This window comes from Sander vitreus, chromosome 6 (assembly GCF_031162955.1).
Source record: "Sander vitreus isolate 19-12246 chromosome 6, sanVit1, whole genome shotgun sequence".
Classification (NCBI taxonomy): domain Eukaryota; kingdom Metazoa; phylum Chordata; class Actinopteri; order Perciformes; family Percidae; genus Sander; species Sander vitreus.
In genome coordinates, this window is record NC_135860.1 from 6,846,769 (window position 1) to 6,907,716 (window position 60,948).

The 60,948-nt window shown below is 40.3% G+C and overlaps 3 protein-coding genes across 7 annotated transcripts; 2 read left to right on the plus strand and 1 right to left on the minus strand.

The window, feature by feature from the left end:
- Positions 1-8,911: 8,911 nt before the first annotated feature.
- Positions 8,912-10,667, minus strand: LOC144518918 (uncharacterized). The gene is made up of 3 exons (XM_078251798.1): positions 10,599-10,667; positions 10,003-10,153; positions 8,912-9,204 (listed from the first exon to the last, which is right to left on the minus strand). Exons 1-3 carry the CDS (start codon positions 10,648-10,650, stop codon positions 8,943-8,945), a joined length of 465 nt encoding a protein of 154 aa, XP_078107924.1. The 5' UTR covers positions 10,651-10,667; the 3' UTR covers positions 8,912-8,942.
- Positions 10,668-16,606: 5,939 nt separating this feature from the next.
- Positions 16,607-20,919, plus strand: rbm8a (RNA binding motif protein 8A). Of its 2 annotated transcripts, none has more exons than XM_078252241.1 (6): positions 16,607-16,717; positions 17,943-18,002; positions 18,119-18,196; positions 18,720-18,856; positions 20,396-20,532; positions 20,773-20,919. In XM_078252241.1, exons 1-6 carry the CDS (start codon positions 16,651-16,653, stop codon positions 20,819-20,821), a joined length of 528 nt encoding a protein of 175 aa, XP_078108367.1. In that variant the 5' UTR covers positions 16,607-16,650; the 3' UTR covers positions 20,822-20,919. The 2 variants fall into 2 exon arrangements, with proteins under 2 accessions (XP_078108367.1, XP_078108368.1); XM_078252242.1 differs by having other exon boundaries at positions 16,608-16,711.
- A 668-nt stretch (positions 20,920-21,587) lies between these two features.
- On the plus strand, positions 21,588-60,734 carry otud7b (OTU deubiquitinase 7B). Of its 4 annotated transcripts, none has more exons than XM_078252243.1 (12): positions 21,588-21,773; positions 47,256-47,465; positions 49,269-49,439; positions 49,643-49,873; positions 50,352-50,453; positions 50,839-50,966; positions 52,610-52,716; positions 53,110-53,237; positions 53,910-54,059; positions 55,259-55,376; positions 57,329-57,407; positions 58,419-60,734. In XM_078252243.1, exons 2-12 carry the CDS (start codon positions 47,381-47,383, stop codon positions 59,901-59,903), a joined length of 2,784 nt encoding a protein of 927 aa, XP_078108369.1. In that variant the 5' UTR covers positions 21,588-21,773; positions 47,256-47,380; the 3' UTR covers positions 59,904-60,734. The 4 variants fall into 4 exon arrangements, with proteins under 4 accessions (XP_078108369.1, XP_078108370.1, XP_078108371.1 ...); XM_078252244.1 differs by having other exon boundaries at positions 55,262-55,376; XM_078252245.1 differs by having other exon boundaries at positions 49,646-49,873.
- The last annotated feature ends 214 nt before the right edge of the window (positions 60,735-60,948 follow it).

Here is a 60,948-nt window from a genome sequence, read left to right on the forward strand (position 1 = left end):
TGGGTATTGATACTTTTATTTAAGCAAAACATCTGAATACTTCTTCCACTACTCATGATGTAGCTTTAATGGCTTAAAGATGACCGCCTCACTGAACATTTCTTCCCATGATGTTGGATATTAATTTAAATAAACCAAGCTTTTCTTTTATCTTCTTGCTGTAAGATAATTCATGGCCAAGCTTCTTCAGCTTGTATCTTGTACTGAGAGTGATTTCTCAAAGGGAGAACAAATGGAAAGAGGCAGCAGCAGTTGATCTGGACAGCCAGCAGATATCCACACGCAGACGGCTCTCAGTCTTAAGTGGAAGAGCAGCAGCCTCTCTCCCATTTAGGATAGTGGGCTATTTAGCCTGACAGCCATTAAATATGAATTAAAAACCACACAGGCCTCTTTGCCTTCGAAAATGTCATTACATATCTTTATGGCGGCCGGTTGTTGAATAAGCAGTTTGCAGGGCTCCCCTGGGGGCAAGGCTGGGGATGGGAGTGGAGTGGAGAGGAGTGAATGGAGGGAGGGATGAAGGGGGAAGGGAAGGGAGGAAGAAACCGGGGTGGTCAGATGAGTGCTGGAGTGGAGAGATGGGCAGGATGGAATAGAGGGACAGATGGGTGGAGGAGCGAGGAGGAATGAGAGGATGAGTGGAGGGATGGCAGAACGAAAACAGAAGGGGGAGGAGAGGTGGATGGCAATGTGTGGAGGTGAAGCATGGAGGATGGAGAGAGCAGTGGAAGGAATAACGAACAGGTCGGTCTGCTGTAACGGATGAGGCCTAATAGCAGCTGAAATGGAATCTACATTACAGGTCCTAACTGAGTGCAGTACTTCAGGGGCCGGGCCCCTGAAAGAAGCAAATAATAGCGCTGCCTTGAAGTGGTGCTTCATTTTCTCTCCAGCAGATGAGGGAGATGTGTAGGGGGGGATGAGATTGAAGGGGAAGGGGAGTACTTCAGAGAGATACTGGCCTTCTTAGTATTTTCAGGGTTGTTAAAAATGTCTCAAAAGGTCAGCATGTGCCTAGCGATTCATTTTATTGTACAGTGTTTGTGGCGTGGCCAGGAAGCCCAAACCACCAGGCTGTAATTATCCAAGCTGCACCTCCAAATTGTGATGGCTATTGCTAAAGAAATAAATATATTACCACTGGTCTTGAATACACCCTTTGATGCCTTAATACAGCTAATTTCACTGAAAGATATTTGATATAGCCCCATTAACAATAGACATTTAATGAGGTTATTTTCACTGATGCAGTTTACCCGACAGAATGATGCTTCAGATTGTCAAGAGGACCTGTGAATGAGAGAGAGTAAAACATACCATAATGTATTTTGTGTGACGTTATTATATTCAGTCAGTCAAACACCTCATGGTAAACTGCACTTGTCTGATTGGGATGCTACAAAGGAACAGTAGGCCAACAAAAGTACAGTACTGCAGCAGTTGTCATACCCAGAGGACAAGGCTGTTTTTTTTCTTCTCCTGTATTTTGGCTTCATTTTGCTGCTTGGACTTGTGATTGTTCTTCATATAAATGTTTCTGAATAAAAGTAAACATATCTGCTCTTTGAATGCAGTGTGTTAGATCAGAGACCGAAGGAGAGACATGTATATTTTATATTGTTTGGTTTAATGAGGGCGCCAACTATCTTTGTCGGAGTAACGTTCTAGAACATGTTTCCATACAGCCAATCGGATTGCTTCATTTATAAGTGAAAGCTGTGATGTCACCTGTTCTATCAGGCAGACGTTACACTGACTACACTAACACAAGAGACACAAACTTTGAACAACAACCCACAGTAGCAAATTCCTTTTTAAATAAATAAATAAAAATTCCAAAAATGGCTGCGATTATTTTGGACTGAAATATGGGGATTACTAAATGTCATTTCAACTTTATATTTCTGGGGATTTGACTGATTTCAGAGTCAAAAACTACAAACAATTCATATCCAAATCTTGTTATTATTATCATTATTATTATTATTATTATTATTATTATTATTATTATTATTATTATTATTATTATTATTATTATTATTATTATGTCCTCTTTTCACTGTCCAGCTTAAAATGTACGGCTGGACATGAAGCAGTGACACAAAGTTGTTTCAGTAACCGGTTGATTGGATGGATTGACAGCTGGATGGATGGATGTTGGGGGACACATGGCAGCAGATAGATGTAAGGATGGAGCGATGGACGAACAAATGAACAGACAGATGGAGAGGCAGACAGGCTGCCAGACGTGAGCAGCCACTGATTGTTGTTCTATTGACCATGTGATTGGTCAATACATTGCTCGGTCTGAAACATTATCTCCCACTATCAGGTTGTCCCAAGCCGTCTTTGAAAACAAAAAAAAGGCCCCACAACGTATTTATCCAACACAGGCATGTAGCAACAGCTCATATAGACAGCACATACACATAGCTTTTCACATGTCCAGGACTAGCATGTTTATTTTTTTTGCTAGTTTCTAGTGTGTGCTGCCCAAAGTAAACACCTGATTCACTACTATTTAGTCCAATCCTTCCTCATGTTCTAAACAGCAATTGCAATATTTCGGTCAAGCAATTAACACAGAGGTGCACAGCTTCACTTACACTCTCCTGTTCCCTGCATCGCTCTATTCTGAGAGCGTGTGTATGTGTGCTTTCACTCCTGTCAGTCCACTTAAGGGCCTTTGGTTTCAGAGGAGGCCATTGTATTTCCTCCATCGCCTAGCAACCATCACCAAGGCTGACACTCCATTGTTGCGGAGGCTGAGCACCTGAATTGCCTGCTGCCTGTTTCTACTTTTCAAAATTGTACTGTAATTTCACAAAGTGGTGTTTCAGCATTAGAGAGAGAGAGAGAGAGAGAGAGAGAGAGAAAGAGACGGCCGTGCTCCAAATTGGAGGGCTATATGAAAATTGGAATAAGCTTCATTTGCTGGTTTCACAGGAGCTGCACACATTTGTTAAAGCCACACAAATAGTTGAGAAGCGAAGACATTCAGAGAATGTTGTGCATTCAGCTAAATGAAAACAAACACTAAACTGTGTGTGTGTGTGTGTGTGTGTGTGTGTGTGTGTGTGTGTGTGTGTGTGTGTGTGTGTGTGTGCGTGCGTGCATGCATGAGTTGGAGAGAAGCAGAGATGTATCCCTCTTACTTTCTGTTTAAGTACATTTAAATACTTGAGTATTTCAATGTTATGCTCAGACATAATAGTGTGTTAAAGACAGGAGCTGAAAACAGATAAAGAGATGCCTGTAAGTGTTTTCTGTGAGTTTACAGCAGATGTGTGTTTATGGCTTATAGTTTGTTGAAATGTTACAGGCTGAGAAACTGATAGAGAGAGGTACAAATCCACAAAGACAGACAAAGAGTGACGAGAGAAGGAGAGAGTGAAAATACAGAGAGGGAGAAAAAAGGAGAAAATGGGAAAAAATATGAAGAGAGGATCATGTAGTGGGCGGGACTTGAGCGTTGAAAAGGTTTGTGGGCTAGATTTTTCTCAGTGACGACACTTTTACACAGTTTCCTTGAATAGCACCTGTGTGCATGGGGGCTGTCCGTCAGTTCTGAGTAAAAACATAACCCATGCCAGCAAAAACATATCTATCAGTTTTCTTCCTTGGCCATTGGAGACAGACTGTGTCCTTTTTTCTCCTCAGAGGCCAACATCGTCTCTGTTGTCTTTAACCGCTGGGTGTGAAAGATTGCCCCCTTCAAACCTTCTATTTTCTCAACCCCAAAGCATTTTAGCCTATTTTCCGTGAGCCTATGTATATGAAAAAAAAAAAAATCCTTTTTGTGAATTCAAGTGAATTCATTTTTTTGACAAAGACTCCGCTTTCTTTTTGTGCAGTACAAATTGCTCTTTTTTTGTGCGCCTGCAATTGACGCCCTTGTGGATGACCCCAGGTGCCTAATTCAGAAATGGTAAGTGCCATAAATTTCACATTTCAATAAATCAGTGTGTCTTTCCTTATATTGTATATCTTTCTATTGTTTTGACTGAGTCATTCCGAGAATATCTGTATCGCCTTTTGAATATTTACTGTTTTTGTAGTGTTCATTGCAACCATTGCAATCATTTTGCTCTGCCAATCCAAAGACACATTTTTCCTCTACAACTCGTGTCTTGTCATTGTCTGTCAGTGTCAACCGCATTCTCATTTGTGCAACCGGTCCATTCTGTCTCTGCACTCCTGTATTTCACATCAAACTGCACAAAGATCCTGAGAAATCTGGCTGTTCTTAACCATTCTCATGAAAATAATTTACAATACACACATTTTGATTTAAAAACACACTGAAACAGGCAGTTATCTACCAACATGCACACCTTAGACTGGTGCATATACCCCACTGACATACTGTAGATGTGTGCACACTTCTACAGCATGTCAGGCGACTGTGGTTCAGTTGGTGGAGAGGTCGTCTACCAATCGGATGGTTGGTGGTTCGATCCCTGGCCCAGCAGTCCCATGTCGAAGAGCAAGACGCTGAACCCTGAATTGCTCCCGATGCTGCACCTCATCAGCGTGTGAATGTGTGTGAATATTTAGCTGATGAGCAGGTGGCACCTTGTATGGCAGCCTCGGCCACAGTGTTTGAATGTGTGTGAATGGTGAAGGTTTCCTGTACTATGTAAAAGCGTAGTCGTTAACTCTAGAAGAGCGCAATATAAATACAGTCTGTTTACATACAAATACAAGCATCGGCAACAAACTGTTGGCCGACATGCTATCAAGTTTCAGTAAATACTCACATTATCCTCTGCATTCATGGTTGGGATTTAAATTCAGCAGGAATCAGTTTCACACAATGAAATTCTACATAAATCGTGAATGCAGAAAATAGTCACTTTTTCTTTAGGCAATGACAGCAAAGATTGAAAAATAGATTTATTTTTGTCTTTTATTCTGTTGCAAGAAAGAAAAGATGTTTTTATCTGCTAGAACTAAATAATAAGCAAGTAAAACACATGTATAAAAATGACAGGACAATCCTGCTGCCAACAGCCATTTCCTAGGCAGCTTTATTTGTACCCTACTCTTAATATGTTGCATATCATTTTATGTCATAATTCTAATGTTGGAATAACACCTACTGTACAATGAAAGTGCTTTTTCTGCGTCCATTACTGTAAGTATCTGTCCATCCCTGTTATATGTGTCCAGCCAAAGCATTAACAAAATGGCAAAGTGCCAGTGAGAAACAACTGACTGTAGGTTATTTTCTCAAAAGGTGACTTCCGATGTCAAAAACTCTATTATTCATGTTAAATTATTGATCATTATTGACAACATAAAGACCTTACCTGGGACCTGTAGACGTTATAGACAATGTGGAATTGAGTGCAGTACATGCGAGTGGGAGAAATGTTAAATGAATGCAATAGTTTTCATCTGAGGCTCAGCAGGAGCTGGTTTATGGAATTCAAGTTTTACTTTCACATGTAATATAATTAGTTTTCGCAGCCTCCTGTAGCTTCTTCCAATAAGTAATCAATTGTATCTGATGGGAAATGATTATCTGATTCAAAAATCCATTATTCTGTACACAGCAACTGACAATCATTTTCATTACTAATTGATCTGCCAATTATTTTCTCTTCGATTTAGACTACAAAAAAACAGTCTACTGTGCCTCTCACAGTATCCAAGAGCACACAGTGATGTCTTCAAATGTCCAAACACTCAAAATATTCAACTGGCGCTAATGTAAGACCAAGAAAAGCAGCATATTCTCAGATTTGAAAACTTGGAACCATCGCATTTTTGCTTTTTCTTTTTTGTTATGCTTGAAAAAGGACTATAACAATGAATCGATCAAAATAGTTGCAGATTCATTTTCTTTTGATCAACTAAACGTTGCAGCTCTACTTTTGAGCTGCAACGTTTGGACATTGTTCTGTTGTAAAACATGATAAAAAGCCTAGTAAGACTGCAGCCTTAAATCAGTGTGAACTTCATAATAGGGACAAACAATTGGCTGAGTAAATATTTTAATATTATTTCAGCAAAGCTTTAAAATTCTGAACTGGAAAGGATTTTAACATGCTCACAGCATCCTTTCTCTTCACCATTCACTCACTTTATTGCAGCGGCATTGCTGACTGACAGCTGAATCAAACAGAAACTGAACTAATTAACACTGACGTCAGTACATCAAATCACACCACAGTGACTGGACGACAGCTTGTCAGTGAGTGTTTTCTCTCTGTTCCAGCGTGCAGGATTGTCTCCGGCTATACCGAGCCTCGGATCACACAGTTTGTTCTGGCAGATAACCCCTGGCCCTGCTTCAAGCCTTTCTACCTTCATCCAGAACACAATGAACCCTCCACAGGTTCACACAAAACAGTTGGTTCCATGTTTCAAGGTAGGGGAACTGCATGTTGTGTGTCACTTTTTAGTGGTGGAGTACATATATATAAGTATAAATATATATTTATAGAAGCAAAAGGGAACAAATATTTACCACCAGTTAATACATTATGCAAAATGATGACTTTATGATTATGATTGTCAAATATACAAAAAAAACAGTAGATGAAAGATAATGGTCACACAGAAATAATTGCAGTAATTCAAATAATAACCCACTGCAGGAGAACTTTTTTTTCCATGTATAAAAGGTGTTTTTCTTTCTTTCAAGCATGATTTGAGCACTTTTACAGATTTGACAGGCTTCCCCTCGATTAATTTAATCTCTACAAGCACAAGGAGAAGGCCGCTCAGCACTGCCAGTTCTTCTGTGACAAACAGGCTCCGGCCTTCAACCGAGAGGTTTGAGAGTGCTGACGAAAGTTTGGTTTGAAGGAGAGCCATGAAATTTTTATCAAAAGCTCCTTCAGCCCTCCCTCGTCTCCACAGGATCACACATTAGCTCAAGGAGGCCACCTTGAGTAAGCTTGGAGCTTGGCAACAGAACTTGGAGAGAATAAGAGAATACTCGAGAGAATAATACTGTTTTTTAATTATGCCTTTTATTGAGAAAGCTAATGGTCCCAGTAATGATTTGATTGGTGCATTTGTAGTTGGCTTAAAAAGAAAAGCATTCTTTACAAGATTTTAACTTACAGAGACGAAGAATGAATTTTAGAAAAATGCTGTTAAAAGTTATAAATCTCATGGCCGTCACCGTTTGGATGAGGAAGTCCATAGCAGCATGGAAGACTAGTGATTTTGTTGTTATGTGGTTGAACTGACAACAAGTCATTGTCTCCCTCACTGCTTTGAGACACAAGCTTGAACTCAAGCCAAATCTGTGACAATGATCTCAATATGACACTGAGCTCCAATTTCCCTTTGAGTAGTTGCATAACAAAACACTGAGTGCTCCGGGTGCCTTCCAAGAAAGATGAGCAGCAATTACTGTACACCTTGATGGACTATTGTGCACAACACAGACTAAACTGGGTCAAATCACAACTTATCTCCATGGGGAAGCTGCACAATTTTGGGTGAAAATCCTGCATCACATGTTTAAAGGCACAGTTCTTTCAAAAGAAACAGTACCAGATAGGACTGGTAGAAATCTAATTTCTTTATAGTAAATAAATACTTTTGCCAATACATTTTAAGTTATTGATAGATTAGGAATTGGCAACTGTGTGTGTAAATCATTGCAGATCTTTAAGGAACTATTCCGTTTGGTTTGAGAGTGATTTACTTATTTCCAATGAATCATTCCAGTTTTAGTTAAATTGGCTCACGTCCACACAATTCACGGTAAGTTTTTCTCTGTTCCTTCTGTGTGAATGGGATGGCAGCGTACACGAGGATACGAGAGGTGGAATTAGAAAGACCGTTAAGAAACACAGACTGTGAAGTAAATTACCTTATTATAGTTTTGAACCCATTGTTCAAATAGAAAAAAATTCAAAAATGATTTTAGTATTTGGGGCTTTTTCTAAGACATCGATTGACTTGACTTAAGCTGTGTCCAAATTATACATTGATCGTTGTTAATCTGTTTATTTTACAACACGCTGGTGGAGGTGATTTTATTTTTTTTCTCTCCAAGCTTTAAGGTTGATGTGATAAAAAAAAAAAAAAGAAAAAGAAGACTTGTTGTGGTTAACATTCTGATTGTGTAGTAGGTTAATTATTGGCCTAAAGTCAATACATCCATCAATTTCAGTTAATCTCATTAATCAGATTTTATCCACGCTGTAAACTGGACTCTAACCTATTTGACAGCCTACTTCAGAATATTGAACCATGATGGAAAACACCAATGACCCAAAGGTCAGAGGTAATATTGACATTGACTTCTCGACTCTCAACTTATCGACAGATTCTGCTTCAATATATTTCATTTCAGCATGATTACTTGCCCTTTGGCTTTATTTTTTATAAATGAACCTCTGTACTCAGAATGCTTAAATGGCTTCAGTCATATAAGTCCAAATCAGTGGCGATTTTAGACCCTTTTTAGGGGGGGCTCAAGCTCAAATTAAACAGGTTTAATATCCTGTGTCGCTGTCGCTAATGCTATGCACCTGTAACCCACCCAAGGAAAGTTTTTTTTAGTTATTTATTGTTTACACCTCATTATTATTTCATTTGATTCTGGTAGTACATAAAGGGACTTTCTTAGTTTTTTCACATGTTCAATATTTGACATTTATCCTCAAATTATAATAAATAAATATATTCCTTGTTATCCAGTAAAATAACTGATTTAGCAGGGGGGGGGATTATCACTTTTACAAAGCACTGCATCCGTGTCAGATCCTCATTAGGTGCTGAGCCCCCTTAAAGGTCTGATGCTAGAATGGTCCAAATAAAGCTCAAAATGATGACTTTCAAACACCTTTATTGATAACATTCAGCCATCACATCTCAGATAACTTGGAGACGGACAAACACCAGCTATACATTTTGGACAGAACCAAAACAGGAGCGTTATTGCAGCTGGAATGAACCAACATCAAGCTTTACTGGGGGGGGAGCAGGGCCTTGGTCTGGTCCATCACCTGCTGGAAGAACTTCTCCATCATGTCGGTCAGAGGCTGGACCTGGGCTTGGAAGTTGTCGGTCAGAGGCTTGACCTGGGCCTGGAAGTTGTCGGTCAGAGGCTTGATCTGATCCTCAATGTTGGCGATGTAGGGCTTGACCTGCTCCTGCAGCTTGGCGGCCTCGGCCTGGACCTTATCAACCAGAGGCTGGATCTGAGCCCTGCTGTCCTCAATGTAAGTCCTGTGGAAGGTAGAGGAAGCGACTTCTGTTAATCCCTGCTGCTGACTCCGACTTGTATTTCAATAAAGGAAAGTGAACTTAGACTGCCTGAAAATGTATTAGTGTGACTCTTAAGGAAAGTCTTTTGAGAAAAATAGCTGTGATGGACTACTTATTGCTTCAATGTGTGTATTTATGCATGCATTCAATCCAGGTTATAGGTTAAGATAATGTGGGTCCCAAGAGGTGGTTAGACTTTAGCCTCGTGTAATTTACATCATAAATATGACTTTTTCATCTTGAAAACCGACTGAAAAGTGACATCTTTATTGTTTTCAGAGACAGGTTTTCTCAGTCGTGGAATTTCTCAATATGTTAAAATTCAAATAAATAAACTTGCATGTGTATAGCTAATAAAATATATCAAAACATGAATAAGTAAAGTCATTATTAAAGTCAGTCAAGTTGCACGTGGACATTTAACACTTCTGGGAACTTCTATATGACATTTTGACCACATTGTTCTAAGAAAAATGAAGCGGTCATACATTCATGTTAACACTTAACGCTGGCCATTTACATTTAGAGCTTATGCTTATAGCTTATGCATTTAACTGAATGCCTTATCCAATCTGTCACTTACACAGAGGGGAACAGTGATTTTAAATGCCTATATCACAATTCCAAGCACAGCAGAGCAAAATTTACTGCAGCCCAACAAAACATATTATTATTATTATTATTATTATTATATAATACTTTGTGCGGAAAACAATCATGAACATAAGAACAAAAAATTGTCTGTTGGTTGTTACTTACTGGGCAGTGTTGGTCACCTCCAGAGCCTTCACCTTCTCCACCATGTCCTGAGTGGCGTCGGTGATGCTGGCAGACATGTCATTGATGAGCTGGGTGAGCTTCTCCAAATCAGTCTGGGCATCACGCTTCACCACTGACCCGGCCTCAGTGCCTGTGAACACACATTTACTGTTCGTTATCTAAATCCACTTACTGTAATTCAAACTTACACACTGCACAGCCTGAAGACAGTTACAAATATGAACAGTAATGTCTTCAGTTCATCCGATTGAAGGGTAGGCATGCACACACAATACAAATATTTGATTTGCACCAGTTCTCTGCTGTTGTGTTAAAAACCCTTTGAATTTGGTTGGTTTGTAGATTTTTTTTTTTTTTTAATTGTCCACTGAAAGGTATTACAGTTTCTAAATTGCACAGTGGTCAAGTTAAAATCAAGGTTTTTAGTTGCTTAAATGTCAAGAGAAAAAGTTTTGGTGTGCAGAAAATGAAGCAGATATTCTGAAGTTAAGTTTATATATTTTATAGTCTATATCTGATCTTACAAATACATTACGTATATCAATTTTTTTTTTATCAGTGAAAACATGTCTTACCATAGGCAACAGCCAGCACAACGACAAGAGCGGCAACGAGGGAGAATTTCATGGCTGCAGATGAGCAAGACAAACCTGAAGAAAGTTAAAGGATTATTCAGATGACACTGAAAGTTTCAGAGATTACAATAAAATGGTGGCAAACTGTGATGAAGCAGCAACAGACATTTCAGATCATTTAGGAAATGTAAGTAATAATCAATGTGTTTTCCACAAATGTATGAACAATACATTTCTGTCTACAGCCATAGAAAGTATAAGAAACACCAAAGGAAAGCAGCAAGAGACATACCTTAACTCCTGGGGTTCTCTGACCTAATGGTGCCTTCTGTCAGAGAGCCGGAGGCTTTTATAGCTCCAGAGGATGAGTTAATCAGGACTAATCACAACTTAATCACCTCCTACGTAAAGAAGTGACCCGACAAGTTGGCTGAACCTTGATGCTTGAGAGCTGTCACAAGATAGAAACAAAGTCCACTTTGTGTGAGTGAGTGTGAGTGTGAGTGTGAGTGTGTGTGTGTGTGTGTGTGTGTGTGTGTGTGTGTGTGTGTGTGTGTGTGTGTGTGTGTGTTTATGTGTGAGAGTGAAAGAGAGAGCGAGAGAGAGAGAGAGAGAGAGAGAGAGAGAGAGAGACAGAGAGAGAGAAACAGAGATTGATTCACTTCACTTTGTGTTTAAGTACATTTAAATACTTGTACTTTACTTGAGTATTTCAATTTTATGCTCAGACATATAATATAAGTTATCTGACAGCTGGAGTGACTTTGAAGATTAAGGTTTTACAAACAAAACAGAAAATAATCTTTTAAAATATGATGTATTATTATTATTTGTATAAATTAAACTACCCAACTGTATATAAAGTCAAATTTAGCTTCACTTCAACCAGCTACAACAACAAAAAATGCCGCGTACACATTAATGCCTCAGCAATATAATAATGACAGGAATCATTTGGCCTGCACTTTTTATACTTTAGGTACATTTAGCTGCTTATACTAAAATTTGGAGTACAGGACCTTCACTTGTTAAGTATTTCTTCCGTGAGATATTGACACTTAAGTAAAAGATCTGGATACTTCTTCCACAACTGCACCAGTATAAAACACTTTCAGTATGACTAAAAGATATCAACTAAAAGAAAGAAAAACAACAAAGGGTGTCTTACTTAGGTGTAAAATAAAGATAAAACTATGAAAGGCAACACAAACTGGAAAAACAGTTTCATAAAGATTTCATGTTTTTTTTTCATTCTGGGCAAAGTAATGTTTTTGTGGTTAACTTCTTTCCTTTTTTTAAAGTATATATTATACAGTATGTCATTCATGAGCACTGATCTTATTTTTTTATGTGCCCTATCTTTTGGTGATCGCAGGGGTTTAATCTTACATTGATATCTACATAACAGAGGGTGAGTTGGAGCCTTGGACACTTCCCTGGTCCTATCAGCAGTCACCCCTTATATAGTGTATGTAACAATCAGCAGCAGGCCAAGGAGCTCCTGATAATCAAACAAGATACTGTAGTTCCTGTGTCATCATACTGGGGCCTTCTGGCTGTTACTTCATTTTTCTTTTTCAAACTAATACAATTACTGCCTAGATGTGTCTACAAATCATCAAATGATTAACATTCTTTTATGTAACATTTATTATGTAATCCCTTTGGTATATTTCTGTTTAAATATACTATATATTGTGTTGTGTTCTTCACTTTTACATTGTAACAGCTGTAGGAAAGTGTGTCGTGTCTGCAATTATGTCACTATATGGCAACCTACTTATCTACTTACTTATAACTTATATTGATTGTACTACACCCCCTTGTTTGGGAACAATGAATAAAGAGGTAATAAAGAACGTGTAATTTATTTAGCAGATGTGGAAATGGTCTTACTTGTCTTACTATTATTTGACTTACTATATTAAGTGCTTAACACGGCTTTGTGTGCCATCTTGGATTCTGTCTTTCAAAGCATATTCAAACAATGAAAATGTCGCTGCAACAGCTTCAGCTAGCTAAAGCCAGCATGCTTGGTTTGATAGGAGCATTTAGGTAAAAAGAAATAACTGAATGATAGATGCTGAATTTAAACTGGATAAATACATCTGAGTGTCCATTCCAAATGTAATATTGATTTAGAGAGATATTATGAATGTTCTGCCATGGATTCATGTCAGATGGACTATATAGCTACATATTGGTACAGAGATGATGTGGACATTGTTATGCTTATATGCTAGTTCCAAATCCATGAGATTAAAGTTCAGGTCAGCTATTATCTGTCGTTAGCATGCACTACCCTGACTTCAGGCCTGTTATTTTATAGTTTTGTGCTTTTGTGACACTTAACAAATTACTTGAAATACCAGACTTAGGACTATCAAACTGTATACTTACTGTATAAGAAAGAACATGGTTTAAATGGCTATCTTTGGTGTTGCGTTATCTTTAACTAATGCTTATCTACACAGAGTTCACGCCAGTTGAACTTTAGTGAACTCCCCCCCCTCTCTCTCTCTCTCTCTCTCTCTTAAATTCAATTCAAAGGGGCTTTATTAGCATGAAAGTTTCAATAGCAATGTTGCCATCACATTATACAATGTACATACATATATACAACACAATAAACAGTTATATGAACATTGACACAATATTATGATGGATTTATATGAATTATATCTTTTTTTTGGTATGGGAAATATAAAACAAATCTCTCTCTATCTCTCTCATTTGTCTATCAATCCATGTTTTTGCTTATAATGTGGTTTTGGATTGCAATGGCCATTGGTCCTTTCCCCTATAAAAGCTCTGAAGATTCCTCTGGTAAAGCTTTGAGCTGTGGCCCCTCTGACATTTGCCACAAGATGGCATTGTAAGAGCAGTCTTCTGAAATTGTTAAATAGAAAGGGAGCCCTGCCACTCTGTGTTTCAACCAAATTTTGCCCATTTAAATCTGTGATGTTCACTGCCTTAAAAGCTAACTACCATTTTTTTTTCAACGTGGACCCTATTTTCCTATGTTTTTGTGTCTAAGTGACTGATGGGAACAACAATCTTTGACATTGGTCCAGTATTAAGCAAGATCGCTGCAGTTGGCAGCGAAACAAGCTACAATGTAAGTTAATAGAGCAATTGTCCAGCTTGTATTTACCTTCAGAAAAGTGCTTGTTTTGACACTGACAGACTCAGATATTAATATTCAATATATAAAAGTGTCTGACAACACTATGGAAAAACAAAACAAACATCTAAGTGTTTCGCACAAGCTCAGTTGTTAATGTCATATTGGATGCAACTTATATGGCGATATGGAGAAAATCAAACATCACAATATTTTTGACCAAAAACATCAATGTCGATATTGTGGCGATAATGTATCAGGCTGACTATTGGCTATGAGATTTTTGATAAATAATCAACAGTAGGCTAATGTGGATATAATGACTAAGTGGGTAAAGGCAAATAATAGAACAGCTAGAACAGTCTGGTAAGTTCAGAAAATTATATCACTTTATTATAATGCAACTTTTAAAACCAGGAAGCTACAACATTTGTGTCATATTATGATATCCAAAATTTGAGGCGATATCGAGTCTCATATAGCATGGTCTATCACCGGGGTGAAGTTAGTTTAATGTTTGACATTCGTCGGTTTTCGCGGATGTTACCTTCAATAGCTCCGTGTCAATTCATTCGATTTCCTCCAGTTTCAGGGTATGTTGGAGAGCTTATTTAGACAGACGTTTCACACTTATTTTTTTAACTCAAATTCACCAAAAATAACGACACACACAGTTCAGAGCGCAAAGAACTGAATGTCTGTCCAACACGCCTGTCACAATAAACGTACTTAGGGACCGTCGTAAAATTGCAACTCCACTCATTTAAATCTTTATTAACTTTTTTGTTTTACAACATAGACATCTCAAACCACTTCCATTAAAGAGAGAGAGAGAGCCATTAAACATTTCACGCTTGTGAATTAGTCAAATTAAATAAAGATAAATAAAGATGTAGGCTATAGTTAGCAATAACGATGGTAGTTACAATCAGTTTCTGATTAATGAATATATTGACATCAAACCACCTGTAATAGGTCTCAGACATCCTCTCACAAATTTCACAGCTGTTAGTTTGTGAAAAAGTCTTTAGCAAATCCTTTAGCATCCTCAATGGCTCATTGGAACTACAGCTCGCAGTTCCAATGAGACAACCTGTAGGGGGACCGAAGCTGGAAAAGTTGCACAGTAAGCCTTTAAAGTCATGCTGTTACAAAGGAGGAGAAGCATATAAACAAATGTATTCTGTAGAGGTCAAAAGTAACCTGATGTTTTATAATAGTTGATTTGCATGGGTCACTGATGAGGATGCTACGGGATTTGCTAAAGACTTTTTCACAAACTAACAGCTGTGAAATTTGTGAGAGGATGTCTGAGACATATTACAGGTGGTTTGATGTGATTATATTCATAAATGAGCAAGCCATTGAATTGAAAAGCTTTAAATATGCATTTTAGAGATAATAGGTCACTGATGAAGATACTAAAGGATTCGCTAAAGACTTTTTCACAAACTAACAGCTGTGAAAGTTCTGGGAGGATGTCTGAGACCTATTACAGGTGGTTTGATGTCAATATATTCATTAATCAGAAAATGGTTGTAACTACCATCGTTATTGCTAACTATAGCCTACATCTTTATTTATTTTTACTAATTCACAAGTGTGAAATGTTTAATGGCTCTCTCTCTCTCTCTTTAATGGAAGTGGTTTGAGATGTCTATGTTGTAAAACAAAAAAGTTAATAAAGATTTAAATGAGTGGAGTTGCAATTTTACGACGGTCCCTAAGTACGTCTATTGTGACAGGCGCGTTGGACAGACATTCAGTTCTTTGCGCTCTGAACTGTGTGTGTCGTTATTTTTGGTGAATTTGAGTTAAAAAAATAAGTGTGAAACGTCTGTCTAAATAAGCTCTCCAACATACCCTGAAACTGGAGGAAATCGAAGTATTGACACGGAGCTATTGACGGTAACATCCGCGAAAACCGAAGAATGTCAAACATTAAACTAACTTCACCCCGGTAGCCTACCACTATAATATTGAGATATTGCCCAGTCCGAAATGCATCATACATTCAACATCATTGTAATCCTTAACCATCAAAACAAAGTGGTAGACCTACACATCACCTAATGTCATCATGTTTAGTTCAGGAGATATGTTACAAAATACATAATTCACTTATGGCGGAAAGTGAAATGGCCGTCAGAAGAGTTTTTGCGATGGCTCTGTTTCTAAAGATGTTCACAGAGCCCCAAACTGTACAAGTGAACCTAGTTTCATGTGTTGTGAAAAAGTGAACATAATTTCCACACGGGGAATGATCTTCACAAGGCTGAAAACAGGGTGTTTTTCTACAACACCGCGAAAAGTTGGCTTTTTGTCACATCACATATATAGCCTATTTCCATTTTCACCTGCGAGCTAACGTTGCGTCTATGTTTTTGTGCAGAAATCTTTATTTATAAAATAACTAACGCTATCAGATAATTGTAGTGGAGTAAAAAGTACACAATATTTCTGTCAGAAATGTAGTGGGTTAGAAGTAGAAAGCAGCATGAAAAAGAAAGGACTCAAGTAAAGTTCAAGTAGCTTGAATTTGTACTTAAGTGCAGTATTTGAGTAAATGTACTAGTAACATTCCACTTTTGCTTTTTAGCACAATACACAGAAGCCTTTCCAGCAGCCTGTTTGTTATTGTTAACAATTAATAGGCCTAATCCAGAGAACGTGAAGGCTAACTGGTTGTTAGGAAGTAGAACAAAATGCAACTTGCAGAGGTATTCAGGTTGACTATTGACTGTGATGTTGTGGGTTTAGTAAGCAAAGAAACTGAAACAGAGGATACATGTGATTTACAGTAATATTTACTGATGAGTTACTTACTTTTACCTAACCTGGCAACATCCGTCAACCTGTTGCCTCTTTTTGCGTACGCACGTTGGTTGCGTCGTTCAGCTGCCGCAGTCGTACACACACACAGACATCATGGCGGACGTGTTGGATCTTCATGAAGCGGGAGGCGAGGACTTTCCTATGGATGAGGATGGTGATGGTAATATTAATATTTAAACCCAACCACTGGTGGCAGATGCTCCATAACTCCGGCGTTCAAATGATATGTAAACATCGAGGTTTACATTAAAACGGTCGTGGCTGTAGCTAAATGCTACGAACTCTGACTGCGTGGTAGCAGGCCCCAAAATGCTAACAAGCTAATATGAAGCTAACAACGCACTGGTGGTTCATTCAAAGGTATTTGTAAGATAGCTTGGTCGTGGTAATTGCGAACTATAAAGGTCTTTTTTTTTTACCAAACAGTTTTTTTGTATATGCGTTTCCTAGCTTAACAGCGTGGTTTAGCTACGTTGCTTTAAGATATCACTTTATCACACTGTTGTTAACGACTGCTAGCACGCCAACATTAGCCAGTTGAGTCTTCTAAAGCTAACGTTATCGGTTGATAACTTTGCATAGAACTTAGAGTATACGTATTTACATCCATAATTTATGTTTTGTACTATAGCGTTAACTACAGAACATATATCCGCAGAGTTTGAAGTAACGTTACATAAAAGTAGTAACTTAGTTAGCTAGCTAGCTAAGTTTGTTTGCTAACTCTGAGATCAGAACAAAATTTATTATTCATCCCCAGCGGGGATTTCGGTTGTTGCCGCAGTTCATCAGAAACAACATAGATAAATACAGATAGAAAGTAACATAAATAAATAATTAGAGGTAACGTTGCATAAACAAAAATAGAAAATAATGGAAACATAGAAACTATGAACTATATAGAGCATTTAACCCATCCTAGCATTAGGAGCAGTGGGCAGCCACATATCGTCTGGGGAGCAACTTGGGGTTTAGTGTCTTGCTGAAGGACATTTGACTTCATAATGACATAGTAAAGTATAATATGGTTAATTATGAAATGTTGAGGGAAATGAGACATCGTTTAAGGTGCAGTAGTGTTATAGTATACAATGACATTATATAATCTAATATGTAGTGTAGTACAACAATGTAACAGTGTATAATAGAGTACAGTGCATCAATATAACAGAATATTAATATATAATGTAATATGGTATCATATAGAATAGTACAATACAGTATATAAAAGAACATATTACCAGTATGACGAGGTAGCTATATAATCAGTCCAGCAGAGAGAGAGAGAGTGAAGAGGTGAGTGTTTTCAGTGGACTGGACCTTGTGGAGAAATGGCAAATAAGCAGCATGCATAGATTTTGACTTGTTCAACCTTTCTTTCTCAGAGAGCATCCACAAGTTGAAGGAGAAAGCTAAGAAGAGGAAAGGCCGAGGCTTTGGTTCAGGTGAGTTACCACTGTGTTGGTTACAATGGTTTATGTAATCTCCTACTGCAGCTTTTAAATATAGTTTCTTAGGCTAGTCAGCAGTGTTTAACATGTTTCTGTTTTGCTGTTACCAGAGGAAGGAGCCAGGTCCAGAATCAAAGAGGACTATGATACTGTGGAGCAAGATGGGGATGAGCCAGGCCCTCAGAGATGTAAGTTTTGCAGTTCATATTTTAGATGTAATTCAGTTTTGAATGTAAGCAAATAGAATAAAGTCTAAGCTACACATTTGTCACCCTAAAGTGCCTCTGCTATTTATCAAGTTGTTACCTTCTCTGTTGTTTATGAATTTAGATAAGCAACATTTCACATTCTGTTTTGTCACCAGTTATTTGTTTAAAAAAAAAAAAAATCTTATTTACATCCCATTTCTCAACAATGCTTCAAAACAAGTGGGTTGCTCAGTTTACTTTCATTCAAGTTTTTTTTTTTTAAAGAAATCTTTAAAACTTCTTTACTGAGCAGTTGATGTGATATTATTTATCCAGGTGGTTAGAATCGGTTTTGATTATTCTCCAAATAGCTTTTTGAAAAAATGGCGGCTTAGCTCTGTGACTCAAATGCAACGTCGATGAGAGCTTTAGTAATCCTAAATCTACTTGTGTCATAAGTTTATCTAGTTGAAAGTGCTGCTTGGTTTATTATTTGATGCCTGTTGTCTTTGTCTTGGCGCAGCTGTGGAGGGCTGGATCCTGTTTGTGACAGGTGTACATGAAGAGGCCACGGAGGAAGACATCCATGACAAGTTTTCAGAGTTTGGAGAAATCAAGAACCTGCATCTCAACCTTGACCGCAGAACAGGCTACCTCAAGGTGAGCCAGATAACCACTGATCATGTGCATGCGTGTAAGATCAAAGAGATGTTGACATTTAGTCAGTGCACACCAGTTACTCATTTTGTATTTTTCATTGACACTGCAATTATTTGAACCATATAATCAATTATTCAAAGAACACTTCACATCTTAACCTGTGTGTGCAGTTATTCGAGGTCAGAAAGCATTGGACTAAGTCCACAGGTACAAATTAGTTTTGCACCACATGTATCATGAGGAGTGTTGCAAATCTGTCACTGTCACTTTGTGACGCGAGAGAGCACATATGTGAAGTTGCAGTGACCGATTCGAGAGGTTGTAATCGCCGAGTTGTGGTTGAGATAGAAAATGGACTCGAGTAAAAAAAATGAATATGTAAATGTTGCATTACAAGTTTGCAGCTGTCATTGTATGTATGTAAATATCAATCTACACGTGTGACTATTTTATCTGTGACTTCACATTCAGAACACAGTTGTTTGTGAACATTATCTGAGTGCAAATTACAAGTTCACATTTTTTCTACAAGCTCTCGTGTGTATATCTCGTGTTTTCTTTTTTTCTGTGACTTTAAATTGAGCTTACGTGTGTGAATATTATTTAAAAGTGCAAATTTTCACATACAAGTTCAGATTTTTGTTCTGCAAGTTATGAATTATTCTGCAAGTCCTCACATCAAGTCTACAAGCTCTCGCATTTTGCACCATATTTACCTTCATAGTTTCAGGCGAGAGAGTGTGCTGTGAAAGAGGAATAAAACCTTATTTTCTGATGGTTTCTCAGCAGTTACAATCTAAAGCTCAATGAAACAAAATCTATTTTGTTTTTGTTTGTTTGTTTTTTTTCTACGTGTTTTTTTTATTATTTTTTTAGATGAAACGGATGGGCACACTGAACTGCAGGCTGAAGTGTGTTTAGCCCTGCGATCACCAGCAGCCCTCATCCTGTCACGTTCCTTTATACAACAGCACACTAATTCTCCTAATCTTCACTGGTCTTTAGATCATAGTGGAAATATGGGCTGAAGGAACCTTCTAGTTCTTTAATAATAGTTCTGGGCACCTCTGGTATTGACACATTGTTTTTTTGCTCTCCAGTTGTACAGTATGTGTAATCCTTCCTGTGAGCCACATGGTGGCATCACTGTTTTAAATATGAAGTTGGAACAAAATGTCTTTGCCCTGAAACTCTTTCTCCACAGTGATTACAGTCCAGCATTGACAATGTCCATTTTCATTACAGACTTCAAACAGCAACAGTCTCATACATTTTTATTGGTCATCTTTCAATGCTTCAGCGACATAAAATGTATAGGGTTGACTGAGCTTTTGTGCTAATTTCAAAATGTTTGCCCTGTGATCCCAGACTGGTTTCAGCAGGGCCGTTACGATGGTCAGCCAAAGAATATTAGATTATTGAGTAATCGGTTGCCCTGTTTTGTGCTGTAGTAAATTAAAATTGTAAAATGTTACCAAATCCCAAGCAGTGCTGCCATAAATTTGCAATAACTCATGTTGTCCTGATGACTGTTCCCAGGGATATGCACTGGTGGAGTATGAGACGTACAAAGAGGCCCAGGCAGCCATGGAAGGGCTCAACGCTCAGGACATGATGGGCCAGCCTATCAGTGTTGACTGGGGATTTGTCAGAGGGCCCCCCAAGAACAAGAGGAGGTAAGGGTGGTGTGTGTTTATCTGTGATGGCAGGTAAAGGGAGTGTTTACACTTTGTCAGTCTGCATTTTTGAAAGATACAGTTGTATGCTAATTTTAGTTATTGGGATTTTTTTCTTTCCATCAGCCAGCCCATGGTGTTTCCAATGTTAAAATGTAGCCGTTAAAACAATTTAGATAAAAGTGATAAGTGTGATATAAATTATTTATTTATGTAATGTTTGTTTGTTTTTGTTTACAGGACTGGCGGACGGAGACGCAGCAGAAGTCCAGACAGGAGGCGACGTTGAGTTTAGCAATTGTCATTGGCTTGAGGAGGGCATTTGACAGGCCGTTTATAATCCTCACACCCTCTTATAAGAAAATAATTCTTGTACAATATTTTGAGTTACTGTTGTATTGCATTGATTTGTGCAAATTCAAATATTGGGATATGGAATTATTCTCTTCTTCAGAGATGACTAAAATCTATTGACCTAAAAGCAGCATTTTCAATTACTTATGCTGCTTTACAATGCACCAGAAGGATATCCATTCAGCTCTGTGAAACTATGGTTTAACATTTAACACCAACTTGTATGTAGTGCATGTTTATGGTTCTCTCAAAATGTTTCAGTTTTCTCAATGTGATGTGCATTTTGTTGTTTTGTTTTATATTACTTGGGGAAAATTAAACTTTTAAGAAAGTACATGTGTGCCCTGTTGTGTTTTATTTAGCCTTGCTAATGACGTAGAGTTTACATCATCCTAGATGACCTCACCCAGGCAATGGTGCCGCCCCAGCTATTTTGTCCAAAGCACCTGTCACTCTGGACAATGAGTGCCACACTCATAGGCTACTTGGACAAAACCCCTTGCCCTTTATTTTTCCACAGCCAATTGGCAAGCGAATGTTTTGTACTCTGTCGTTCTCATTTGGCGTTTACTCTATTGGGAAACATCAGTCAAAGACCGCGAGAATGACTATTGGTTCTTAGAAATGCCAATATCATAGAATATTCGCTCTGATTGGATGGTTGTTCGTGGGGGCGGGTTTAATTCTTTGGTTGACGTTGTTGTTGTAAGTGGAAGAGAAATTACTTTGTCGGTGGTGGTCCAGTTTGGGATTTTACACGTAGTTCCACCAATGAAGATGTTAAAAAGTTAGGAATTGTTTGTCTTGGAAACGTGCATGGTACTTACAAGTTGGTACTTGCTGGAAAACTAAATGGGACGATGAAAAAAACTGCGAGGCCGTTGAAGGTAAGCAGTAAAGGGATACTCTAGCTACTAGCGTTAACGTTAGCTAACGTTAGCTGCTGATTAGCCAGGCTTGAAATAGCCACTTGCTAGCCAAACGTCACGGTTCGGTCTACTTACTGAAAAATAATAGACACTTCTTTGCAATAAGAATTCATGCACACGTATGGCAGTTTCCTAAAGGGGTGACTAAATGGTTTATTACATGAAAATAAAGTTATTAGGGTGAGTGTAAACGGTGCATGAACCCCATGCGTTTGAACGCCTCAAATGCGTTTATGTAAGCATGTGTATTGTTCGTTGATATTTTGTTTCAAAGAATAGTCGTAGCCACAATAGCTGGCTCAGAGTCAACATTTAGGACAAGCCATCATCAGTAGCCTTCATATGCATATATTTACTAAGCATGTTGACGAAACAAATGGTTGCTGAACATTACATTAGCTTTAAGAGCTGTCAACTAACGTTAGCGCTTCAGCTGTGCAGGTTAAACATTGCATTTTAAAGTGCTGAATGGGAGATCAGTTCCATGTTTATGTTTAAACAGTTGTGTTTTTGCTGTTAGAATGAACATAAATCGTATTAGCTAGCTTTCTAATAGCTGGTCGTCACGATTTAGATCATCCGAGCTCGGTTTTAGTTTAGGGTGGATGTGTGATGTAACATTTACTTAAAAAAACAGCTTCTAAGAGAGAATTGTTGGAGTTAACGGTTTACATCTACGCGTATTTTTCATCAAACCTTGCTGCATATATGTGTGTGTGTGGGTGACTACTGCCTGAGCTGGCGGGTCATTAGGTTCAGTGTTTCGTGCAAGTTTTGAAACTAGGACTTGGGTTATTTGCCGATGAGAGAGGCTTGCGTTACACTTTCCTTGAATTATTCAGGTCTTGTATTTGTGGGCTCTTTAGTTTGCTCGGACACCAAAGACATAACTTCAACATGAAAAGTAGGACAGAGGTACAAGTTCCTCACTGCACTTGGCCCACAGGGGACTATTTATGTTGTTAAAAAGCCATATCCTGTTGGAAACACACAGCAGTAAGTATGAACCTCCACTTACAAGCTTGATGGGATTTAAAGAAGCTATGCATTGTGTAGTAGTAAAATGAAATGCATCCAGCCCTCCCACCTGTACTCATTCCTTCCAATGCCTGTGCAGGGTCATGCCTGAAATGCGGCACAGACAAACGACTGCCTGCTACTAAATATGGCTGGTAGGTTAGCCTGCTCTACCAGTCACCATGACAGTTCATCAGCCATGTGTTAATGCATTATTGTATAGTTGCTCATCATTTATGGGATCCACTATGCAGTGTGGCTGCTGTCAGGCTCATTATGCAAATCCTTAAAGGACAAATCTGGCGCAAAATGAACCTAGGGGTTAATTACATATGTGTACAAAGTCGACCGTTCTCTGGGATGTTTTCATGCTTATCGAATGTGACCAGTTTCATCGCAAACCGCTAATTAGCTTATAACACTAGTCGTCGGGGCAGAGAGAAATCTCTATTTCTACACCACTAACAAGGCTCAAAATAGCACCACACTTCCACGGTACCATAATGAGGGTGCCTACATGGAAACCGAAGCATTGAGAACTTTGTAAGTGTACAGACAGTTTATTAAAAAGATAGTTTAGAAAGACCGTACCGTTCATGTATAAATGCGGGCGCCATCTTGAGAAAACAATCGCGACCAGTCGAACGACGAACGCCGTGCAACCACTAACCAGAAACATAGCTCAAGCACGGCGTTCGACTGGTCGTGACTGCTTTCCCAAGATGGCGCCCGCATGTATATTTACATGTAGGGACCCTCATTATGCTACCGTGGAAGTGTGTGTTGAGCCTTGTTAGTGGTATAGAAATAGCGATTTCTTTTTACTTTACCCTCTGCCTCGACGACTAGCGTTATAAGCTAATGAGCGGTTTGCGATAAAACTGGTCACATTCGATTAGCATGAAAACGGTCGACTCAGTACACTTTATTAACCCCTAGGTTCATTTTGCACCGGATTTGTCCTTTAACACATTGATGCATACAGCAGCACAGAGAGCATCTTAGGCAAGTATTTTAAGTAGGGTGTAGCCTCCCTCCCTATGCAATTCAGATTCCAAACTGGCAGGGTGTAAAAGTAAAAAACTAATTAGACGAGAGAAGCCGCTTTGTGAATCGCCAAGTGCACGAAACGGCTAGTAGATAAATCTATTCACAACCTGCCGCTAGTGTCACAGAACAAGGTAGTATATTTTTAAAGCCTAGTTAGATTTCATTTAACAACATTTGAATTGTGTTGATGATCCAAATGAAAATGTGTGGCTTGCAATTTGCAGCTTATCATACAGAGATCTCCAACAGTATTCAAACGGTTTGCATTGCTGCATTTCACAGTAGCCTCGGTGGAAAATGATACAGAAGAGAAAGGGGGTGAGAATGGTTAAAAAAAAGTTCACTGATATCTTAGACGATCAGTAATGCGTAGGCACTTGTAATGCCCGTGGAAAAGGGTTTGTCTTAGAGCTATCAACTTGAAGTTGCTTGTCCTGGTGGCACTGGGATTATTGGCACACTGTTTTGATATGACACATAGCAAAGTCATATGAATACACAATGGAGGGCAGAGCAGCAATTAACTAGTTTGAGTCTCAGTTTATAGTTTCACAAAGTAGGCAGTCAGTTAGGGAAACATGTTTCGCCTGGAGTTGTACCTCTCAAAGGTTTTGCGTTACTATCTTAACGATCTCTCATATCCTTAATGTCTTTAACATGGATCGTGTTAACTGTTTATGTGCTGGTGGATGGCTGTGACTGTTATGACTGCCTTGGTGCCCTATAGTATATAGTGTTTCACAGCAAGACCATGCTGCTTCAGCAATGCAGAGAGCATGAAAATTTAAATTCGTCTCTCGACGGGCTCCCCCAAACAGCTGCTGCGTGCGTGCGTGCGTGCGTGTGTGCCATGGGTCTAGTATCAGTTCCCGAGCCAGGCCCATTTGGCCATGGAGGTATTCTCTCTCAAACATGGTCAGATTAATAAATAAGTAGATGAGTGCTTCTTCAGGTTAGTAGGACAAATGCATGCCTTTTGTGTCAAGTGTACATCTCCCACTCAGTTTTGCAGCATGTACGCACAGACTAGAAAAGGCAACAAAGCCAAGCTTAGCTCCTGCTTCTTTTAAGACACTTTGCAGCTTTCTTTTTTGTCAAGATAAAAAAAAAGACAAATCATGAAACTCTATCCATGCAGCCATGCATCTGTGTTCTCATCTCTAAGCGGCACTGTCCAAAAATCTGCAAGAGTAGCTGTGATACGTAAGAGAAAACTACCTTCGTCCCCACAGTGCCACAGTGAGACGGGGATCAATAGGCAGCTTGTCTCCGAGAGGCCTGTGTGTCCAGACAGCAACTCGTAAAACTCTTTGGAGCCCCACCCTCCCTAGCATGGCTGATTGCCTGCCAGTCTTGTGACACAGCAACCAGCCAGTGCCCAGGGTGGTTTGTGTCAGGGTAGAGAGAGACCTAGAACTGAGGAATCTACCTGGGGTGCCAGCAGCTGCTTGACTTTGAACAACATGTTGTGGATCGTATGCCTTCACTGAATGCTTTTGGGATTACATTTAGATCATTTATCACACAGTTATTAAGTGACTGTAAAGTAGGTTGAAACAGTTATATGATGAAAGACATAGCCTTATTGCAGCCATAATCCCATTCAGCATGATGTGCCACACCCACAAGTGAAGCAAGAGCTTGCTGTATCACTTACTTTATGCTCTTCACCTTTTTCTCTACATACAATGCAGTGTAGGGAACTGATGCTAATTATTTGTCACCAGCCAAAACCTCAGTTTTATTTGCCTTGTCGGAAAATTTGGCACATACATACAGCTGTTAAAATACATAATGACCTCATTAAAAAAGGGGCTGGAAATTTAAAGTGAACAAACTACCATGACAAACACAGCTGCAAAGGTTGATCATTTTACATTGAATGCCAGCATAGAGTATTGGTCATTAGGCATAAAAAAATGGTTTGGTTCCGGTTGGTTGTCAGTTGAGGTCATGGGTCGGTAGGGAATTTATTTTATTTTTTTATTTTTTTCCCAGTGGCAGCAAGGGATAGGTAGGACATTTGTAATTTTCCTTTACAGTAGCGATGGATACTCTATTTTTTTCATAACATAGCCTACCTGTACTACATGTACTCTACCACCTTGTGTGTCCCAGCATGTTACACACACACACACACACACACACACACACACACACACACACACAAATGAACTGTTACTAATGTAGGCTAAGTAAAAACTGACCGTCGCTGGACGCACCGGAGGACCGAGACACAAAGTAAACGCGCCTCTCTGACCGGTACCGGGGGGTTAGCAGTTAAACTGAGCGGCGGACAAAGCTCAAGCTAACAGGCCAACGGCTTATTAGCTAGCGGTAACATCTGCAAAGATTGGATCTGTGAGCGCATTAATCTGCTCGGTGTTCGTCTTATAGCCGCCGTAGTCTAACATCTGTTGATCCGTGCAGGACTTCACTGTGAGTGGACTGTTTAGAGACGATGTGACCGGCAGGTAACGTTAAAGGTTATCTGCTACTGTAGCAGAGCTGCAAGTAAACGCTGAACTGAGCTGTGTGTTTTCAGTGTTAAACACTGCTGCAGGTATTCATGCACGACTGATGACTAATTATAGTTTGCCTCAAACTTTTTATTTGTGTATTTATTTAATTTGTATTATTTCTAACCCAAGCTCAAAAAATAAATGTGGGTCGCACATAAATGGACAGGGTCGGTCGGAAACTGGAACCAAACAAAAAAATTTTTTATGCCTTGTCTGTTGTGTCTGTCACATGTGACTGCTACTGTTGCTTTTTCTCACTGCTATTTGTCGGCTTTGCCCTATACTATAGCGATTGAACATTTGTTCCCTTATTTTAAAAATACTTTTGCCTTTTTGATCAATGCGCCTGCAGTAGGGGTGTGTGATATGCCTTAAAATAATGTTCCAATATTACATGGTAGTTCTGAGTTAATTATATTTTTGATATGATAAAATCCTGAAAAATATAAAGTATTGTTGGTTTTTTTGACTTTTAAAACAGTAGCACTCTCTTGACTTTATTTCTGGCTGTCTTTGTACTCAAATTTGTGAAATATGGTGAAATACATTTGTTGTATCAGCCACATTTGCCAATATCTTCTTCTTACATTGCTTAGGCTACATGTTACTATGGTTTGTTGTAGGGCCACACGTTATGTCACTATCGTTTTTGGTAGCAATGTTAGTCATAAAGTAAACAACTTGCAATATCAATGATATGATATGATTCATTTCTATCACAGGAAATGGAACCAATATTGTCACGAATGATAGGCTACAATATGGCACACTCCTAACCTGCAGATAATTTGCCCTGGTGCCTTAAAAATTCATATACCAATGTGCACTTTGCAAAACATTTCGTATAGCTGACAAATGAATTTAATCCAACCTAATATGACCCAGTTTTGTAATTTCAGAGTCTGAATAAGTCTTTTCTATCACAAGACGGGAAACTATAGAAAACAACTGATAGGTGGTGGATTTGAAAACCAACACACACTCCACAGGAGGGTTACATTTGCATTTATTGGCACTTGTCAAAGTGAGTTGATGAATTCTCCAGCTACGTTTATTTATAGAGATGCACCGATAGACCGACCGGTGACCGGAATTGGCCGGTTTTCACGTGCTCGGCCATGACCGGCGACCGGCAGGTCAGTCTGACATATGCCGATTTCATGCCGGTCAATGCTACAATTAACTGACAACATAAGTTATACGTGTTACAGTTTTCAAGGACGCACGCACACACGGACGAGACAGCACAGTCTCTTTTACCTTTCTCTCAACTTTTCCGCCGTGTGCCGTGCTATTCTCGCACATGTAGGGAACCTCGTGAATTAACCTGCAACATGTCAGCTGTTTGGAAATTCTTCAGTGTGTGTGCAGAAGATAACAAGTTTGCAATATGCAACACCTGCAAGGAAAAAGTAGGGCGTGGAGGGACGACACCAAAAACCAAAATCACATTTTTTTAGTTGGATATTGGATGTGAAAAGAAGGAAATGGTTCTAACATTGCACTTTAGAAGGAGTAATTTATATAGTTCTATTTTATAGTGATCTTTATCTGTTCAAAAAATGTTCTCTGTTCTGTGCAAAATGTTCTATTAAAGAAAAGAGAGAAAATAAATATTTATGTGCTGTAAAGAGGTTAGAAAAAATGAAATCGGAATCGGCTAAAATCGGTATCGGCTGGCCTAACTCAAAGAAAATCGGAATCGGCCTAGAAAATTGTAATCGGTGCATCTCTATTAAAAGCATTATAGCAGGTGAATAATACGATTTAGATGCCACTTTAGCCTGTGGGCAAAAGTGTTTCCTGTGCAGACGAGAAGCCATCAGTCCCTCCCGCCCTGCCCTGTTGATCCAGGACAGCAGGACTAATCCCACACACAGCCCTGATGAGGAGCCTGTCACCCATGATGACATCACACAGGGAGTGACGTGAATTGCCCTGCTGCGTACAGGGACTAAACTTGCACGTGATGATTCACATGAGCATTAGTGCTGCTCGCCTGCAGAGGCTGGTATTTGTTTAGCCACTGGCTTTAGATCTAGACTAGCTTGGCTGCCTGCACATTCAGGCTGACTTAGCAGGAGAAAATATTGAACATTTGAATCAGTCTTGACTAGTTGTCTAATACTAAAGGGTTTTCGAAGCTACTATCTCTCTTAGAGCCGTCTTATTTTATTTAGCAGGAGTACAACAAATAAAGTCAATTCTAAAACGACACAGCCTGTCTCACATTCCTCAAGGGTTAATATGCAAATTAAAGCAGTAGTCATCTCGCTTGCCTTCTAAATGTGAGTAATGTAATGTAATGATAAGCTCATTGTTTGTACACTAAGCAAAAAGGATATTTTGGCATCATTGCCAACCCAGAGACATTATTTGTTGCCAGTGTAGGCCTATAGTTAAGTCTAAGAACAACGTGAGAGGTAGTTTTTTTCCGCTTTAGATCTTAGGAGTTTTTATTTTTTTATATAAATCCGGCTTGCACAACATTAACAAAAAACTACTAAGATTTATATCTTTTTTTTGTGTTCTTTCTATAAATTGCATTACTAATTGTTTGAATACTTTTAGGTTATTAAGGATTAAAGATGCTGATGCTTGTTTGTTTTCAAAGTACCTTTGGACAAAAATGCTGCATTACATAAAAACTGCATGAAAAGACTTTCTAAAACGAAACTGAAGTCTTAGAACTTGAAGTTAATTGCCCTTCACAACAAATCACATTTGTAGATGGTTTTATGTTATGTTGCCTGGCTTCAATGTGACACTTTACTGTTTGACATGTTTGGCCCCAGTGGGAATCCTGTAGTTTAAGCACTATTAACACATTTTAATTATTTTCTTTACTTCATTACTTACTTTACTCTTGAGTCATATTACATATTTTGTATGGTCACTGTTGACTATCTCCAACCTTTGCTAATAAATAGGTGGGCAGTGCTCAGATGGAGGCAGAGGCCTGTATTTCTTCACAGAGGCTAGAAATCAATAAAGAGGTTGCCAGGGCTGAATGAGGACTTCTCTGAAACCAACACATACTGTTTATCAAGTAAAACAGTTATCCATCTGCCTCTGTACTGCTGCCCTTCAGAGGCAGATTCACACTTTGCTCGGGATGCTCTCTACAGCAGTCACTCTCTCTTAATATATTGTTTTTGGGGGGGTCCTGTTTGTTCACATCTCTAAAACAGTAATGCATTGATAGCAGCTTAGCTTCCACTTCCCTCACTCACTGTGAGGATCAAATACCCTCATTATATTTTCTGCTGTTTCAGGTGTTTGCCGCACTGTCACTGCACAATGTAATGTGGTCTCTGTGTGGAATGTGGGAATGCCACTTATGGTCCCCTATAGCCCTCTCAACAGCAGCCTGCCTCATGCGGCTGTTAATTAGCACTCCTTGACTGATGATTACTGGGCCTGACTGCAGTAACATACTTCGGGCACAGACCAGGAACCTCTGAGGCCAGCTTGGAGGGATAATAAATCATCACTATAGACAGAAAGGAGGAAAGACTTACAGCATGATATAGATACAGTTCTAATCCCAATGATTATCACATAATAGACTGACAAGATTGTATGTCTTATTCAATCATTTAGTTTATAAAACCTGTCAACTGAAATATCTCTTTGAGAATTATTTCACATCTGAAGAGGGGACACATTATATGATCTTACATATAGCTATCTCAAGACTGAATCATAGGGAATGTAGACCAGAAATCACCAGCTGTTCTCAAATAAGACACATCCTGTTTTTAGAGGAAAATGTGTGGGTAGGTCTGTTTATTTGTTTAACGGAACATTGTTGCTGTTACTGTATCCATCCATATAAGTAAACCTCTTAAAATTCTATTCTGAACAAGCTTTTTCTTCACTAAAATGTGAGTTTTTTTGTTTCAGGCATTGGCGTGCTCTGCCGTATTTTAGCAAACTTGGAGAACTAAGTGAATTTAGAGATCTCTGCTGCATGACATCAGCTCTCAGACACTTTGATAAACACTTGTGCTCAGAAGCTGATACTGCCCATTTCAGCTGGCTGAACTTGGCTGTTATTACTTTGCTCCAGTGAACATCAGTCCACAATAGGCTGAAGGGAACCACTATGAAGCACTCTTAAGCTCTTCCACTGGCCATGTCCCTTTTCCTGAACCAAATTCACGTCTTGTCGCCTGAGCAGTGGGCACACTGAACGATAATATAGTAGTAGTAATAATAATAATAATAATAATAATAAACCTAATTTATATAGCACTTTTTTGTTGTTACAATGTAAAACCAGATAAGGCAGATACAATGAGAATAAGGCCCAAGGACATGAGCGCAGATGAAGTAAATCTGCTCAAGTGCCTTGACTTCAGCCGGCAGAGAGTTCCATATGTGTGGGGGGGCTCTAATAGCAAAAGCCCGATCACCCTTTGTCACAAACCCGACCCGGGAGTAACCAGCAGGGCTCCATCCTCCGCAGATCTCAATGGAGTTAATGAGTTTACGTCATCTTAAATCTCACTTGAGCACATTCTGTATGTAAATTGGTGCCCGCCCTGACTGTCCTTGCTGTGCTGCGGCCTCAAGGATATCAATATCTTTTTGTCAATTCATGCTAGGCCTGAACTGGGCGGGTACTCGGGGGGGTTATGCTTTTGAGAGAGCGCATGGCATCACCAATGGAATGATTGTCTTGAATTAAAGCATTAGGTGTTCACCAGGGTGTTTATTTCCTGACGGTGTTTAATGTTGGTTGTTGGCTGTTTTTGAACTCTGCACAGTGCAGTGTTTCTATGTTTAAACTGTGATTATGAGCGGATTCTTTTTAGACCATCTGAAACAGGCGGTTGCTCTAATTCTAGCAACTCAGAGATTAGGTGGTTATTCTCTGTACGCATGTGTACTGTGGTTATGCTTAGACAGCTGTTATTGCTCTGGTTTAGATGCAAGGATACTCAGAGCTAGCGGTCTAGTATCTAATGGGCATAAAGGGGCTATGTCCTCATGAACAATAGTAATAATATACTCAAACCACTGTGAATGTCTTTTTTTTTCTTTTTTCTTCTTCTTCTTATTCCTTGTGTTGCATTTTTAAAGTTGCAGTAGCTCAGTCAAGTAAGTCAGTTCAAAGCTACTACAATCTGTGGTTAACATATTTTTTGGTTCTATACACTCCAAACAATAAAACCAAGGTCAAATTCATGATCTGTAAGTAGATCTAGTTTTCCTCAACTTATTTTGCCTTGAGCTCTCATGGAGAAAAAGGCTGGCTGCTGAGTTGGATCAGGTTTGGATGTTTCTGAGCCAGCAAGCAGAACAGGGAGGCCGAGGGAGGGAAGTTAGACTTGGCAAATTTTTGTGTGATGACTGGACAGCTTTTTGACTGGACCAGCTCGAGTGGCATTGCCTCCGAGAGGGCAGGCATGGTGTGGAATCTCTGACATCAGCTGTGTATGCATTCGGACTGGTGTTGTCTTACGCATTACACACACACCCAGACGCCCACAGCTGGTGGTCAAGCCTTCATCAGGGCTGGAATGTACATGCTACATGTTTCATGCTGCAAAAATGTTAGTAATGATAATATACCTGCTTAAGTAAGAACTTTCTGAAAGTTAGATTTAGGTTAGTTTCCATGTAGGGAGGCTAATCTTTTCCTACTTTTTTGAATTTTGAATTCCCACTTGTTTTGTGCTTTTGCACTTTTTACAGTGTAGGCTGAGGCGAAAGATCATTATTGTCCTTATTTGGGAAGAAGATAGCCAGTACTTGCTGCAGCTGCATCAGGGTTCTTTGCTCCAAAAAGACAAAGGCTTTCTTGGATTCACATGAAGAAGCATTGTTTTTTTTTAGCTGATGGACTTGAAACGGTCCACTAGTTCCTATATTTCACATGTCAACAGCAGCTCTGTGGATGTTCTGTTGTGGTACAGTTCAGTGGGTTGGATTGATTTTTCTCCAATGACCAACTTACTAGTTTATTTCCTTTTGTCCAGGGAAGTGGTCACACTCCAATTTACTGTATTGATTTCTGAGATGTAAACAATTGCAACTGAAAACATCAGCCCCCTCCCTCAGTACTGGTCAAGTACATCTAATCAGCTGAGTGAGAGAATTAGTGAGACAGCAGTTTGCGAACAGAACAGGAATATCTAGCAGCACCAAGCTAACAGAATCTTTATATATTGTGTTGTTTGCTTGTTCTTGTTACTGGAAGGTGAACCCTTGATCTTTCTCCTCTATGATGAACATATTAATTAAAGGTGGTTTAAAAATGAATTTATTTTGACATGGAGAAAGGGGGGGGAAAGCATTGACTCGCTTTGCTGCGCAAACCTCTCTCATCGCAGTGGCCTTGTATATGCCCGAGGGGGTATTTACAATGCAATGCTTATTATATGCTTGAGCATCAAGCCAGCCCTTGGAAATGAATGTGCCGACGCTACACTGTTCTATATGATGCATTCCGTTGCCCTTGAAGACAACTGATGTTGCAGAAAATGACAAAATTAGCTGAGATATCTTCTGCTTTTTTCACAGGCGGCGCAATTTTTCTATGCCGTAAAAGGTATATTTATACTGTTTTTTGTCAACACAACTACAACATTGTCAGTAAGAAAGCATTGCCCAACCCTATAGAATTATATTACGCTATACAGAGCAAAGATTTTGCATTGCTATGCTCTGTTGTGCATTTAGTTGTCCAAGGCTGCAGGGTCCACTGATTCTTTTTTAAATCCCTTTCCATTTTGTGTCAAGAGGGACTGACGCAGTATATCCTATACAGTCCCTCCAGGATTTCGTGGCCTTTTTTTGAGATTGTTGCGGCCCAAAATGCCTGATTTCGCGGGAGCTTTGTTTTGCTAAAAGTTGCGATGTCTTTTGTATGTTTGTTGCAATGAAGTTGCGGGAGACAGTGTTGCAGAGTTTTTTTTTTTTTGTATGGTTCTTTAAAAATAAAAAGGAAACTTGTTTTGGGGAGAATAAAACTACTCTGGGCTGAGATTTACTAGTAACCTTAACAAAAAGGCTCAGGATGCTGTAAATGTTGGTATAATATGAAAATGGCTGGTGGGTTTGAGACAAAAAATAATCATTTATTGAATGAATCAAATCTGAACATATGTGTCAGTGGCTTGTTGATCTTTACATTGTTGGTTAATTTCCTATCCTGGCCTGGGACACACATTCATACGGTTTGATAAAGTAACGTTACTTATTGGACTTTAACTTATCATTGCACTTATAATAACGGGCATAGCTGTCCTCAATTTAGGTCATTGTGTCGTCTCATCTCCGTTTTGTCCTGTAGCCACTGTGTGTGTGTGTGTGTGTGTGTGTGTGTGTGTGTGTGTGCGTGCGTCAGTCGCGGGAACTGAGCAGCCCCGCCCACTGCAGGGAGCCGACAGGATTGAAACAGCAGCAGCTTTCAGCGACTTCAGAGAGAAAAAACGTCACAGCGTACATTAATGTTAAAATGTATACAGGTTGGCAGGACGGTCTGAAATGATTTGCACGGTCTTTCGCTGTAGGTTTTGTTGGTAAATGTGAGATGTTCCAGTCAGTCACACACGTCTCGTCTTCATCAGAAACAAGGAAATGATCAACCCGTGGCCATTCTCTCTCCCGCTTAGTCATTGGCTCTCAGAGTCACATACTGACGGCATGTGGGACTGCTGGGATTGGCTGAAGTCGCGGGAAACTTCAGGTTATTGGTCAACCTTATGGTCCCCTATTATTGGTTATTGGTCAAATTTGCGGGAAAAAGTTGCGTTGATTGGTCAAAATTGCGAGTCGCACTAAATTCGCGGTGATTGGTTGAATTGGGCGATCGCGACATCGCGAAATCCTGGATGGACTGCCTATAGCAACGATTCATTCTCCTTACTGTGGATTTCCACTGGATGCGGAACGTCTGCGGACCGGCTCCGCTGCAGAACGGCTGCGTTCTCCGCCGTCCGTCGATACCCACCAGGTCTGGATTTGTTGCGGCACGGCTGCGGCCATGACTGACAGCTGTAGTCACGAGGACCCACAATATCTCGCGAATTCACTTAGAATAGAACCACAAAACCAACAACAGTTTGTTTCCATCCAGAGGAGTAGAGGGGAAACAGCTCTGTGCTGTGTTTTCAAGGTGTAGTGCAGGGAAATATGATCCGCCGTGAGCAAGGTGTATTTTACTTTGAAAATTAACCAGAGTTTTATTTTGTTTCTGTGCTCGACTTCCTGTCCCGCACTATCGGCCGTGTGCTGAATTGCTGCGGAACTCTCCTGCGTCCGGCAAAAATAGAAGCTCTGTATCTGCTCCGGAGGGCTGCGGACCACCGGAGCTGGGACGGAGTAGGGATGCAGACGTTCCGCAGTCAGTGGAAATACACACATTGACTTTAATGGAAACCTAATGACTCTGTCGACGTTCCGCAGCCGTTCCACATCCAGTGGAAATTGCCGGTTAGTACATTAGTGCTTTTGTGCTGCTCCGTTCAGCTGAGAGAAACTTTGGTAGAACTGGGTAAAAGGTTTGGTTTCTCTTTCTCTCCTCCTTTTGCTGCAATTACACAAAATCAGGCATTGCAGCAAAAACACCAGTTCTCCCATTTGAATGTGGGTTGAGCGTTTAGGCTGTGGCGGCGGGAACCGCAGGGGATGCCGAAAGCTGGAACCGTGACTCTCGGCTCTCTCACTCGCTCTAACACACACACACACACACACACACACACACACACACACACACACACACACACACACTATGGCTCTGCTATTCTGTTAAACAGATACGCTAGAATCACCAGCGCACAAATATAAATCCTCACAACAGCGTAGGCCATTTACGTAGGCTGCGTAGAGCCTACATACAACCATAAATCAGCCATTAGCCAGGCAACGATCAGCCTCTTTCCCAGCTGTAGCTCTTAATGTTGTGTAATGAGTGTAGGCCGACTGGGCTCAGTCAGTAACCAGATTACTGCACTCCACAGATAAAGACAGCTGAAGGACAGCCATCCTACCACACCTTTGTTTTTCTTCTTTGTATGTGTCACTGAGAAAGTGAATTAACAAGGAAAAATTTGCTTCTACAAGTTTTTATGCATGTGTCTGTGGTTTTAAAGACAATAAGCTATGCTTATTGCAGACATTTAGAGCACTTATGACTGACAATATAAAGCTAATTGAGACGTAAGTGCTGTGCATCAATCTTGTGGAGATTTAAGTCTCCGGATGTCCCTCATTAGCTATCGGTATAGCCCGCCTGACACTGGATTTTTTTATATTTAGGAGTTTAAAAAAATCTTTAAAAACGATAAGCACATAATATAACAAATCTTGACAGGGATCCCTTAGATTCATTTTTCAAAGAATTGTGACCAGTATTCATACTAAGCAGGACATTTTATAGTTGAAAAATCAACTTGTCAGTGCTCTGTAGTTAACAAACTACAGAGACACTGTTTTTGTATAAACCTACTTTGGCACATCTGTACTGCAATTTCTAGTTGCTTATTTGCCAACATTCACACTGATACGATATATCTACAATAAGCTTATATACGTACTGTACCTGTCGATATATTGAGCTCTAGCTCTAGCTGTTAGCACTCATTGTTCTGCCCAAAGGTTTTGCTTTCTAACCCACCATCACTTTAGACCGGAGATGGAGCACTGGGGCCACACTTATCACTCCTGGCACACCAAGCACATTGTCCTCCCCTGTTTGCTTACTTTACACCCTTTATCTCATTACTCATATGGTTTTACGAGGGTGTGTTACATTTGTTGAGATCACAGGAAAGGTTTTTGTAATTAAACTAAAATAGAATTGACACATTCATAGACAAGGTCATACATCATGCCCGGACCATTAAAGGGAAACTCAGTCAGCATTATGTGAAGTCTCACCACAAACTGTGCTGATATTAAAATAATTGTCAGGCTCTGGGTCATTGTTAACTGTCTATTCAGGTGTAGTGCATCCCTTTTATTCTTTGACCTCAGCTCGTTTCCCTCTTAATTGTAAAGCAAAGCTCACGTTTCACACGATGAATTGTAACCTTAGTGAGCTGAACATGAAGTGGTAAGTCTTGTAAACACGTACATGACCCTGTGAACTGTTTCCCTAGTTCATGGAGACCTATTGTAGGTAAACCTAGCTTAGTGTAATCACCATATGGAGAAGCAGGTTCTGTAAATGGCACAACCAGTATTCCACATGTAAATACAAGTATAACTCCTTTACCAAAATTCAAAACACAAGATTTGAAAACTTTGACTCCTAAATTAACTAACAGACAGGCAATTGAATAACACAATTGTTTGTCTGTGCACTAAACAAAATCTCAATGGTTTACATCTGTAATGTCTTTAAATACAGGAGCAAAAAGAGCAGTATTCTTAAAATGCCTAGGTCCCTTCTATAGCTCAGACTCTTTAAAGTCACGTAAAGACGGATGTTTGAGCATCTTTCTTCTGTATTGTGACATATTTCTGAGTGAATCGAAATATATGGGCAGATATCCAAAATTAAATGAAATTCAGATTTTTATTTGAACCCTCAAAAAGTGCTGGGACTTTACAAATACAGCACAATACAGAGCGGTAGAGACATACGGAGCTCAGAAGCTGCAGGACTGTTGGCCTCCACCCGCACCTCCTGAAATGAAGGAATTAGACCTCAACAGTCTTTGGATTTTAGCTGGCAAAGCCTTTGTTTACGTTTCCAAGCACACACCTTCTTCTAAGATATTGCTCTGCTAGCTAGTAGGCTAGTACTCTCAATAACAAACAGCCAATTGCGGTTTTATCACTTTTGAAAGAGTAAACTTCTGACAGCCAGACTGCAACATCAAACATTGTAACATTCTACAACTTGATGCATCTACATTTTATTTTATTATGTGTTGCCATAGCAAGGACTGTTTGACTGACAGCCAGTCATCCAATCAGGACAATCACATACCGGAAAGCATTTTGAGTCCAATCATGATTCACAGTTTGCACTGCTGCAGCTGCATAGCATATTTAATAATTAGACAGAAACATGACAACATTACATTTTTTGTATTATTTTATATTTAACAGCTAACGTTGAATTTATGAACACACGCAAGTCGTCTGAGTCATCATGCCTCAAGTCATGTCTCGAGTCATTAACTAAGTCCCAAGTCAAGTCGCAAGTCATCAAAACGGTGACTCAAGTCGACTTAAGTCCAAGTCTCAAATCCACATCTCTGGCTAGCACTTATTAATAAATTAAAAAAAGTATTAATTATAAATTAATGTAACTGCCCCCGCGTTCAAGATAAATCACCAAAAATATTTTCACATTTTTCAGGAAGAAAAAAAGAAAAGGAATATTAATATATATTTCACTATATACTAGATCATATTTTTTTACACACATTTAGCATATAATGAGATACATAAATAATAAATTCAGGGACACAGGATTAGAACTTTTCATTTCACTGTGTCTTAAGAACAGCTAATCAATATTTGTATAGTAATACTGGCCCTCATTTATCAACCTAACGTAGGAACCAGCGCAGATATGAGCGCAGAAATCATCTTACGACAGGCTTCACGTATGATTCATGAAACGTTTGTATCACACCAATCGGAGGGTAAGAATGGTCGTACATTGATAAATGCAGCGGCTGGAAACAATCGTAATTTAAATATCACGCCCCAATATATTCTCCGTTTTGAGGCCTCGCCCCTACAATTTACGACATGGCGAGACGTAACCCGGCTAAGAAGCTGCACTTTTCAGAGGTGGAGATTGAAACCCTGACATCTCAGGTTCATTTGCACTAACGTGTACTATTTGGCAGCCTGAATACTGGTATTAAAGGCTGTAGAAAGAATGTGAAATGGAAAGAGATCACTGATGCTGTCCAAAGTGTCGCCGTGGTAAATCGGACTCCAGCTGAAGTTTATTTAATTTATTATACTCCTTGACATATGTATGCTATAGTCCTAAGAGTAATATACAGGTTTATATTGCAATCTCTTTGGCCTACATGTAGGTGTACCTATATTTAAACAAACACACAGTAGCGGAGTTTATGCAGTGTCTTTTATTTTACTCGTGTTTTTTTCATGAGCCGGAGCCAGGCAACCGTGAGCATCGTCATGTTTTCTGTATTGAATATCATTGCCAAAAATAACACTATACCTTTTAAAAGCGAGGAATAATATCCTGTCTCCTTGCTGAACACTGCTCTCTGGGCATCGGGTCATCTGGCTCCATCACTACATTTATGGCACCCTGTTTTCCTGCACGATGTTGTGCAGAACCCCACAGGTTAAAACAATGTTGCAGACCTTTTCTGGCATGTACAGTAGGGCCCCCCCGCTAATGCAAGTAGAGCCATCATGCCCTTAATCAGTCCTATGGAGCGCTCCACCGTGGCCCGTGTGCCTGCGTTTGCACTGTTGTGCCCAGAGGTCTTCTACTGTAAAAGAGCCAGATCTGCCATTGCCGATAAGTGATCAACTGATGACTTCTCCTTCTCCTGTTAAACTGATTATATGCTGCACCGCAAGTCCACACTGATTCGAAAACTTGTGTACATGAGTTTAAACTTGACGTGAGATTTGATCGTAGCCTCCGCTCATTATTATTAAATGATAGGTTACCCCAGCTCCTCTTTAACATCGTAACATTTTTCATAATTTAGGTCATGCCATATTGAGTGACCTAGCATGGGTAAACCTAGACCGTAAAGCACGACAACGAGGCTTAATCTTTCTGTCGTGCCCTTTTGTGTGTTATACATGTTATTGTTGTTTCTCTCTTCATGTTCCTTATCTTGGTTTGCTGTGAACAGTGAGTAATGGCCTCACCCCAGGCTGATAACACATTGAACCAACACTACTAAATCCTGTCTGGACTTTATAACAACAAAGACAATGCTGACAACAACAACAACAACAAACGAGACAAGAAATGCAGTTTGAATTAAACAGAATAATAAAAATAAAATAAGTGTTAATAGAAAAATAGTATTGGAGTAGTAATGACAACAGAGTAACTTGCTTTTGTGCTTCTTTCTTGTGGCTTTCATGTAGGCCCGTGATTTCTTTTACACATCTCGTCTTTTCACCGGCTTGTGTCTTTATCTTTAGGAAGTAATTGCATTTTTGGCTGAGTCATATACCGTAGTTTGCACTTGTCTTTTCTGTCTGGCTAGAGAGTCGGGCTTGTTGAACTCCCCTGGTAGAGGATGATGTCTTCAACCAGTTCAGCTGCTCATTTGGTCAACAGTAGAAGACTCAGCTGTTTCTCCTGGTGTGGATGTAGGTAACATCTCAAATGCGAGGGCTTGCATTCCATAAGAAGAGTATAACAATGTTTCCTTCATAAATGATCAAAGGGCCAGCAAAAACAAACTTGTGTCCCCAGTCCCAGCAGTAAATGTAACCTTCTCAGCCCACCGAGGGCTGACGCAGTGGGCTGTGGTGACCTCTCTGTCTCCCTCAGTGATCCAGGCCATTCTCCCAGCCCTCAGCTCAGCACCCACGTGTTGTCAGCAGCTCCTGTTACGTAAGCCCTCCTGCCAGACAAAAGCTCAGCCATCCCAGACACAAATCACTGACTGCCCCATGTTGGCAGCAGCGCTGTTAATGTTAGCCAGTAATCCACACAGGGTCTTTCTTTTATGGATGTTTTTTGTGTGCATGTTGCCAAATTTAGAATTTTGGCCACCAAATAAAAAAAATCCCATTTTGACGGCATGAAATGTAATTTATCTTGTATTTGTGTGAACTCCACGTGTCATTGCTGTTAGGCTGCCTTGACATTAGAGGTGGACACTGGCTTTACTGTAATTTCCACACACTTTTTGTAGAAAAAGCAATTAATACATTTTAGCTTTGGTGAAGGTTCACAATACACACCCTATTTTGCATTTGATGAACTTCCACACCTTTACTGTTGTTTGATGTCATAAACTGGTTTTCTGTTCTGTCTTAATGACTGCACGTTGTGAAACATCCATTATTGTTTAAGTCTGTCTTATGTCTTTTGTTGTATTGCACCAGTTTAAAAAAAAACAAAAAACATAACCAAGGCACTTAGCAACACCCTTCCTTAAAGGACAATTCCAGCGCAAAATGAACCTAGGGGTTAATAACCGATGTGTACCCCCTCGATCGTTCTCTGGGACATGTTTTCATGCTGATCGAATATGTTTGTAGCTTGAAACAAGCTAGCGCGGACCGCTGATTAGCTTACAACGCTAGTATTCGGGGCACAGGGAAAGTAAAAACAAATTGCTATTTATACTCTAAAAAGGCTCAAAATATCATGACACTTCAACGGTAGCATAATGAGGGTCCCTAAATGTTAACCGAAGCATTGAGAACTTTGTAAGTGTACAGACAGTTTATTAAAAAGATAGTTTAAAAAGACAGTAGCTCCCAAGACGGCTGCTGCCTGTATACGAGAACGCGACTGTCTTTATATACGCTCACAGGGCTCCAGAATGGATCAGAAATCTGTCAAGAGTGACAAAACATTTTCATTGGTCGCACCGGTGCATTTTGCAGGGCTGTCTCTGTGTGTGTGGATGTGCAGCGTTGGGTTCAGAGAGGAGGCGGAAGCGCTGCCATGTGCCCGACGGACAGCTCCACGCGTGATTAGAAAACCGCAGAGGAGCAGAATCTTTGTTGACCGACTCAGAAAATGCGCAAACAGCCAGGCTACTGCTCGCCAGAGAATTGATACATCACAGCGTTTCACGGTGCTTCAGCCCCCTGTCCATTGCCCGGCTTGATCTGCTCCGTGCAACGCGCGGGGGCTCTGTCAAAAATAGACTATGGCTTGTATGGAGCAGAGCGGAGAGTCGCTTCTAGGAAACTTCAAAAACGCTGGTGGCAGAAATAACAACAAATTTAAGTAGTTATAATTCAGATATGAATAATATATTATTTAGTAAGCATCTATAGTGCCCTAACTATGGAATCTGTTTCATTATTGATATTTCCCTTTTGTCTCATGATCATTCTCTCTGTTTTAAAGCCATATTTTCCTGTTGATGTTTACATTAAAATGGTTTTGGTGGCCTGAAGAGATCACCACTATCTCTAAAAGTGGTTAGACAAGGGACACTGCAACGTGTCCAGTTAGAAACGCAAGAGAATGCATCCGAGAGAACGCTTTATTTATCACTGTTACACAGTTAGCACACACTTTCAGTTGAAGTTAAGATGTGGTTCTGTAAGGGATCATTATTAAATAATGATCTAACCTGCAGCATGTGTACATGTCGGCTATAAGAAGCACAAATATGGTAATAACGTGAGACATTATAATCTAATAACGCTTAAAATGTTTTATTGCAGCTCCAACATGCTTGGTGAAAACGTGAAAAAAGTTAAGCGCACCAGTGCAACCAATATTAAAAGGTAGTCTGGAACCCTGTCTCAAATCTGATCCAATAAATGAATACATAAATAAAAATAAATGACATGTCCTTTCCACAGTGCATTCAAATTGATTAACATTTTTTATGATGACTTGTTATAACACCAGAGGCCTTGTGGGACACAATCGGCCTTTTTAAAGAGCCATGTGATGTTATATCAAACGCATCAGAGTGGGTTCACAGGAATGGCTGATGTTACAGGCACAGAGTGACAACAGTCAGCCTTTTGTTGGTCTGTGTTGGTACATTCTGTCCACAGCCCTTCACTTTTATGAAGGGCTGCCCTTTCACAGTGCCTTGTGTTGTCAGTGCCAGTATTTGTAGTCAATAGGCCAAATAACAGCGTTTCTCAGAATAATCAAACCAGTAAATTAGCTTTATGGGATGCTATTAACTAAACAAACAAGACACATACACACTTAGCACCCTGAGGTCCAAGCAGAGGCTGGATTCTACTAAAGCCATCGGACCAATAATCATTTATACAGATAATAATTCGTACTGCACTGATTTTCCAGCGTTGCTATTGGAGGGTTATTTACAAACTATAAATGTTGGGACTTTCACATTTATTTGACATTTTCTTTTAAATATTTTTTTTTAAATTCCTGTATTGGAAGTGGTACTTTTTTCTATATCCCAGTTGGAGACAGTGCTGGATCAGCAGAAGTATAATACTATAATTCCTCTTTTATATAGGAGAAGCATGTTTGATTGAGGTCTACTGCGTCACACAAGCCTCTCGCATTGAATTCATTCATGTGAGACTGGTGTCACAAGTTAATGCCTCGTCCCGAGTCTGCAACTGAGTTTCTTTCTTGTCAATGTTAAACCCAACTACATAGAATTTCATTACACAATTACTAAAAAAGGTTAGTTACAGTTTTACTTCTGCAGCCATGCTCTCTGCTCGGTCTTACTCTTTGTACAGACTGATCTCACAAAGTGGCGTTTGTATGGCACGCCAATTCGTTCAAATTCGCCGTTTTTGCGTGTTATCAAGACGCATAATCGTTTTTTAGCGTGTTTATCAATGCCGTTTGGCCTCCATTGACCTACATTACATGTGAATTATTGCCGTAGCGAGTAGTATGAAAGGACGGAGGTTGGTTGGGGGATGGGTAAAACACAGGACTTTCACCCAGGAGAGCCGGGATCGTGTCCCGCGTGTGGTGTTTATCAACCTTTTTTTTTTTTTAATAAAGTCTTCCCCAATGTTCTTTTCCTAAACCCAACCGTTTATTGTTTCCCTAAGTGTGTGACGTTGGTCACCGTCGTGTTTTTGTCGTTTTTTAGCGTTACTAAAGCCTTTCCCAATGTTCTTTCCCTAAACCCAACCTTTTTTTTTTTTTTCTTCTTCTTTTTTACGATGTTCTCACGATAACACGGCACGTGGCGACGCCACATGGTGTGTATGTTTACATCCGCTGTATACAGCGTAGACATACATGTGGATAGCTCAAAATGCGTACAGATAACACGCCATTTGGCTTTAGGAAAGTGGCGTGTAGGTTTACACAAAGTCATGATGCTATGTTGCTCTGTACTCTCTTTCTATCTTGTTTCCTTTAAGTGGTAGGGTTAAATGTTTAAATTAGGGCTGAAACGATTCCTCGAGTAACTCGAATAATTCGATTACTAAAAATCCTCGATGCAAAATGATTTGCCTCAAAGCTTCGTTTAATTAATGTTGTCAACGTTGTATCGCTCACGGTGTTTCCGCACGGAGGATTATTACTGTCGCACACCGGGCTGACGCTGCTTGCGAAGCATGCCATGAAGACGGATTACAAAATTAAAGAAAGAGCGTAAGGGGCTAAGAGAAGAGAAAACGACAGGAAGTGTCCAAAGTTTGGAATCAGTTCAAACGTAATTAAAACAAAAACTCTGTGCAGTGTTTCTACTGCAAAATCAAACTAGCTTACCACAGTAATAGCATGACGTCAGTCAGCTATATTATTGCTCTTCAATAAAACAAAAGTATTTCTTATCCGATTTCTCGATTAATCGATGGAATAATCGGTAGAATATTACTAAAATAATATTCTACCGAAAAGTTTATATCACTCTAACGTTCTACTTTAAATTGTAAAATCCTGCCTCAGAGGAGTACATCATCTTATTTTTTTTTTTTTTTTTTTTTTTTTTGAGTCTGATAACAAACTGGGCTTGCTGGACTGGTTCGTATTACATCTTCTTCTGGTACCTATAGCAACACGCTCACTCCAACACAGCGTGTTTTGATGCAGTGCTATTATCGGTCAGAACACGGTCTAACCCACACCTCTGTGTTAGTCTGAATGGGGTCAAAGTCTGTTTTGATACCCTGTGGGTTTGAATGGTTAACTGACCACAGTCTTGCATCTCTAAGTTATTGTGTTTGTGATCAGTAGACCTGAATATCGCAGAATTGACTAACTTCAAGAATGTTAGGAGACCCTGCAGGGGAGACTTCTGAATGCCTGACTTTGCAGAGAAGGCTCTAGAAATACTCTGCAGGCTGAGAAAGGCCTTTTGTACTGAAGTCTGTCCCTCCCCTGCATGCCTTTGTGGCTTTTACTGTAATAATGATGGAGAAACTGAGGGAGGACGGGAGAGCGTGAAGCGAGAGAGGGATGGAGAGGTGTAAGAAGAGTAAACTCGTGACTCATCAGGCGCAGTGGAGAGAGTTCACTGAGTCAGAGATGAGGCAGGAGCATTGGGTGGTGGATGAGCCATGGGACGGATGGGAATAGATGACTGTAGGTAGACAATTGTGCACAGCAATTTTGTTATTGTAATGCCCTAGAGAACATTGCCCTTGTTCCTGCACCAACTACATGTTGGGTGCTTTATTTAAAAAGGAAAGCACAATATATTCTTCTACAAAACTAATATTAGTGATTAATAATGACGGAACAATGTGAAAGATTTAATTAGCTTTTTGACCTGCATTTGAAGTTGGTCATATACCAGAGGTTTATATCACTCTAAAATTATACTAACCCAGCTAAGTGCTGTGGAAGGACACATGTTAAAGAACAAGGCTTGTAACTGTCTGGATGTGGTTCAAAGAACTGCCTAAAAAGTGCATGTATGCTCAGAATACCTTTCCTATTCAAATAAGGCTTTTAGCTTTAGCTTGGCCTTAAAAAGCATATCTTTTTAGCCAGAGCTACTTTGATTCATGCCTTTTGTCTGGCCGTGAATCGATTGCCCTCTACACCCTTTGTGTCAACGGCCTATTGATGCTGACTCTTTTTTCCCCCCTCAGTCTTATTAGTTTTTCTGTATCGATTTCAGTTCCCAACTGATGCGGTTCTTCTGTATAGCCATTGAAATTTGAAGAATAAACTTGTCTAATTGATTTTAAAGGGGCCTCTTCGATAGAGTACTGGTTCCTCATATCATACTGCTCCGACAAATTTGACTTTAAAATGTATTTGACATTGAGGTCCAATTACCTGAAATATATAATGTTTCTATACTTTTGTCTTAATCTAAAACCATAGTTAATTATGCCAGCACAAAAACAGGCAAATATTGTTTTTTGATATTATTTCTGATATGATTAATCTCCAATTGATTTACAGTGAAAACAGACTTTATCTTGGCTGTTTGCTGAACACTTCACTTGCTTTCTCTTACACACGTGTTTCTGCGTAGACCCTTCATGATCTGTTTCTCTGGCAGAAAATAAAATCTTATCTGTTTATATATTCAAAAGGTCATATCTGAAGGCGGTAATCATGCACATTGGTCTCAAGTCCAGATTTAGAAATAGACATGACTTTAAATGACGGATCCTGACAGCTTTTCTGAGTTCATAACAGCTAATTGAAATAAGTGTTCACAAAAACAGAATGAAGATGGAAACAACGCAGTCAAGTTGCCCACAAACATCACACGCCTGACAGTAGCTACCCTCCATGTGTTGTCATTTGCCTTTTAATGGGTTTCAATGCAAATCTGAGGTTTGTGAGACCTGTTCACTTTGTGTGCCACAGCTGTTGTCTTGGGTGACTGCAAACAGTGGCGGTTCTACATTGAATGGCGCCCTGGGCGAGACCCCCTTCGAGCTTTTTAAGGTGCACAATCTCCACCTCCAACATTGCCAAAAGACAATGAACACAATTCTGCACAAAATATGACAGTATAGGTTATGAGAACTTAAAATAAATATACAGTATATACATAAATGTGCCAAAAATATATACAATCATAAAAAATGTAACAAGAGTAGAGAGCAACAATGATATAAAATATTAGGAATAATATACAAATAAAATATAGAAATATGGGACGGACTGTCTGGGACCAAAAATCGGACCTGGCATTTTGGCCCAGACCGGCCCACCGCATAAGATCACAAATACCACCTGTCTTTGCGCTCCCCTGAATATGTATAGTAACTCCTACTCCTTAAAACTACTAACGCCATGTAATGAGTAAACTACTAACGCCATGTAATGAGTAAGCAAGAATCAGTGAGAGTTGACACATTAAATACTTCAAAAAGTGCCACTTATTAATACAATAAAACGGTATACTCCTCATGAATCATAAAACAAGCTATATATATATATATATATATATATATATTATTTTATTTTTTTATCATTTCAAGAGGCCCTGTGCTTTAATTTGAAGAGGTCTATCATGAGTTTTTGTCTGCCAATGCAGATAGAAAAGCTACAATTCTTTTTAAGAACGTTTGCATGATGTGATATAGGCTACTAATGCAATCATACAGTAAAGCATGCCCACGTCTTTTATTGTTGTAGTGTTCTCATCAACAGTTTATCCACTACTCAGTTTTTGGCTCAGTTTTATCAAGGGGCTAAGTGTTTTAAGGGGAGTTCTGCTTACCGCAGGTTGTACCCTCACTCCCTCATCTCTCTCTCCTCCTGAGTCTCCTCCTGAGTCTCCTCCTCACTGTGCATGCCACTGACACTGCTGCCGACACCACCACCACTATCACCAGCCACGGGAGCTGATGAAGGTCCTGCTACTGCCGAAAACATGTCTTTATGCTTTTTTCTTTTATTTGAGCCGCTTGGGTAACTTTGTTTCATTTTCGCGTTTAGACCATTGCCATAAAAGAAAGGTTTAGACTCGTCTTGCACTCCGTCTCTGTGTACTCCCAGTTCTCCTGTGTGTTTATCTTTCGCGCCCGCACCGCTACAGACTAGTCCATTTCATTGTGAAAGTAGGGGGTTCCAGCAGGTCCAAAAACTGCCACTGACTGCAAAGATGTCAAGTTCAAAAGCAACCAGGCTACAACAGGCTTGCATTTGAAAAGGAGTTGAGCAGGGTCATTATATCAGTGAGTGCCCCTCATTCACTGTTGCAAACATTCAAGCTCTGATGCGCCTTTCATCTCTTGCAAGCTCACTTCTGATGAGTTTATAACGGCAGGATTTAATTGTGTTTTATCTGTCTTCTCTTTTCAGGTGTGGCAGGTAGAGTAGCACAAGGTAGAGGACCTCTTCCCCTCACCCCTGCCCTTGCCCTGAGTCTGTGTTTTATTTATTTTTCTGCCCGGATACAACCCGCAACCTGGTGAATTCATGATCACATGACCGTGGATATGGACGCAGTCCTGTCCGACTTTGTCCGTTCCACTGGAGCTGAACCAGGATTGGCCAGAGATCTGCTAGAGGGTGAGTATTTCATTATACCACTGGTCTTAAACAGAAAACATTTTTATAATTGTCTCAATCACTGCTATCCTTGTGGAATAATACAGGGGGTCCAATGTCAATAAGTATAATAGTTGATGTAAGAGACACATTGTCCTGTGCACATGCTACACAATAAATACTCACAACAATGCAAATTTGAAGTGATAAATGGATTAGTCATGAACATCTAAGGCCCTGTCTACACGTTTACAGATATTTTTTAAGATTTCTCCTCCGTTTTAAAAGAATATTCTGTCCACGCGAACTTCGTTTACAAAATATCTCCGTCCACGACAGAATGCAAAGACACAACTCTAAACGCCCGCCAGGCCAGTAGGTGGCGATAAAGGCTACATCAACAATACTTGAAATACCAGAGAAGAAGACTCTATTTGTTATCTTTCTGGTACATGGCCCAAGGTGCTATGGTGAAACGGAAATGTGACTCCTATGTGTGGACAAACGACGATGAGTTGCTGCTCAGCTTCATCTTACAATAGCCGTAGTCCGTCATTGTTGTTTCTAGCGCATGCTCATTACACAAAGCAACAATGGGCATGTGAGAATTGAGGAGGTGACATCATCGTTTCCCAAATGTCCGTTGGTGTTTTGAAAACTCTGCACCTTAAAAGGTGTTTTCAAAAATCTCTGTTTTAGTGACCTAAAACTTTTTTTGCCAAAGCGTAATCAGGCAAGTTCTATCACTTCAAACTGTTATGTCTTCACCAACTGTGTTCAATGAAGTTCTACTTTGATTTTATCCTTTAATTTAGCCTTTGCTGCTTCCATCCATTATACAATTAAACAGTTGTAAAGTTGACAGCTGGTGATGTTATGATCAGCAACCAAATTGGCCGCTGTCTCAGTCAGTGCTTCTTAGGCTGTTTTGACCTGGTTTTAACATCTGTCCTGAGTGATCGGATCACAAGTGGACAGCTCTAGGTGCTGTGTTTTCACCTGTCTGTAGAATGTGTCTCCAAATGCTTCCTCAATGACCACTAGTGATCGGATCTCACTTTCCCGCTCTATATGCAAATAAACATGTACATCATTTCCGTTTGCATATAGGCTGGTTATGTGTGTGTTTATAATGTCTGTTGTTACTTTGACATTAATCAAGTGAAAAATGAAAAAGCGCTGCCCACAGTCTGTCTTTGTGCCGACTGTAGCCTATATAAAAGGGTGCAGACTTAAGGAGATCTACTGTCGGGCGGCAGGACCTGTGCAGGAGAGACAGAACAGACGTTTTGTGTGTTCAGTTCTCAGTATGTTTGTAGCTTCTTCAAAGCGTCCTGAGAGAGTTTTCACCTGTACTTAGAGCTGTCCACTTGTGATCCGATCACTCAGATCGGATTTTACTACCAGATGAAAACGGGGTTTCTGTCTTGTTACTGTTAATTAGGCTATGATACACTAACAGAAGGAAGGTATATCTGGAGTCAACAGGGCTCCTGTTGCCTAGCAGCGAACCCAAGTTGCAGATAAGAATATTGGTTAAAAATGCAATGCAATACAGTGAACAGCAGCAATGCAGTGAACAGCAGCAAGCCAGCGAGCTGAGACGTGCTCTAAATTCTGATATTTACCCAAGTGAAGGAATGTGCCAGTGGCCTTTACATAAGATAAGACAGTTTACATAAGATAAGACCGTTCATGGTTGCATTGGTTACATTGACTTATGGTAAATAAAACTCATTAAAGATGCGTCATTTGCTCGACATAGAAACAAGATTCAGGATGTCGGGCTGGACCTGGTGACTCTATCCCTCTCTCTGTCTGTAGGCAAGAACTGGGATTTCACTGCTGCCCTCAGTGACTTTGAGCAGCTAAGACAGGTGCATGCTGGGAACCTGACGTATTCAATCGCAGAGGACAGGTCGTATCTGCCACCCGAAAAGGAGATGGCCAGGGTAGGGCGGCCTATACTCCACCGCCAAGATGATGTGGTGCAAGGTGAGGCCACCAGCAAGTGAGATGTTTGGTAGCTACACTAGTTTAAAGTGCTGGGCTCAATAAGTGGTGTTAAATGAGGACATACCACCAATTTTAAGTGCCTGACAACACGCCCAGGCAATTATCAGCAATAGCTAATGTAGTTTGTAAAAAATATACTTATGTACCACCTTTTCTCCACATCCTCTGCCATTGTCTTTTAGCAGCTACAGAAAAGCGTCTGTCGAGGGGCATTTCCCACGCCAGTTCAACCATCGTGTCGCTGGCCCGCTCTCATGTCTCAAGCACTGGAGGTAGCAGTAGTGAGCCACTTCTGGACACGCCCCTGTGCACTTTCCAACTACCAGACCTCACCGTGTATCGGGATGACTTCCGTGGCTTCATCGAGAGGGACCTCATCGAGCAGTCGATGATGGTGGCCTTGGAGCATGCAGGTGAGAAGAACTGAACCCCAACCCACATATGAGATTCTAGGATTTGCACACATTTGCTGGTTAAAAAAGAGCAGCTATTTGTTTTATGACATCCCACGCCTTCTCTGTAGATGCAGAGCTACACTGAAAGGTTTACAGTGGATTCCCATTAATGATGGCTGAATTCGATTCAGCTGCTTCGGTTTCAGGGTCCTGATATGATGTGCTTGCTGGCTCACTGTGGAACAGAGCTATTGTTATTTGTAACTCCTGGGTTTTCTTATTTTGACAAGTGAAATGTCTGCTGTGATAAAGGCCTTTGAAAGTGTTTGTACATAGCCAACATGGAAATCCAGTTTTGCTACAATATGATTGTCTTCAAAACATGCTTATTTTTCCCATTTGTGAAGTACTACAGCAATTGTTTTGAATTAAAACTGTGCCATATTTGTATTTAAAACAGAGAAACGTGAGTTAAGTTTTTCTTATTTGCCTTCAGGGCGACTGAACTGGTGGACGAAAGTGGTTTCAAACTGTCAGAATCTGCTGCCTCTTGCAACAAGCGGAGACGGAAATTGCCTGTTACATGCCGCTTCGCTTGGTGAGTATCACAGACCTTTCAAACAAGACCCCAATACCGTGCAGGTTCACACTCCATTAGCATTTATTGAGAGCGCTTCATTGTTGGTTTAAGCACTAATTGCATTTTACAATGTTGCAGTGCACATTCACTTAGCCTTTGTGGCCCACTTAGGAGCCCTAGCACAGGAAATTAATAATGTCCTAACTAATGTGCAGGCATTGTTCAAGCCCTTGTTGTGCTCCTGGGTAGTAGATATAAAAGTAATATTCATGTGCTTAACCTGTTCTTTAAAAAAAGATACTCAACAAACTCAGCTTTTCATTGACTGGTTTACAGTTTTATTTATTTATTTTGATCTTTGAATTAAAGAATTTGTGTCTTTTAAACATATTTTCTAATGCAGGTATGTGGGGTTTTCATGACCGGGACCTGATGCTACGGAAATCCCTGTATGCGCTGATGGATCACGGGTTGGAGAGAGAGGCACTGAAGCGCAGGTGGAGGTGGCAGCAGACCCAGCAGAACAAAGAGGTCTGTTATACAGGCTGCACATTTCTCTATGCCATTTTTGTAACTGTGTGATGACTGTATGAGGGAAGTGGTAGTCTAAAGCATGGAGAAGCTTGTGAACTCAGAATGTTGCTTGTTTGACTCATTTGATCAAATAGGGAAATAATAAACAGTGACAATGGACAAGTCAAAGCCTTGACATGCTTCCTATACCAGCATGTCTACCCACAGCTGCCCACACATCTGCAATGTCAAATGCACACAGCTCACTTATTAGTTTTCTGTGTTTCATGCAAATCCAGTTATATGTTTTCTATTGAGGTGTTATTTAAAGGTGGTGTTGTGGTGTTGTACGGGACTATATTATATTGAGAGGTGTTTCTAATTAGTTTGTCCTCTCTATTTACATACATAAGGAGGGGGGGTGGGCAAAATATTAGAAACACCTTTCAATGTAATGCAGTCCTGTACAACACCACCGCTAGCTATGACCCCAATGCTAAAACATTTAATTTAATTAATACCTAACCCTAACACCTCCATGACAGTGTAAAAAACTAAAACAAAACTGAACATTAAAGGCAATATTATAAAAACCGACTGTATGGCAGAACAGTTTGGATTGCATTAGATTGTGCATTTGTACCTAATAAAGTGGCCACTGAAAGTGTGTACAGGTACTACAACTGCTGCAACAACAAAACATTTAAAAGTTTGCACTACAGGTTTGGCATGATTTAAATATCAAAATAATTTCGATATAGTTAGCACTGATTTCCTTCTCTTGGTAAACTTCTTCATTAAAGGGGTAACGTCAGTTCACTGTTGCTTTTTTTCTAATTTGTCATGGGGCATTTATTTATCTTCAACAGTTGATTTTCACTTCTTGTCGCTTTGTGCAGCCTTGACAACATGCTGATGACCTTATCAAATACAAACAGTGGTTTTAAGATAGTTTTATCTATAAGTGCTGGTACCTCCACCTACTATTGATACTCTATTAATACCCCAGAAAGGGAGTGTTTGAGTTGTGTATGCACTGCACTTTGCTTCCAGCATTCTACAAATGCAAAAAGAGGCTCTTTAGAGTCTTTTTTTTAACAGAACACAATGACTCCTCCCCATGAAAGCAAGCATAGCAGCACACTGACTATGTTTCCACAGTGGTTGCAGGCAATGTGAAGACACCCACAGAGGAGATGCCACACGAATGACTGCCTTTCAGTTCAGCCATTCTTCAACAACTACACAGAGGTGTCCTTAAGCAGATCACTTAAACCAAAATTGCTCTAGTGGAGCTGCACAGTGGCCAGCAGTAGAGAACTCTGGCTGCACTGGGATGCTTTCTTGTCTTATTGTAATGTGTAGGTGAATAGGGACATTGAATCTGAGGATAAAAAACATTGTTGAGCCGTTTCCCTCTTCATATTTGGAGGTTAAAATATTATATTGATGAGGGTTCCGTTGCTACTGTGAGACCGACACAGGGTTTGTAAAGGCGCTAGTTAAATTTCTTTCCTCAATTGTCAGTATGTAACCTTGTGGGAAGACGCCATAACGTCAGTGCATGCTTTTGTGACATTTGACACTCCCTCTCTAAATGGCGTGTGTGTGTGTGTGTGTGTGTGTGTGTGTGTGTGTGTCCGTCCTTCCTTTCTCCTCAGTCCGGTCTGGTGTACACGGAGGAGGAGTGGCAGAAAGAGTGGAATGAACTGTTAAAACTCGCCTCCAGTGAGCCGAGAATACACTACAGCACCAACGGCACCAACGGGTAAGGTCTGGTTGGACAATGCAGGGACTGTTAGCCCAACGCACACTTAGTCACACTCATGTTTTTATTCATGAACAAACAACTGCGCTCACAGTCGGAACTGAGTGACTGGCCCTCCTTTTAGTCAATCTGTTATTTATTGTAACAGGCATAAGTTCAAAGGGTTAGATATACTGACAAAGCTCCACAATACAAACTCTTAGTTAATGTGGTTTCACCTTGATATGTTTATGAATGTAGCTCACCAAAAAGTCAACAATTGACTTTTTTATTTTGTTTTTATTACTCATAAGAAATCAATTACCATTCATCCAAACTTTTATTATTTCTGGTTTTACAACATTATAAACAATTGTGTCTGTTAACCAAAGGCCGTGTTGTTGTTGTCTTCAGGGCGGAGTCCTCAGATGAACCAGTGTACGAGAGTTTAGAGGAGTTTCACGTGTTTGTTTTGGCCCACGTCCTCAGGAGACCCATAGTGGTGGTGGCTGACACCATGCTGAGGGACTCGGGAGGAGAGGGTAAATATGCCCGAAGCCTCACATTGCTAATGCATTATGTTCTGAATTTCATAATATTTTTCGCAATTTCATCATATAACTCATCCTTTTTGTTTCTCATATAAATTAGATTTGTCACATACATAATTTACACTACACTTGGCAGAAAATCACTAGAGAATTTGGAAGAAAACATTTTTGACTAAGTTGTCAGAGACTGACAACTAATGACTTGCCTGAGTTGTCCTAATGAAGTAAACACCACTCATCTGGTATCTCAAGCAAGGTAAAACAAACAATAGAAACTACCGCCAGATAATCCATTTCTGTCGCATAAAACAAATGTGCATACACATATAACGTTTTCTTAAAATAAAAAAAGGCAACTGGAGCTGAAGCAACGACCATCTTTTCACCATTGTTAATTGTAATAGCTGTTAATTTGCTTTGCACTGTTAAGATACTTTAATGAGGTGGCAACAGTCGTGTTATGAAATTAATGAAACACTCTTAATTGGCTGAACCTTGAAACTAGGTATAAATTAACCTCGAACAAGTGAAATACTCGTTTAATTTATGGATAGAGGTGGATGCCCATTTTTGGCTCAAATCCTCCTAATGTGCTGTATTGCTGGGAAATGCTGCTGAGATCGCCTTTTTTAGATGTGTAATGTCCTTGTTACTCTTCCCTAGCCTTTGCTCCCATCCCGTTCGGAGGCATCTACCTACCACTGGAAGTGCCAGCTGCCAAGTGCCATCGCTCTCCCCTGGTCCTGGCATACGACCAGGCACACTTTTCTGCCCTGGTCTCCATGGAGCAGAGGGACAGCTCCAAAGAGCAAGGTAATGCCCTGCATCATTCATCTTAATATCATCTGAGTATTTTATTTATTTAGCAGCATCCTAGTAAGCAGGTGACATTTTAAAATCATCAATTATGGGTGTTCCACTTTTACATAAATTCCTCCTAAGAAAAGTTGCTGAAAAATAAAAGCCCTTGTATAGTTTACATATAAGAATGTGTGCAAAGTTTAGAACTAGTTTTCTGACAATACATTACACTAGGACCCACTTTGCAGCGTAGTGCCTTTGCTTGATGGGTCAGTCTTTTTTTAATATTGACCTCAGTGGTTTATTTAAAGTGCTCATATTATGCTTTTTGGCTTTTTCCCTTTCCTCCATTGTGTTATATATCTTTTTTTGTGCATGTTATAGGTTTACAAAGTGAAAAAGCCCAAAGTCCACCCCAAAGGGACTTATCATCTCCAACAGAAAACACTGTTCACCAACTGCTCCAAACAGCTCTGTTGTAGTCCAGCCTTTACTTCCGTGACGAACGTGCGTCACTTTGTAACACATTTTATAATGCTCGCCTAGCTGCTAGCGTGGCACGCCCTCATCCTCTGCTTCTGACTGGCTAGTAGTCTTTACTTAGCTACTGCGCATGTGCGACTCCCAACAAAAATGGTACAGAAGTGAGATGCCTCACTCTGTAGCTAAAACAGAGAGCTCTTATGAACAATTATGAGAGCAATTGTGAACCTGAAAATGAGCATAATATGAGCACTTTAAGAATGGTAACTAATGGCCATTGGGCTTTTGAGTATATCTAGCAATCTCTCTAGCTCAAAACCAAACAAACAAATGGCCACCTTCCTGTGTTAAAGTTGACTGATATTTTGCAGATTTGTAGATAAAAAAAATACTTTCTTGTGATCTAATATACTGCAAATGACTATGTCGATTGAAATGCTGTTTTTCACCTTTTAGAAGAGTAGAATTTTGTGCTCACACTGAAGTTTGTGCACAAATTACAAGTTTATCTTTGGAATGCAAGACAGACATTGAATTGTTTACCAGTCTAAAAATATCTGATTGGACCATCCAAAGACAATATTGGTCAGACGCTGCAGACTAAATGTTAAAATAGAAAGTGAAACAATTGATTGCACTCAGAAGTATTTCTGTCTGCAGACAATCCAGAGTGCTGGATTCAAATGTTTGATCTTTTTTCTAAGAATACTTTTCCCCATCTCTCTCAGCAGTTGTGATCCCTCTCACTGACTCCGAGCACAAAATGCTGCCTCTGCACTTTGCTGTGGACCCTGGGAAAGATTGGGAGTGGGGCAAGGATGACACAGACAATGTGATGCTAGCAAGGTATGTTCTCCTAAAAACAATTCTTAGTTATGTTTGTCATGTCAAATATATTCATATTAAGGTGCCTTTCACAAATGGATTTGTCAGATGTGCTGTCAAGGGTCACAAATGATACAGATAAAAACGAGAGTGGCGCATGTGTACTCCTTTATGGACACCTGTCCCTTTAGCACTGAGTGTCAGTGTCTAGGGATTGACCCCTGACTCCAGATGATAAGTGCCAGTGATAATAAGATTAGCTCTAAATACCTTCTATGAATGGAACCAGGGAAGGAGCGCCAAAATAGCAGCTCCGTAAAAATAACTTTCCACCTTATTTACATCAGCTGATGACACTGTGGTTGTCTTATTCAGATGAAATGGTGGACAAAGATAATATAACACAAGTGGTTGATAATTAGAGCTGTACCGAATACCATTTTTTTTCTCCGTTCTTGGCTGAGATGAGATGAGATGGACAACATAGCGCTGCATAAATTAGCCAACAGCTAGCGGCTTAATACGCCACAGTAAATTTCAGCCTGCATGCCCATTTAAAAAAAACAAATATTCGAATCCCAAAATTTAAAATCGAATACCTACCCATCGAACGAATATTCGGATCTAGCCGTACTGATAATATTGCTTGGAAAAAGTCGTTGAGTCAAAAGGCTAGTGCAAAACAAGAATACAAAAAACAGCAAGATGCTTTTAGTGCATTTGCTATTTACTGTACTATTCAGAGCCAAATTACCAGTTGTTGTTAGATTAGATCAGATTCAACTTTATTGTCATTGTGCAGAGTACAAGTACAAAGACAACGAAATGCAGTTTGCGTCCAACCAGAAGTGCAAAAAGAGCAGTATAGACAGGACAAGAAATATAGTGCAGTGTACAGTTGGTTTACAGAAGGTGGTTTAGAGTAATATAAATTAAATATAAATGTGTGCAGTGTATTAACAGTTACCTTATAAGAGCAGAATAAATATGGCTATGTAATATGAACAATGTATGAACAACATGTACAGATATGTGCAATGTAGCAGCAGTAACATAATAGTAGTAAAAAATATAATATAGATAAATGCAGTGTATTATTCTAAGAAAAACAGAATAAAATATGGATATTCAGTATGAACCATATAGACAGATATGTACAGTATGTACAGCTATATGCAGTGTGTTAACAGTACCAGTGTAGTGCAGAAACAGTAACATTATAAGAGTAGTGAGAATAAGTGTATGTGCAGGATGAATAGTATGAAGATCAGTAGAATATGGCTATGTATAAGTGTAGTTACAGTATGTACATTTGTAAATAAATAAATAGGACACTATGGGTGGGATAGGGGGATTTGGGAGCTTAGTTGGTTGGTTGTCCTCGGGATGCAGAGCTAGAGTTCAGTAGGGTGACAGCCACAGGAAAGAAGCTTCCTCTGAACCTGCTGGTTCGGGTGCGGTGAAATCTGGAGAGACACGGAGCGTCACGATACGTTCACGCCGCCATCTTGTTCTTTTCTTTAAGCAGCTGCACGCAAATCATTCAGTTTTATTATCGTTCTACTTTAAAGAAGATTACCTACATTTTATAGTATATCAAGTTAGCAAACTAACATTATCCCAGCAAACAGCTTAATTTATTTATTACGGAATAAACCTCTGTGTATACTGTATGCATACACACTAGGTTATTTCTCGTTCTAAAGCTGCATTGATTTCTTGAATTATGTATCTTTTTGCTGGCTACCTCTGCGTGTTCTTTTGTATCTATTTTCTGTTGTTGCACATTAGCCTCTGGTATCCTCCTGCGTCTGACTGTTGTCCAATACTGGTTAACATCAATTTCCTAAACAACAGTAATTGCATTTCCATAAATACAACACTGGAGCTCTGGCAGAAAGTGTTGGCCTTCTCACTAAGTTTTGACTTGTTTCTCTCTCTCTATCTCCCCCCCCCCTCCCCCCTTCTCCCAGTGTGGCTTTATCTTTGGAGGCCAAGCTCCAGATGTTACACAGCTACATGACAGTCACCTGGCTGCCCCTGCCCTGTGAGGTAAATATGAAAGTCCACACATACATCCTGAGTCATGTTTGCTCCTCTACAGCAGGGACGTTTAGAAAGCCAGCTCACACAACAGGATTCATCATAACTTTTATTGGACAACCTGGTTTTGTGACAGACACCATAAATTGGTGATACAAAAGATAAGTGAATCATGTTTAACTAACCATGAAGGCTGGTAGAGGATTCCCCAGACTCATTCAGTATTTTACTAGCCAAATTGAGTTTTGAAATAAAAAAGAAACCCCAATTCTAAATGTAATTATCAGACAGATGCCAAAGCAGTTGGTAGTCATTTCCCACACTCATTATAAACAAGGGAACTATTTTTTCCCTTTTCCATCAGACCAGCTGTCCCCTGACTGCTGTACAAAGTGTATGTGAAAACAAGCTACACTGGGCCATTCAGGTCATAAAGTCACGCCATGCAAACACTGACAAAGCTCCTCTTGTGTGCCACATGCTAACATAAGGAAGCTTGGAAGGACAAGTTAATATCAGTTTCATGGTTAAGCTGCAGGGACTGATGGCAATACAGTAACCATGTATTACATAATAATGCAAGGGGATTTTTCTGATTAAAAAAAAATGCTACCAGAGGATAGCTGTGTGATGCTCATTATTGCTGAAAGGTAGGACATTCTGTAACTGCTTCTTGTTTGAGATCAGCGTCATCATGTAGGTCATGCCTTTTCTAAATAAAGCATTGTTTGTTTTAGAGCTTCCTTAACATGCTTGTAGATATGAAAAGGCATTTGGAAACTGAGTCATTTGTGTATTGCATTGGTCTGCAACAAAACAGCTCTATGAATCACTCTTTTCACGTCCTTTTTTCCCCGTACCTGAGGGGTATGTGTCTGGTAGAGTTTAGCCTGAATGTGACTTTCTTTTTTCCCCATTTCTTATGAATATTTCCATTCTCATATTGTCAGCGGATTAGGGCCTGATGTGCATTTTTCTACACAATTTTTTCACTAGCTTGTGTTTCTGCTTTCCTTGCAGCAAGCCCCTCTGGCCCAACCCGAGTCTCCCACAGCATCAGCAGGAGAGGATGCCCGAACGCCTCCTGACTCAGGAGAGTCAGATAAGGAGTCAGTCAGCAGCAGCTCCAATGGCAACGGAGAAACAACCACAGGGTCAACGGTCAATGGAGGAGGGTCCTTGGCCAAGAACAGCTCCTCTTCCTCATCTAGTTCCTCCAGCAGTGGCTTGGCGGGGGCGGGGACAGGAACAGCAGGGAAGGACAAAACCAAGAAGGAGAAGGATAAAGACAAGAAGAGGGCAGACTCTGTGGCCAATAAGCTTGGCAGTTTTGGCAAAAGCCTGGGCAGCAAGCTGAAGAAGAACGTGGGCGGACTGATGACAGGAAAGAATGCTGGAGTTGGAGGTGCCAAGCAGGAGGGTGTGGAGAAGAAGAAGGGCTCGTTTAGGGGGAGGAAGGGCAGCAAGGATAGCTCACCTTCAGCCCACGCCTCAGAGGATTCTGGGAAAGGCTCCCCCTCCTCAGGTAGTGAGCGTCTCAATGGAACAGGGAGCAGCATGAGCAGCAGTGGTGGGAGCAGTACTGAGAGCGATAACTACAAGTACAGTGCTGATGTCAAGGTGAGCCTGGGCATCCTGCGAGCCGCCATGCAAGGTGAGAGGAAATTAATCTTTGCCAGCCTTCTGACTACCAGCAACCGACAGCCCTTCCAGGAGGAGATGATCCAGCGGTACCTTGCTGATGCAGAGGAGCGCTTTCGGGCCGAGCAAGAACAACAGCGGCGCGATGCAGAGAGGAAGGGCGTCACCAATGGCATCCAGCCACCTAAGAAAGAGACAGTTGGCGGTACAGAGCTAACCTACCGACCGTATGAGGCCAAAGAGGAGCTGTCGGAGAACTTGTCACCTTCCTTTAACCAACTCAAGCCCTCTCCTTTGAGCCCCTCTATGTACTCTGGTGTTGTGCCCATCCCCCGCCCCTCCTTCATAGACCAGACTCCTGCTTCAGCACCCCTTACCCAGCACCTTCATATGCACGGCTACATGGATACTCGGCGCCAGCTAGCTGGTGGCTCCCCGGCAACCTCCTACCCCGGCCTGCCCTCTTACGCCACCCTTCCGCGGCACTGCCCTACCACGCAGGGTCCCTCCCATCCCCAGTACAATAACTCACAAGGCCCCGCCTCCCTGAGTCCCTCTCGCCTCGCGCCCTCGTATCCCCCTGAGTTTGACCCACCAGACTACCCTGGGTCTGAACCCGCTGGTGGGAGTTACACCAACGGCTTCCGGGACATGCGCTCCAACTTAGACTCTCGGAGTGGGCAACCCCCGGTCAGACACTACTCACTGGGCAGTGCCGGTGGTTTGGCCAGCCTGCAGTCCACCCGCTGTCGGACACCTACCTGCACCTACTACGGACACCCCGAAACAGGCAACTACTGCTCCTACTGCTACCGGGAAGAGCTGAAGAAGAGAGAGCCAGAAGCAGCCATCCACAGGTTCTGAATGGACCTTTGCTATGGCTTGAATTTGATGAGTGGCCTTTTTCAGTAAAAAAAATATAACGGCTGGGGCGGATCAGCCTCTGAATGGACAAGAGAAAGGCACAACCAGCTCCCTCCCTTTTTTTTTAGCTGTGTCACTTCCTGTTGGAATAGATGACCTCAGAAAGTGGCAGAGAGTCGACACTGTGGCTGCCCGATCCATACCGGAAATCGGATTTGTTCTAAGCATGTGCGAAGATGGTTGAGGTTAGGCATTGACTTTGAATGGTTAGGGTCAGGATTTGATTTTGTTTATTTTGCACAATAAAATCAAGACAACAGTAACACAAGAAAATAAAGTAATACAAAATAAAGATTGTGCAGGTGAGATTAAGAAACCCAGAAGAAGCAATCTCACCCAATGAAGAGAAGAAAAAAGTATATAATGAGCAGTTACAATTACAAGAGTCCTAAACAAACCACTTGAACACATGTAAGCACTGAATTTAACAAAACAAGCATAAGGTTGGCTACATAAACAACAAAGGCATAAAATAAATTACAAGAATATAGATCAAATGAATAGCCCATTGGTCAGGGGATAGGACCTGAAAATCTGGTTTCCGGTACGGATCGGGTAGTGACAGACATGACTACAGAATAAGCAGGGTGGTTTCTGGCTGCTGGGGTCACATGTTAGACCATAGAATACAGTAACTGCACTTCTGTTACATTTTGCTGTGGCTCTTATCTTATCGTGTGTGTGTGTGTGTGTGTGTGTGTGTGTGTGTGTGTGTGTGTGTGTGTGTGTGTGTGTGTGTGTGTGTGTGTGTGTGTGTGTGTGTGTGTTTTTTTGCAGGCTCTCCTCCTTTTATCAGTTTAACGCCTTGCTACTGTCTCCTCCTAGTGGAGAGAATGTATATGGCAGGCACCATACATAACACTCATCAACACGTATATACAGTACCGGCACGCATATACACTAAGTTAGATTCACACTACTACATACACAGACATGCAAGCACAAACAGAAAAGGCACGAGTGTCTCCACTACATTTGTGGTCTG

What these genes read in the sequence shown, in the direction of transcription:
- LOC144518918 (XM_078251798.1), bottom strand. Translation starts at nt 10,650, where the DNA reads ATGAAATTCTCCCTCGTTGCCGCTCTTGTCGTTGTGCTGGCTGTTGCC. An exon ending in TGTGCTGGCTGTTGCCTATG is followed by an intron (nt 10,154 to 10,598) that starts GTAAGACATGTT and finishes GTGTGTTCACAG; the next exon opens with GCACTGAGGCCGGGTCAGTG. An exon ending in GAGGTGACCAACACTGCCCA is followed by an intron (nt 9,205 to 10,002) that starts GTAAGTAACAAC and finishes TACCTTCCACAG; the next exon opens with GACTTACATTGAGGACAGCA.
- otud7b (XM_078252243.1), top strand. Translation starts at nt 47,381, where the DNA reads ATGACCGTGGATATGGACGCAGTCCTGTCCGACTTTGTCCGTTCCACT. An exon ending in GAGGGACTCGGGAGGAGAGG is followed by an intron (nt 53,238 to 53,909) that starts GTAAATATGCCC and finishes ACTCTTCCCTAG; the next exon opens with CCTTTGCTCCCATCCCGTTC. An exon ending in GGCTGCCCCTGCCCTGTGAG is followed by an intron (nt 57,408 to 58,418) that starts GTAAATATGAAA and finishes CTTTCCTTGCAG; the next exon opens with CAAGCCCCTCTGGCCCAACC.
- rbm8a (XM_078252241.1), top strand. Translation starts at nt 16,651, where the DNA reads ATGGCGGACGTGTTGGATCTTCATGAAGCGGGAGGCGAGGACTTTCCT. An exon ending in AGGCCGAGGCTTTGGTTCAG is followed by an intron (nt 18,003 to 18,118) that starts GTGAGTTACCAC and finishes TGCTGTTACCAG; the next exon opens with AGGAAGGAGCCAGGTCCAGA. An exon ending in GCAGAACAGGCTACCTCAAG is followed by an intron (nt 18,857 to 20,395) that starts GTGAGCCAGATA and finishes GACTGTTCCCAG; the next exon opens with GGATATGCACTGGTGGAGTA.